The sequence below is a fragment of the Pyricularia pennisetigena genome, chromosome 3 (genome assembly GCF_004337985.1).
Source record: "Pyricularia pennisetigena strain Br36 chromosome 3, whole genome shotgun sequence".
In the NCBI taxonomy this organism is placed as follows: domain Eukaryota; kingdom Fungi; phylum Ascomycota; class Sordariomycetes; order Magnaporthales; family Pyriculariaceae; genus Pyricularia; species Pyricularia pennisetigena.
Window position 1 is genome coordinate 409,802 of NC_043742.1, and position 72,089 is coordinate 481,890.

The 72,089-nt window shown below is 45.0% G+C and overlaps 3 protein-coding genes across 3 annotated transcripts; 2 read left to right on the forward strand and 1 right to left on the reverse strand.

The window, feature by feature from the left end:
- Window positions 1-6,834: 6,834 nt before the first annotated feature.
- On the forward strand, window positions 6,835-7,986 carry PpBr36_02210 (uncharacterized protein; the record flags this gene model as incomplete). Its single annotated transcript, XM_029889392.1, has 2 exons — window positions 6,835-7,388; window positions 7,461-7,986. 2 exons carry the CDS (start codon window positions 6,835-6,837, stop codon window positions 7,984-7,986), a joined length of 1,080 nt encoding a protein of 359 aa, XP_029753651.1.
- A 1,749-nt stretch (window positions 7,987-9,735) lies between these two features.
- Window positions 9,736-43,675, forward strand: PpBr36_02211 (uncharacterized protein; the record flags this gene model as incomplete). Its single annotated transcript, XM_029889393.1, has 14 exons — window positions 9,736-14,862; window positions 15,094-16,337; window positions 16,452-17,158; window positions 17,275-22,114; window positions 23,330-23,507; window positions 25,148-25,411; window positions 25,477-26,374; window positions 26,496-26,905; window positions 30,874-31,464; window positions 31,570-31,924; window positions 32,006-33,613; window positions 33,737-38,455; window positions 38,540-40,594; window positions 40,686-43,675. The coding sequence occupies 14 exons, from the start codon at window positions 9,736-9,738 to the stop codon at window positions 43,673-43,675; spliced, it is 25,986 nt and encodes an 8,661-aa protein (XP_029753650.1).
- On the reverse strand, window positions 18,813-22,054 carry PpBr36_02212 (uncharacterized protein; the record flags this gene model as incomplete). The annotated part of the gene is made up of 4 exons (XM_029889394.1): window positions 18,813-19,571; window positions 19,602-20,387; window positions 20,412-21,919; window positions 21,991-22,054. The coding sequence occupies 4 exons, from the start codon at window positions 22,052-22,054 to the stop codon at window positions 18,813-18,815; spliced, it is 3,117 nt and encodes a 1,038-aa protein (XP_029753653.1).
- Window positions 43,676-72,089: the final 28,414 nt, after the last annotated feature.

Here is a 72,089-nt window from a genome sequence, read left to right on the forward strand (position 1 = left end):
ATTATAAAAAATCGAAAATCGAAAAAAAATCGAAAAAACAGTACCGCCATAAACGGATTAAGGGCAGGTGGTATCGAATTTAGCCATTATAGCAAATAACAAAATAAATTAAATCGCTGCTAATAGCAGTATTAAACGCTATTTTTAACGATACTTTATTTTTTCAATATTATGCGTGGTTGTGGAATAATAAAGGAGTTTCGGTTAAAAAAAGGCCAAAAATACCGCCATGAACGGCGAAGATCGACAAGTTGTCCTCAGACCTGAACCAAAGCGTTCTTTGGATGGACCCACAGGTACATTGCAAAGCCGCAATTGAGCCACGAAGTGGAGCGAAGCGAACGGAGTGGATCAATTGTGGAGCTTTGGGCTTTAGGGATGAGCCCTGAGACTAATTCGCTAACCGTTGAATCGCAACTCCTGCAATACAAAATATAACGGAAAATCCAATAACCCCGACAGCCCCACTTTGGCATTATCTACTATAGCTTATATACAAATAAAGGTGGACCCAGTACATGCTTAATAACGCATATAATTAATAAATTCCTTTCATTCATACGAATTTTTATATATAAATATCAACCGATTATAATTATCATTAGTAGAATGGGAAATGGGTATTCTCAACAATATGGGTTTCTAACAGGGGTTTAGGCATTAGCCTAGGTGCGGCGTGGTGCTAGCTGCGCTATAAAAGGCATATAATTACAGGGTTTAAATGCACTAAATTGTTCATTAAAATGGTTCACTAATTTTGGGATTAATAAATTCGATTTATTGGTGGGGGAGATCTTGCTTTGTCTCCCTTACATATTTTCCGACATGGAAATGGGGGTCCGTACCCCGCAAAGCGTTCCGGTGCCGCACACGATTTTCCGAAAAATTATTTTGTATGCGTTGTTAAAAAAACACCCCTATTTCCATACAAACCATTTTTGGGTTCGCACTAGTTTATTTACTTTGGTGAAATTTTCAACCTAATAAAGGGTAACTAACTCGTAAGTGCAGGGTGGGTGTAAGCCCGGTATAGGGTAAACCCCATTCGCTGACCGTTGAACCGCAACTCCTCCAATATAAAATATAATAGAAGATCCGATAACCCCGACAGCCCCACTTCGGCACTATCTATTGTGGTTTATATACAAATAACAGTGGACCCATTATTTGCTAAATAACGCATATAATTAACAGGTATCAATAGTATTTATAAATGGACGTATAATATATTAAAGAAGATATATTCTATAAGGATTGGCAAAGTGACAATTTTGCGTTATTTACATTAAAAATTATATATTAATCTTTTTTCGCTCATGCGATCTTTCATATATAGATTTTAACGGATTATACTCGTTATTAATTAAATAAGAAATAAATATCGATAATTTTTTAAGCTATTAATACCAAAACCGCTATAAACGGATAAGAGGCGGGTTATATCCCATTTGTAATTGGCGTACCGGGTGCAAAAGATTTTGGACTTATAAAAAGGGCCTGCCAATTCCTACTTTTAACCATGTTATTTTTTTCAATATTTTGCGTGGTTAAAGAATAATAAGGAAATGTCGGTCGCAAAAATGCCGAAAACACCGTTTTTGTTGGTAGGCTTTTCGTAATGTCGATCAATTAACAGAACGTTGTTATACGAGTATAAAGATATATATTGATTCTTTGTGCTATGAAACTGGCTAGAGGTGAGTTTCTGAACGTCCTTCCGTCTTATACTTCGCAATTGGGCGGGTGAGTCACGTGCAATTGGCCTGTGCGGCATTGGACGTGATTCATCGCTCTATTGTTAATTTGACCGCGATTCCCTCTATTCCAACAGTTTTCAACGGCGAAAATCGACAAATTGTCCTGAAACCTGAACCAAAGGGCTTTTTGGATGGACCCAAAACTATATTGCAAAGCCGTAATTGACCACGAAATGGAGCGAAGCGAACTAAGTGGATGAATTGTGGAGCTTTGGGCTTCAGGGATGAGCCCTGAGACTAAGCTTCCTCAATATTACCTGTATGTACATGGACAATACGATTAGTATAACCACACTAAGTTCTTCAGAATTTGAAAGAAAAAATGGGACGTTGCGGAATTCTGAATAAAAAAGATTCTTGACGGACGACCAAAATATGGAATTGAACAAATAGAAAATCCAATTGCAGGAAAAAAGCGTGCGTATTGTTCAAAAAGACAATTAATACAATTGCAATTAATTAACCAAAAAACACAAAATGCAGGATAATAATTTATCGTATAACAAATGAGAGGAATATATATTGCAACTATTTATTAATTAAAACAACGCACATTTACTAGTTGCGGTATTAAATAAACAATAATCGATTAAAGAAACAATAGCAGCGTTAAACAAAGATTTACTATGGTAAAAGAATAACCCCAAGAAAAGACTGGTATATTTATTTCTTCAACCCAAATGTGTTCAATTGTACATTTTTATAAGCGGTTCGTTCGCTAATAATGATACAGTTTTATAACTGGATTAAATAATTATATCGGCAAAAAAGGTCACACGCAGTACAAAAACTATTGTAATACCAGGGAGACATCGTGTATAAATTGCTTAATGTGATTAAATAGTAAAATAAAAGAAGGTAAATGATAAATATAATATCGTTATACGAACTGTACGAAAACAGGGAAATAATACGAATCTATGGTCTCAGGGCTTATCCCTAAAGCCCAAAGCTCCACAATTAATCCATCTCGTGGCTCAATTCCGGCTTTGCAATGTACCTGTGGGTTTATCCAAAAAATGCTCTGGTTCAGGTTTGAGGACAATTTGTCTAATTTCGCCGTTCATGGCGGTATTTTCGTCAATTCGGCGACCAACACTACGTTCTAAAAAAAAAATCGTAACAATAAACGGTTCGCGCTTTGACAATAGCATTTAGTAGGATTATTAGAAGCGATTTAATTTATATCCTTATTTATTATAACGGCCGAATTGGATTTTGCCTGCCCTTGATTCGTTTATAGCGGTATTCTTCTTAATTTTCTATCGATTTTGGAATCTTTTGATATTAATTTTGTCTTTCAACGTTGCGTAGCCCACTTTGGGCACCCCCAACTTCTGCCAGCCCAAAAGTTTTATAACTAAATACACTGTTCCATAAACTAGTATAAATATAAAACTATTAACGCACAAAAATACAATCGTTATCAGGCTGTTCCGGTTTATTAAAGGGTATTTTTAGGTATACCCCATTTTCAGAAGGTTATCGCAATTGATTTGCCATTATTAACGTTTTTAATGGCAGAAGTAAGCTGTTTTTCGGTATATTGCTTTATTGGAAGATGGAGAATTAAAACGAGAAAAAGTAAATCTAAAATTGAAAGATTGGTCGAGGTATTTATAAAAGAACATGAAAGGTGAACCTGGCTGTACAGTTATTTTTAGGTGCCAGAAGTTGGGGGTGCCCGAAATGGGGTACGCAACGTTAACCGAAGTTTAAATTTTCTGCACGTGGAGGACGATTTATATATATATATATATATATATATATATATATATATATATATATATATATCTATCGATATATGAGATTTTGGTATTTATATAGGACTATATAAACCGTTAAATAAGCGGAATGGTAAAATGTAGGTATTAAAGGATAAAGCTTACGATCGAAACGCTTTTATATTTCTACCAATCTTAACGATAATAAAACCAAAGTTTCAGGGACTGGATGACGTATATAAGCAAACGTCCACGTGAAATCCAACTCGTAATATCTGGTATTAGTATCTTTTTATATAAAAGAATGGCAAATTCATGTTGTTTCTTTAGCTTTTATTTTATTTAGTAAAAGAAAATTCGTAAAAAAGGAATTAAACTATACTTATATATGATAACACTATATAACTGCTACATTCAAGTTCTCCGAAGTTTTACTAACAACTGGGCAAATTGTTGAATCTGTTGATATACTATAACTTAAAATAAAAATGTTAATAAAATATTAATTTGAAACGATATTCGCATGCAAATGCGACCATCGAACTAGTCAAAATACAAACTATATACTATAAAGTTCTTCACTTATTATTTACGATTATTTATAGTAATTACCTAAATATAATTGAAAATTCAAAAACATATCAAATATTTAAATATTAACTTATCTCAACCAGTTTTAATAAAGGGCCTTGAATTAAAAACCAAGAAAAATCCAAATAATACAGCGCAGGTCACCTTCTATTTTTACGATTTTTATTTATATTTGTATTCAAAAATTTGAGCACATACAGTGGTTCTACTGTTAATTTTGATATTACAGTGCGAATACAGAGTTTATACCTCCCACGAGCGGCGAAACGCGACAAATTGTCCTCAGACTAGAACGAGCGCGATCTTTTCGGCCAATGTAATTGGTCGAAAAGCCATGTGGCTGAAAGGTACATGGAGCGCTCGGTCCCCACTGCGAAGCAGGGGGGTCTAGTCTGAGCACTGAGACTAAATGAGCACGACGTTGGGTGGACCTGACCCACAGGTACAACCAAAGCCGCAATTGAGCCTCGTTTTCCGCGGTTCAATTGTGGAGCGCTGGGCTTCAGGGATGAGCCCTGAGATTGATTACGTGGTCGGCATTCCGAATGTCACTAGTCCCAGGCAAGGAGCTCCGAATCCGAATCTGTCGGCAGCCGAGCTTCTGTTACTAATGTATGCGTAATGCCCTGGCTCATACAGCAAACAGATATTCAAAAACGCCGAAGCATTTCATGGCTGGACCTTCTTTTTGTAATTTTCTTCTTTTTCTTTCTAAAGCTGTAGGCAATTTCTGTTTACCCGGAAAACCCAAATTCACTAGCACTATCTCCCTCGTCAAAAGATTCGTTGTTCGAATAACGTTGGGCTCCACATCTCCGACCCCCCTAAAGTCCGGCCCCTAAAAATATCTACTCAGCCACGTCAACCCTTTGTTTTATTTTATAAATATCTAGACGAATTTTTCACTTTAGAACTTGCATTTTGAAGATTCTTGCTCCAAACTTTCCAATGAAACAGTACACTGAAAATCAGCTTCTTGCTGCCATTTCTGACATAAGAAATGGCAAATCAGTTCACAAAACCTCGCAAAAATGGGGTATTCCTCGGAGTACCCTTCACGATCGTTTAAAGGGGGCCCAGTCAATTCAACAAGCGAAAAGATTTTGTCAAAGGCTTTCACAGGAGCAGGAGACCTATTTGGCAGATTGGGTACTTGCGCAGGCCGCGTTAGGCCTTCCGCCAACGCATCAAGAACTACGCTATTTTGCGGAACGAATTCTTCAGGCCGCCGGAGAAAGAAAAAGCCTTGGGAAACATTGGGTTAGCCGTTTTATAGCCCGATATCCAATTTTGAAAACCCAAAGGCCCCGGCGAATAGAAAATGCCCGGGTTAATGGGGCTACAACCGAGGTAATTAAATCTTGGTGGTCCTATTTGAAAAATCCCGTTATCGATACTATAAAACCGGCCAACCGTTGGAATATGGACGAAACAGGTATAATGGAAGGCAAAGGATCTAATGGCCTGGTGTTAGGGCGTAATAAAATCCGGCCATTACAGCGAAAAGAGCCTGGAACGCGGGGTTGGACGAGCATAATCGAATGTGTATCAGCTACGGGGGCTGTTATACCTCCCCTCGTTATATTTAAGGGGAAAAACGTACAGCAACAATGGTTTCCAGCTGATTTAAGTCCTTTCGATACCTGGCAATTTCATGCAACAGAAAACGGGTGGACAAATAATGAAACAGGTATCGAATGGTTAAAAAAGGTGTTTATTCCAAATACCCAACCTTTAACTCCTGAAAAGCGTTTATTAGTTCTCGACGGCCACGGATCACACGTCAGCGACGAGTTTATGCTTGTTTGCCTCCAAAATAATATTCAGCTTTTATATTTACCTCCTCATTCGTCGCACGTTCTTCAACCGTTGGATTTATCGGTTTTTGGGCCGTTAAAGGAAGCTTATCGACGTCACCTGGGATTTGTAAACCAGTTTTGCTGTTCAACGGTTGTTGGGAAACGAAACTTTCTACTTTGCTATCGAAAAGCCAGATCAAAAGCATTTATAGCAAAAACCATTCAATCTGGTTGGCGTACGACGGGGTTATGGCCGGTGAACTTGGCAAAACCACTTTTAAACCCGTTTTTATTAGAAAATAGCAACGCCAACGTCGAAAAAGGTAGAAATAACGGCTTCCAAAGGGATAAAACACCGGAAAGCCCAAACCAAAAAATTAACGACCAATCTTTACTTATTTGGAAAACCCCTAAAACGACCCGAGATATTCGACTTCAACTACAGGAAATTTCCCGGTCCGAAAAAAGTAACGCCACTTCACGGCTTTTGTTTGCAAAAGTCCAAAAAAGCTTCGAAACCAAGGATATCTTATTGGCTGAAGCTCAGCAAAAAATCAGTTTGTTAAAAGCAAAATTGGAGGCGGTACGGCCGGTCAAAAGGAAAAGGGTAATTCCGGATCCCAACGAGCTTTTGGTCAGCAAAAAAAACGTTTATGAAGCACAGGAAAATAATAGGGACTGTTTAGAGGATTTGAACGATGGAGAAGAGGTTAGCGAACCGGGAGAGCCTGACAATGATTGTATTATTGTGCGTTGATAGGTTTACATTTAAATCGGTTTATAAAAGGGGTATTTCGTCGTTACATTTTTCAAGGGGGCCGGACTTTAGGGGGGTCGGAGATGTGGAGCCCAACGTTATCTGCAACCGTGGGACATTCCGTCCGAATTCTTTTGCACATCACTTGAGAACCAACCTTGTTTGTCCGTGTGTAAATCTGATCCAACCGTTTTGAATTTTCCACAATGGCGCCATTTATCCCTTTATCGCACACGGCCATCATTCAACATAACGATGCTGGAGGCGTCAGAATCACACCAGGTCTTCCGCTGCCTGTTCTCGAACAAGGCCAAGTGCTTGTCAAAACCGCAGCCGTAGCTCTCAATCCGTGCGACTTCAAAATGCCCCAACGCTTTTCGAGCGCTGGCACATATAACGGATGCGACTATGCCGGAACTGTGGTCCAACTTACAGAGGAGGTTGAGAATAATGGCCTCCTCAAGGTCGGCGACCGCGTTTTTGGGGCCTGCATGGGGAACAACCCCCACGACAAAGATTCGGGGTCGTTTGCTGAATACCTCAAGGGTACAGCCAAGTTCTGTTGGAAGATACCTGACTGGATGTCGTTTGAAGAGGCAGCCGGCCTGAGTGGTACATGTATTGCCACGGCATGCATGTCGCTATTCCAATCTCTCAAACTTCCTGGTACCTTCGAGGAGCCCGCAACAAAGTCCGTGGACGTCCTCATTTGGGGTGGGGCTAGCTCGGTTGGAACAGCCATGATCCAGATGGTAAAACTGTGAGTTGCTTTTATCATCTTTCATCTTCTTCAAGCATGTCGCGCTAACGAGATCATGGAACACAACAACAGTCTGGGGCACCGGGCTATCACTACTTGCTCACCCAAAAACTTCGAACTCGTCAAATCTTATGGGGCTGATGCTGTTTTTGACTATCGTTCCCCAACCTGTGCGGCCGACATTAAGAAGCTGACCCGAAACAGCCTCAAATATGTCGTGGACCCATTTTCAGACCTGAGAACAATGGCCCTGGCCGACGAGGCGATGGGTCGTAGCGGTGGCAAATATGTGGCGTTGGAGTCGTACCAGGACACCCAAGACAAAAAGGCCAAACTTATCGAGAGGGAGCTGATTATGGGCCAGATGATTTTAGGAAGGGCCATCAAACTACCTGGAGACTATGGCAAGCCTGAAAATCTTGAACTGGGACGTTGGGGGGTTGAGTGTTACAAGAGCGTACAGAGACTTGTAGATGAACGCAAGTTGCGGCCTCATCCGCTTCGGATCCTAGATGGGGGGCTCGAAGCAATACTAGACGGGCTGGAGATGTTGAAAAGGAGGGAGGTGGCAGCAGAAAAGATTGTTGTGCGGCTTTAGAGGTGTTATTTTCGCCAACAATAACACAAATGCCAGACTGACACGTGCAATCTAAGCTTTGGGTCCATTACAGAAACCTGTAGTTATTGGAAAAAAGCCAAATCGTACAATGCATCCCAGGGTTTATCTTGGTCTTTCATCTTGTGAGTCCACATAGAATAACGAATGCATCAGTTCTGTTATAACTGATCATCTGTCCAGCAAAAGCGAAGCGTGATTGGGCACTGCGACCAGGTTAGCAATTCCAGGTAAACCGCCAAAAACCCGGGTCCGATTTACGCCCTACGACCTGGACATTTGGATAAAGTGGTTATTTAGTTCCATGCCCGGAGGGGCAAAGCTGTACGTGGTAAGCAGGTAGTAGACTGGCGGTCAACCTTATTTCCACGGATCTGAATCGGAACCACCGTTTTTTTGAAAGGTGTCAGTCAGGCCGAATTCTAGCAACAACGACGATGCCGAAGCTCCACTCGTAGATCTGGACCCTATGCTCCACTCCCACTCTATCAACAAACGATTTACAGGGAACATGCGTCACGCTCGGGATATTTTGAAAGGTATGGTTATAAACCCTGTTGGTGGCTGTAATCGCTAAAAGGCCCGGAAGTGGTTAAATAACGCTACTGTGCTATTATCCCCGATTGAATTCCTGCGAACGATTGGGTAGTAAGTTGCAAATTGCAAGGCAGACAAGAAAAGAAAGAATATATGCGCGTGTGCTTGATTAAATGAAATACATTGTGATTCAATTCCGTCAGATACGCATGTTAGTCTTATCGTATTGACATTTTGCGCATGCGCTTTTATTTGTTCCTTGGATCGCAATTAGTCACAAACGGTGAAAATGTCTGAACTTTTAACCCATTCGTCCAATAATAACCCCTGAAAACAGCACGAAGTAGTGCGGGTATCGATCGCACCGTGTGCATGCAGTTAGTCCCAGTGTGACTTTTGGTTACAAGAGAATAATAGCACTGTAGAGGTATCCGTGTCGGGGCTGTTTGGCATCATGCAAGTGTGTATGTTTCTTAACGCAAGCTGCTGATTCGTATAAAAACTCGGAGATCCGAACTTTTTCGTTTGCTTGATTGGAGTCATGTTTTCCAATGGAACGACAATCCCCAAACTATGCACGCCGAACAAAGTCGGTGAAAGGACAAGCCCGATATGGATATTGTAGCACTTAGGCAAGCATCATGTGTCCAACTGACATTCAATGACACAGACTGTCTAACCTGAAAAGAGCAACGGGCATGTTTGTCTTGTTGTTTTTTATAAACTGTTGGTCACGTCTAGCAGACCATTCTGAAACATAGGCGGGCACACCAGGTAGCAAACTGTTGGTCGGCTTCTCTCCTAGCGCATTGCCCCATTGAGACGCGACTGACAGGTCTTTCGGTGGGTGGATAGTCTGTAGTGTTTGGGTACCGAGGTCGCACCGAAAGCCCGACGATCTGGACGCTGATATGCCTTCCGCATTATAGCCCTTTGTTAAATATATGTGATCTCTAGAGGATGCCACCTGATCCTGTTTGTTCACCCAGGCAAAACCACGAATCTCGTGGAGAAACATTGCAAGAGTACATTTCAACACAGTCTCGGTTCTCTCATGTTTTCGCCTCTCGATACACGGCAGTGCCTTATCTTCCTTCTGAACCCTTGACGTTCAAACAGAAAACATTAACCTTCGCTTCACCACAAGGAACCAGACATCTTCCTCACCAGGCAAAAAGAGAAGATTCATCAACCATGCGCGACGAGATGCGGAATACTACCACTGAGCCTATCGCCATCATCGGCAGCGGCTGCAAATTCCCCGGTGGTTCGACGACACCGTCCAAGCTGTGGGAGCTTCTGAAAGATCCCAAGGATATCGTCAGTGAAATCAGACCCGATCGATTCGACGTGGACAAGTATTTTCATCCCGACCATAAACATCACGGAACCAGCAATGTTCGCCGGTCGTATTTTCTCGAGGGAAACTTTAAGCATTTCGATGCCAAATTCTTCGGAATCAGGCCCCAGGAAGCAATGGCCATGGACCCTCAGCAACGGTTTCTGTTGGAAACGGTATATGAAAGCTTGGAGGCAGCTGGCATCACCATAAGTGACCTCAAAGGGTCCCAGGCCGGGGTTTTCGTCGGCAACATGGGGGTCGACTACTCTGAGCTTCTGTCGCAGGATGTAGATGCTTTTCCGACGTATTTTGCGCCCGGGACGGCGAGGAGCATCTTGTCAAACAGAATCTCGTACTTTTTTGACCTGCACGGCCCTTCCGTCACCGTCGATACCGCATGCTCTTCCAGCTTGGTGGCTGTTCACCAGGCGGTACAGAGTCTCCGCCTTGGCGAGACCCCGGTGGCCATCGTTTGCGGCGCCAACCTTTTGCTGGGACCGGCCCAGTATATTGCCGAGAGCAAGCTCCAGATGCTTTCTCCAAACGGCCGCTCGCGTATGTGGGATGCATCGGCGGATGGATATGCTCGTGGCGAGGGCTTTGCCTCGATTGTGCTGAAGCCGCTCAGTGTCGCCTTGGCCAACGGCGACCATATCGAGTGCATCATTCGAGAGACCGGTTGTAACCAGGATGGTCGGACTAAAGGCATTACAATGCCCAGCCCACTCGCCCAGTGCAAACTCATCCAGGAGACCTACAAGCGGGCGGGTCTCGACCTCAGCAAAAGCTCAGACAGGCCGCAGTATTTCGAGGCACACGGCACCGGCACCCCGGCGGGAGATCCCGTCGAGGCGGAGGCCATCAGCAAGGCATTCTTTGGTCCCGAGAGTGGCTTTTGCAGAGCGCCCGACGACCCGAAACTCTACGTCGGGTCGGTCAAGACCGTGATTGGCCACACAGAAGGCACGGCTGGGCTCGCCGGCTTGATCAAAGCCGCGCTCGCCATGAAGGCCAGGAGCATCCCGCCAAATCTGCACCTGGAGCGCGTGAGCCCCGCCGTCGAGCCGTTCTATGGGAACCTCGAAATCCCGACGCGGCTGATGGACTGGCCCGAGCCCGCACCCGGCCAGCCCCTCCGTGCCAGCGTCAACAGCTTCGGGTTTGGTGGCGCCAACGCGCACGTCATTTTGGAGAGTTACACGCCGGCCGCCGAGGTTGCAGTGCTCCCCTCCACGGCTCCGGCTGGCCCCGTGTTCTCGCCTTTTGTCTTCTCGGCCAGCTCGGATAGGGCACTAGCGAGCATGCTGTCTGCCTATGGCGACTATTTGAGTCTGAACCCCACGGTCGACCTGCGATCCGTGGCGTATACGCTGAGTCGACATCGCTCCATCTTGGACAAGCGCGCCGTGATTTCCGCACCCGACCTCGACACCCTCAGAGCCAAGCTCAAGACACGCAGCGAGGAAGCCAGCCCCAGCGGCAACGCTGTGGTTCAGTCTCTGGAGCGACGTCCCCGCTACCTGGGCGTCTTTACGGGCCAAGGAGCGCAGTGGGCACGAATGGGCGTGGATGTCATCAATGCATCTCCTGCCGCGAGGGCCATTTTCCGAGAGCTGGAGCAGAGCCTCGACACCCTGCCGGAAGAGGACCGACCGTCTTGGTCCATGCTGGAGGAGCTCCTGGCGCCCCCGGAGACTTCGCGCGTCTACCAGGCCCACATCTCACAGACGGTCTGCACTGCTGTTCAAGTCATGATGGTGCAGCTCCTGCGCGCGGCCGGGGTCGAGTTCTCGTGCGTCGTAGGCCATTCCTCGGGTGAGATGGCGGCTGCGTACACGGCTGGCTACCTGTCTGCCAGGGACGCGGTGCGCGCCGCGTACTTTCGAGGAGTCCACTCTCGACTGGCAAAAGGGTCAGACGGCCAGCCGGGAGGCATGATTGCGGTCGGCACAAGTCTCGAGGACGCCGAGGAGCTGTGCGAGCTCGACGACTTCGAGGGTCGGCTGTGCGTCGCCGCGAGCAACTCGTCCGAGCTCGTGACGCTTTCGGGTGATCTCGATGCCGTGCAAGAGGTCAAGAAGATCCTCGACGCCGAGGAGAAGTTCAACAAGCAGCTCCAGGTCGACAAGGGATACCACTCGCACCACATGCTGCCGTGCAGTGAGCCGTACGTTGCTTCTCTGCAAAAGTGCGGCATCCAGGCTCAGGTGCCGAGCGATTCCATGGCGTGCCGATGGATTTCGAGCGTCTACGTTGATGACATGGCCAACCGCCTGGACTGCCGGGTCCAGGACAAATACTGGATCGAGAACCTGGTCAAGCCTGTCATGTTTTCTCAGGCGCTGTCCTATGCCCTGGGCGGCGATGACAAGTTTGATTGCGTCATCGAGGTCGGCCCTCACCCGGCACTCAAGGGGCCAGCCAGCCAGACGATCCAGGCCTGCCTCGGCGAAAGACTGCCGTATTTTGGATGTCTGAGCAGGGGCACCGACAGCAACGAATCCTTCGCAGAGTGTCTTGGTGGAATCTGGTCGGCGTTCGGCAGCTCGGCCGTCGACCTGGCCGCCTACGAAAGATTTGCAACCGGGGGTTGTGACCAACGCCTAGTCAAGGAGCTTCCATCTTACCCGTGGGATCATGACGTCGAGCACTACGTCCAGTCTCGTCTCTCAAAGGTCGTGCTGCACAGAGGTACCCCACCCAATGAGCTGCTGGGCACCAGACTCCCCGACGACACTGCGGGCGAGGTGCGGTGGCGGAACATTCTACATCCGGGAGAGCTCCCATGGTTGTTGCAGCATTCGGCGCAGGGTCAGACCGTCTTTCCGGGCACAGGCTACATCGCCACCACGCTGGAGGCGGTCAAGCAGCTGTTTGAGAGCAACGGAGTGCAAACGGTAGAGATACGAGATGTGGTTATCGGCAACGCCCTCGTCATCGAGGCAAACACGGGCGTGGAAACGCTCTTTTCATTAACCGGCATCAGCACCACCCAGATGGACCGCATCACCGCCCACTTTTCATTCTGCAGCCAGCAGGGTGGCAGCACCAAGCTGGTGGAGAATGCATCTGGAGATGTTGTGGTGGTTCTCGGTGAGCCCTCGGATGATGCACTGCCCGGGAATTTCCACCCAGGCACGCAGATGAAGGACATTGACGAGGAGCGCTTCTACGAGGCCATTGACAAGCTTGGCTACGGCTACGAGGGTCCATTCCGGGCCCTTTCGCGCCTGCAACGCCGGATGGGGGCAGCCACTGGTCTCGTGGCGATCCCGGAAAAGACAAAGCACTTTGACCAGATGGTCCTCCACCCCGCAGCCCTCGATGCCATGGTGCAAACCGTCCTGCTGGCCTACTGTTACCCTGGCGACACCCGCCTCCAGGGAATTTCCCTCCCCACCGGGATCGACTGCATCCGGTTCAACTACGGCATGCTTAGCCAGGCGGCCAAGCCTGGCTCTCAGCTCCGGTTCCTCTCCCACACTGCCTTTGAGGGCGATGATGTCCTGGGCGGGGTCGGAGGCGACGTCGGCGGCGACGTCGACGTCTTTTCCGAGGACGAGAGGGTTGCGCTCATTCAGCTCCAGGGCCTCCACACGAAGCCGCTCTCTCCACCGTCGGCCGCGACCGACCTGCAGATCTTTTCCGAGATGGAGTGGAAGACCATCTCCCCCGAGGGAGGCGACATGGAGGTGCGCGGCGAGAAGCGCGCCTACGTGGCCGACTTGTACTTCTCCATGGAGCGCGTGGCCTACTTTTACATGCGCCATGTCCATCGTGCCATTGGCCAGGACCGCTCCGGTCTGGCTCCTCACCAAGTTCGGTTCCTCGAGTGGGTTGATCACATGTGCGGTCGCGTCGAGGAGGGCACGCTTCCTCACATCAGCCGCAAGTGGGACCACGACACCCGGCAAGACATCCTCAAGACCATTGCCAAATACCCCGACAGCATCGACCTCGAGCTGATGCATGCGGTGGGAGAGAACCTCTACTCTGTCTTTAGAGGAGAGATGAATGCGCTGGAGCCCATGGTCAAGAAGAACATGCTCAACAGGTTCTACTCGGACGCCCTCGGCATGTCGTCATACACCGAGGACCTTGCCCGCATGGTGGGCCACATCACGCATCGCTATCCTCACATGAACATCCTCGAGGTCGGTGCAGGAACCGGTGGTGCGACCAAGGTCATGCTCAGGACACTAAAGGACGCCTTTGCCTCGTACACCTATACCGACATTTCTAGCGGCTTTTTTGCCGATGCTCGCCAGGTGTTCAAGGCGCACGAGAGCAAGATGTTGTTCAAGACGCTGGATATCGAGAAGGACATTGTCGATCAGGGCTACGAGGAGAACTCGTTCGACTTGGTCATTGCCAACCTGGTCGTGCACGCCACAGCCGACCTGGACGCAACCATGGGCCGCCTCCGACGCCTCGTCAAGCCCGGTGGTCATCTCGTACTTCTCGAAATTACCACCAACGACCCTCTGAGGTTTGGATTCATCTTCGGACCACTCCCAGGCTGGTGGCTCGGAGGCGAAGACGGACGTGTCCATTCCCCATGTGTCGACGTCGAATGGTGGGACCGGGTCATGAAACGGAACGGTTTCTCCGGCGCAGAGACCGTCACGCCGCACCACAGCCTGTGCCCACTTTCGGTGATTATGACCCAGGCCGTCGACGACCGTGTGAAGCTCCTCAGGGAGCCAACCACGGCCGATTTCGGAGACTTCACCATCGATCCCGCAAGACTGACCATCGTCGGAGGAGCCAAGCCGTTGGCAAAGAGCCTGGAGCAGCTGCTCAGACCGCGCTATCAGAGCGTCACATGGATACCCGTTTTGGAGGAGGTGGCGTCGTCACGGAGCCTCCCCGTCATGGGAAGCGTGCTGTCCCTCGTCGAGCTCGACGAGCCCCTGTTCAAGGACATGACGGCCCAGACGCTCGAGGGCTTCAAGCTCATACTTCAACAATCCAGGAGCGTTTATTGGATCACCTGCGGGGCTTCGGGGGCGAACCCGTACTCCAACATGGCTGCCGGCGTGGCGAGGACCGCCGCGGCCGAGATGCGACACCTGCGCATTGGCTTTCTGGACTTTGAAGACGCCCAAGACGCCGCCGCCGCTCAGAGGCTGGCCCATAGGTTCCTCGAGTTTGAAATCCTGGGCACCTTGGAGCAGCACGGGAAGCTGGATGGCCTCACATGGTACCAGGAGCCCGAGTTGAGGTTCGACGGAAAGAATATCCTCGTCCCTCGTATGAAGCTGAGCAAAGACCGCAATGGTCGGTACAACTCGCGCAGGCGTCGATTGACCAAGAGTGTCGATCCACGCGAGGTTCCGGTTTCTTTGGTCCCCATGGGGAAAGACCTTGTTCTCCAAGAGTCTCCTTCATCCTGCACCAAGCACGGCCAAGACATGGTGTCGTTGAGGGTCCATTATGCCATGCACCGCTCGGTGAGGCTGGAATCCTCCGACTACCTCTTCCTCGTCCTGGGCACCCAACTCTCTTCGGGCGAAGCCATGTTTGCCCTGGCAGACTCCAACGAGTCGATTGTGCACGTAGACCGGCGGTGGACGACGTCATATGCTGGAAACATGGATCACGGCAAGCACGCGCTGGCTGGTCTGTACACGCAGATGGTCGCGTCGACGGTGGTGGCGGGCCTTTGCTCGGGCGACTCGCTCGTCGTGCTCGACGCAGGAACGCCGCTCTCCCTGGCCCTCTCGGCTCGCTGTGCCGCAAAGGGTATACGGCTCACCTTGCTCAGCACCACCACCGGCTCGGGCTCCGAGTCTGGCGGTTCCGAGTCTGGCGGTACCAACAAGACCGTTCACATCCACCCCTTGGAATCTCGTCGATCCATCGAGTCGAAACTGCCAACCAACGCCACTTGCTTCCTCAACCTCTCCACCACCAGCAGCAACGACAACGTGGCCGCGGTCGTCATCAACAGTTACATCCCGACGCAGTGCCGGGTGGAGACCCGCGACACGCTGACTGCGACAGTAGGCCAGGTCGCCAGGCCCACCTCCTCCATCGGCCAGGCCCCTGCCGTCGGAGACGTCATGCGCGCCTGCTGGGCCAACGTCGAGGCCGTGGGGCGAGACTTGGCATCCTTTTCGGCCGCCGTTGTCACCCCCACAGAGCTCACCGCCGCGGTCGGGAAGACGAACGGCCCCAGAGTTGGCAACGATGCCCTTTCGCTTGTGGTTGACTGGACTGCAGAATCAGAAGTCGGCGTGCTGATCCAGCCTGCCGACTCCATGGTGAGATTCAAGAAGGACAAGACCTATTGGTTGGTTGGTCTCACCGGAGGCCTTGCCCTCTCGCTCTGTCGTTGGATGGTGAACCGAGGTGCCAGATATGTCGTCATGACCAGTCGCAATCCAAAGATTGACAAAGAGTGGCTTCAAGGCGTGGAATCTTGTGGTGCCACGGTCAAGATATTTTCCAAGTAAGTCTTTTTTTTTTATTTTTATTTTTTTTTTTGTTGATGTCATGTTCAAGAATGCCGTCTACTGACACGTACACAACCCCTTTCATTTTTAATCTTCCCCCCCAACAATAGCGACGTTACCGATCGTGCAGCAGTCAACTCAGCCTACCTTAGCATTTCTGCCACCCTGCCTCCAATTGCCGGCGTGGTTCAAGGTGCCATGGTTCTCCGAGATGCCATGTTTGCCGAGACGACCATGGAAACTGTCGAAAGCATTCTCGGGCCCAAGGTCCGCGGTAGCATCTACCTGGACGAGATTTTCTACTCGACGCCTCTGGACTTTTTCGTCTTTCTGTCCTCTGTTACCGCCACATCCGCGAATCCCGGACAGAGCATCTACGCCGGAGCCAACATGTTTATGAACTCCCTTGCAGCCCAGCGCCGGAAGCGGGGTGTTGCCGGCTCGACAGTGGAGATTGGCTGCATCATGGGCAACGGCTCCGTCACGGCCATCCTGAGCTACGAACACCAAAAATACCTCTTCTCGGTCGGTAACATGTGGCTGGCCGAGCAGGACTTCCTTACCATGTTTGCCGAAGCAGTCCTCGCGAGCCCACCCGACTCGTCGGACTCGGTCACCTCGGTGACTGGTCTCCGTCTTCAGTTCAATGACGACAAGCCGGACATTACATGGTTCAGCAATCCCATCTTTCAACACCTGGTCCTGCAGAGTGGCAACGCCATGCAGACCGCTTTGAGCGTGGCGAGGCAGGGCACTATGGTGAAAACCCTTCTTCAAGAGGCCGAGAGCTCCGAGGAAGTGTTTGACATTCTCAAAGGTATCGTTGTTATCTGCTCATGTTTTGTTTTGCGCAAAAGCTATTTTTACTGACATATACCGAACAAAAAAAAAAAAAAAAAAAAAAAAAAAAAAAACAAAACAAAAAAAATACAGCCGCATTTACGGCAAAATTGGTTTCGTCCCTCCAAGCCGACCCGGACAGCAGCCTACTAGAAAAGGATCTGGAAACGCTGGGCATGGATTCACTGGTCGCCGTCGATTTCAAATCTTGGTTTTTGTCAGAGCTTCTTGTCGATGTTCCCGTTTTGAAGATTCTCAACGGCAGCACGGCCCAATTGCTGCTTAAATTTGTCCAGGGCCTAATTCCCGCATCCATGACCCCCAAGCTCCACGACGGTTTAGACAAGGCCGATGCTGCACCTCAAAAAGCACTGCCAGTAGCACCACCGCCGGTGACGAAACCCAAACCTGAAGTTTCGGTCCAGGTGCCGGCGCCGGTGCCGACCCAGCAACCGGTGGCTTCTGTCAAGCAATCTGGCCCCGGTTCTGCGACCTCGCCGTCGTCGGCAACAGGATCCTCAGCGCGGTCCAGGACGGTTGATTCACCAGTAACTGCCGAAACGCCTCTCTCTCCCGCGACTTCTACATCAATGGCGTCAGCGTCGCTCAACGATTCGAGGAAGCTCATTCGGACGGTCCCCGTCTCTTTTGGCCAGTCGCGCTTCTGGTTCCTGGGCTCGTACAACCCCGACCCGCTGGCATTCAACATCACCTCGCTGATGCACATCAGTGGTCCGCTGAGGACGGATGACTTCGCCAAGGCCGTCGACAAGGTTCTCAACCACCACGAGGCTCTCCGCACCTCGTTCGTGTCGGAGGGTGATTCCCCGGTGCAAAAGATTTGGAGCTCGCCGGCGTTTGGACTCGAGCAACGCAGGATAGCTGACGACGAGAGCGAGGTTGTCAAGGCCTGCACCGAGATCCAAAACACGCGCTACAACCTCGAGGAGGGTCAGACGATGCGAATCATGCTCCTCACGAGATCGCCGACCAAACACGACCTCGTTCTTGGCTACCATCACATCAACATGGACGGAGTCAGCTTCGAGGTGCTTTTCGCCGATATCGAAAAGGCGTACAACCGCACACCTCTGGATCCTTCAGTCATGCAGTTCCCCGACTTTGCCATCAAGGAAGCCAGCGAGTACAGATCTGGCGCGTGGAAATCCGAGCTGCAGTATTGGCAGAGCAAGTTCGCCAGCCTCCCGGAGCCGACACCTCTCTTGTCCGTCTCGAAGCGAAGGACAAGGCCCGTCAACCTCAGCTACACCACGCACTCGGTCAACCGCAGGATCAACGCCGAGCAATCCCGAGCGATCCAGACCGTCGGCCGTAAATTCAAGGCCACGCCCTTCCACTTCTACCTCTCCGTCTTCAAGACCTTGATCGCTCGCTTCAGTGGCGCCGACGACTTTTGCATTGGCATCGCCGACGCCAACAGAAAGGAAGACAAGGTCATGGGAGCCGTCGGCCTCTATCTCAACCTTTTGCCCCTGCGCGTGCGGAGCGCACTCGCGCAGACATTTGGGGAGACTTTGGCAGAAATGAAAAAGGTGTCGCAGGAAGCATTCGCCAATTCCAAGGTGCCCTTCGACGTCCTCCTCAACGAGCTCAGCGTCCCCCGCTCATCGTCACAGACGCCTCTGTTCCAGACCTTTGTCAACTACCGACGAGGCGTCTCCGAGGAGCGGTCGTTCTGCGGCTGCACCGGCGCCGGCGAGCTCATCTCTGGCGGGCAGATCGGTTACGACATCAGCCTGGACATTGTCGAGAATCCCGGCGGAGAAGCTCTGGTGACTTTGAGTGTGCAGAAGGATCTGTACGACGTCGAGATGGCCAAACTGCTGCTCGACAGCTACTTCCGGCTCGTCGACTCGTTTGCCAAAAACCCGGCCAACAGCTTGAACCGCCCGGCAATCTACGACCCCGTTGCTGTAGACAAGGCTTTGACGCTGGGCTGCGGCCCCACTCTTGAGGACTCGAGCTGGCCAGAGACCCTGGTCCACCGCATCGAAAACATGTCTGTCCAGTATGCGACAAAGTTCGCCTTGCGCAACGGACAAGACGGTGGCCTGACCTACTCTCAGATGACTGCTCGCATCAATGACATCGCAGCAAGGCTGATCCAAGCCAAAGTCGGTCCTGGGATCGTGGGCGTGATGCAGGCTTCCACCATGGACTTTATCTGTTCCATCCTCGCTGTTTGGAAGGCCGGTGCCATCTACACCCCCTTGGATCCGCGCCTCAACTCGACCGACCGCCTCAAGGCCGTCGTGTACGAATGTCAGCCTGCGTGCATCCTCGTGGACGCTACCACCAAACCTTTGTTCGACAGCTTGTCGACCGACGCCGTCCAGATCGACGTGTCGGCGGTGCCGAGCTCCAAAACGCTCCAGGAATCACCAAAGGTTGCCATACACGCCAAGGCCACCTCGGCGGCTGCCGTCTTTTACACGAGTGGTTCGACCGGCGTCCCCAAGGGCATCACACTGAGCCACGCCTCCCTGAGGTACAACATCATGGCCGCCACGCAGCAGTTCGGCTTCAGGGAGGGCGTCGACGTCATGCTGCAGCAATCGTCCTTCAGCTTCGACATGGCATTGGCGCAGATGCTGACGTCGCTCTCCAACGGCGGCACGCTCGTCGTCGTCCCGTCGCACCTGCGCGGCGACGCGTTGGGCCTGAGCCAGCTCATCGTGGCCGAGAAGGTCAGCATCGTGCAGGCGTCGCCTACCGAGTACAAGTCGTTGATCGGCGTCAACGCCCAGCATCTCAGGACTTCCAAGTGGAGGGTGGCTTTGAGTGGTGGCGAGAACATGACCCAAAGCCTCCTCGAGGTCTTCCGCTCCCTCGGCAAGCCCGACCTCGTCCTTTTCAACGGCTACGGGCCCACCGAAGCCACCATCAACGCAAACACCCGCGTGGTGCCTTACCATGAACCAAACAGCAACCCAGACCTGCCGCTGTTGACCTGGCCAAACTACTCCGTTTCCATCGTCGATCCGGAGCTCAACCCGGTGCCGGCCGGCGTGTTTGGCGAGGTTTGCATCGGTGGCGCAGGTGTCGGCCTGGGCTACTTCAAAAACGACCAACTCACCTCCAAGGCGTTCGTGGCAGACAAGACGGCGCCTGCCGAGTTCTTGGCCAAGGGGTGGAAGACCAAATTCCGAACGGGCGACCTCGGACGCCTCAGTCCCGACGGCGGCCTAATCATCGAAGGTCGCATCGACGGTGATACTCAGATCAAGCTCCGGGGCATGCGCATCGACCTGAAGAACATCGAATCCGCCATCTTGCAAGCAGGCGCCGGCAAAATCATCGACGCAGCCGTGTCCGTCCGCCGCGGTGGCGCTGACGAGTCGGACCCGCAGTACCTGGTCGGCCACGTCGTGCTGGATGCCGATCTGGTTGAGAATCAGAGCCCCCAGAACAGCCAACAAGACTTCCTCGCCCGGCTCATCCCACGCCTGAGGCTCCCTCGGCACATGAAGCCATCCCTGCTCGTGCCCATCCGCGCCTTGCCCCAAACCGCCTCCCACAAACTTGACCGCCGCGCCCTGCAGCAGCTGCCCATCTCCGACGCGAGCCAGGTTGCCGATCGGTCGTCGCAACAGGCCGCCGAACTCGGCTCCGATCAGGCTCAGATGTGGAAGCTCTGGCAGCAGGTCATCCCCAGCGACGTCGCTTCCCAGTACACAATCACGCCACAGTCCGACTTTTTCCACGTCGGCGGGACCTCGCTCCTTCTGGTGAATCTGCAAAGCTTGGTGACAAAGAAGCACGGCAGGGCGCCACCCTTGCACGCAATGTTTGAGTCGAGCACGATTGCGGCCATGACCGATCTGGTGCTTTCCGACGACGCATCCGGCAACAGCGCCCTGATCGACTGGGAGCGGGAAACCTCGATCCCGACGCTGCCTCCAAACATCATCCCCGGCGGGCCAGGGAACCAAGTCTCTGCGCCGCCCAGGGTGGTCCTGGTGACGGGCGCGACGGGGTTCCTGGGCCGGCAGCTCATCGCCTTCCTGCTGCGCCAGCCCAGCGTCAGGCGCATCCACTGCCTGGCGGTGCGCGGCGCCGCCGCCGCCGCCGCCGCCGCCGCTCCCCACTCGGCGGCGGCGCCCTTCTCGGACCCGCGCGTCAGCATCCACCCCGGCAACCTCAACGCCCCGCACCTGGGCCTGGGCCAGGCCGTCGCCGAGTCGCTGTTTGCCCAGGCCGACGTCGTCATCCACAACGGCGCCGACGTGTCGTTCCTCAAGACCTACGCCACCCTGCGCGCCACCAACGTCGGCAGCACGCGGGAGCTGGCCCGCCTCGCCGCCCCGCGCCGCATCCCCTTCCACTTTGTGTCGAGCGCCAGCATCACGCAGCTGACCGGCCTGGAGGAGTTTGGCGAGGCCAGCGTCGCGGCCTGGGCCCCGCCCACGGACCCCAGGGAGATGAACGGCGGCTACGCGGCCGCCAAGTGGGCGTCCGAGGTCCTTTTGGAAAACGCCGCGCGCGCCTGGGGCCTGCCCGTCGTGATCCACCGGCCGAGCAGCATCACGGGCCAGGGCGCCAACAGCCTCGACCTCATGGGCAACATGTTCAAGTACATCGAGCAGCTCGAGGCTGTGCCCGAGTCTGATTCTTGGAAGGGCAACTTTGATTTCGTGTCGGTCGAGAACGTCGCTGCCGACATCGTCCAGGCCGTCGTCGCCGCAAACCTTGCAGCCGTCGGCCGTGTGAGGTATATCTACGAGGCTGGAGACATTGTTTACCCGCTGTCCATGGTCAAGGATATGTCTGAGCGTGGTGCCAAGTTACCTGTGAAGACGATGCCATTGACACAGTGGGTTGAGCAGGCGGCAGAGCTGGGCTTGGATGCCATGCTGGCTGAATACCTCATAAAGGCAGCAGGCACAGGGACCTCTCTGGCCTTTCCTAAACTGTTGAAAAACGGGCAATAGCTTATGCAATGTGGAATATTGTCGCTAGATCTGCTTTTTTTTTTCCTTTTCTTTGTCTCTTGCTTTTTTTTTTCTTTTTTTTTTTTTACTTATAGAAACTTCGCTCAATAGCGTGCATTGTGAATAGTATATATTTTTCAACCTTCAAACATTTTAGTCCACCATGTTCCCAGAAATATCTTGGCTCAGAGTTGTTTCCCATGCCTATGGGGGAAGGGCATCCCATAGGGGACCGATGAGTGGTTTTCCGCCTTGTTGATGATACAAACTGTTGGAGGAAATTTAGCGCTGCAATTTCGTATGCATCAACTGCCTGGCCTATACGTTGTCTACTTGAAGGCAAGGCTCTTACAAAGGGCAGTTTTGCCATTCTGCGTCTTTGTGAGCTTTTCCAACACGACCAATGAATAAGGACTAGGCCCACCCATACGCTATTCAGTGCTTCCTTGATTCAATATGGCCCCCTTATCCCTGTTCGACATAAACATTGCTAACTCATCCCAGTCGACCGGAACCAATTGTCGTTTCAACTTCAGCTAGCCGACCCTTTTTTGTTGCATGAATACTCATTATTCACCCTTGTTTACAAAATTGTGAGGGTTTATTGAAAATCGTTTTCGCGTACTTAGGGATTCCGTAGTTTACCAGCAAGGTTCTTGCATGTTTAACTAACAATGCATAGACGGCGTTACCGAGCGGCTATTTAAAACATGCACCACAGCTTATTCAACTTCGACGTCGACGTTTGTAAACAAAATCTCCCCATCTTTACAAGAGAAAAGACATCCTTGGTTTTCCCGAGTGGCTGTTTAAGCCCTCCAAATAAAAATAACTCCGCGGGACTTTGATTATATTCTTAGAAACCTAATCTGAGCAAACATTTTCAACTTGATGTTAGTTCAATTATTTGGTTTCTAGGCAGCCTATAGCTTATATATAGCTTGCAGAGTCGCTAAAACATAGCAACTTTCAAGATCGAATTCCAACACTATTCCGCATGTCACTTTCAGCCTCGCTGTGTGATCTTCTACAACCTTTTTAACTTGTCTGTCTTCTGCCCAGCTACACAGCCTTCAAATATTCAGTGATAAACTCGATTACCCAGACACCAATCCACAATCCCATCTTCTCCATTTGCTATCGCCCGCCAAAATGCACATCTACAAATTTATGCAAATTGCTGCCTTGCTTGCCAGTGGTGCTCTGACAATGCCCACTCCCGCCGCTCCTCCTACTCCGCCTCCGGTCCCACAGCTTCCGAATTCGGAGACAAGGCCGAACCGCCCAGCGCCTCACTCTTGCCAATGGTGCGGCATTGTTCGGCCGTCCGGGCCATCGTATCTGGAACATTATCGCGAAAACCACCGAAAAGAGGTTTGGGGGAAATGGGCAGGACAACACGCTTAGCCGAGCGCATAGACAGAGACACGGATGGGAAAAGATTTTTGGTCGAGGGGACCATTAAAAGGCCGGCATGTCACCCTGTCTGCTTTACTTCTGAGGCTACCATCGAGGGAGATATAAAGGTGGGATGACAATTTTAAACTTATGGGACTCGTTGTTTGAACTTTAATCCGTTGCCCGCTTAGTATATATTGAGCTATATAAAAAAATCCAAGTTTGTACTTTTAAACTCATTTATGTTTTGATTACGGTATATGAGTAGCCTAATTCCAAGGATGAGAGTAAAATTTATCCAAACAACTGACCCTCTGAAATAAAATGCGCGCTTCAATGACTGGGGTCCATTTATAATCGATTCTCGGTATAACCTGAGTCAATTAGAATCGGACAACAGGTAAGGAATAAGTCGGGACACCCCCTGGTGGCTACTTCCTAATAGTGTTTACTGTTGAAAATCATTATTCCAAACGTAACGCGGAATAACAGATCGCAAATATTAACCATTTAACTAACGGCAGTAATATAATTAATTATATCGCTGGAATCGTTAAACCTAAAAGGCTTTTCACAATCGATTTTGATTGCACCAATTTTGTTTTTTGGCCTGTTTAATTTCCCCAAGTTTAACCAACGGTAATACTCGGGTCCGGTTCGACTTTCCGTCTTTTCCGCGTTATTACCGTTTCCAACTACAACTTTGTTTTTTTTTTTTTTTTTTTTGTCGTTGTACATATTCAGACTGTAAATTTTCAATACTTCAATTTTCTTTTTGATTTTTGAAAGAGAATAAAAGTCACGTAAAGTTGTTTGCCATTTTATCGAACATATTAATCTTACTGCAATGCTAATTACTATCTCAGTTCTGTAATCATGTACGCGGTCGCAAAATCTGTTGAAGATTGTGCTCCGTGATCCCAAGGTTACGTGCATACACACGAGACTAATTGACTCGCATGTCTGCTCACGGACAGCATGAACAAACAGTAACACAATTTCAGTTGCGTTTCCCGATTAGGCAACTTGTATTGGAGATGGCGGGACCAAGCAGGAGTGAAAAGGGAGGGATGGTGTAAAGTGTTTGAAAAGCGAGTAGGGTTCCCCCAATGGAAAGGGTTCATGAGGAGTCACATTACATCAAGGCTTTACAGCGTATTTGTGTCGGTTTTTCTGTCCTGAAGTTTAATTTGAGAATTAGGACCTTTCGCTTACCCTGCCTGCGCCTAGGCTTTCGGGGACGTCAAGATTGAGTAATAGCTGGTGGCATTCGGTACCTATGTCATGCGTTTTTGAATCTGCTTCCGATCCAAAAGGGCCCTATTGAGGCAATGGTTCGGACTGACAATCGGCATGGGTGGGGCCATTCGGACCCAGAAGGCGAGATTGCAGGGATGTCAAAGCTGGTCAGCACAGCAAAGCTGACTAGGTAGGTGGCTTGGTAGGTCTTATAGGTTACAAGCTATGTCCATCCATGTTTTCCTCGAAGAGGATTTTGAGATTTCATTCAAGCACTTTACAACGATCAAAGTAACATTTCTCAATCGATTTTTTTTCCCTTTCCACATATGTGAATCCGGCACTTTGGCATCATGTTATCTCTTTTGGAAACCAAGGTCATTGAACCTTTCATGGTCGTGAAACAAACCCTCGCGCCATTGAAACTGTCAAAATGGCAAATATTCAAGCATATGACCAGAATGCTCATCTTTTCATCCAATACTCATACAATCATTTTTTGCGTCTTGACGAGTCTTGCTGGATACGTTGTATTTCGAATGATTTGGGATCGTCAGGAAACGTATTCAGACTATGGCCTTCCCGTTGTCAAAACCAATGATTACCATTTCGACAACATCATTGCAGAGGGCAAGAGATTGGTAAGATAGATTCAACACTGCATCCAGCAGCCGAGAAAGAAATACTGATTCGATTCTCCTTTTAGTATCCAAACAAGGCTTTCATGGCCATCAACAAACGATACAAGTTTGTGATTTACCCGTCGAGCAGGTGGGAGGAGTTGAAGCGCATTCCCGAGCAGACTGCTTCTATCATGGACTTCCAGCATGTCTGCAACTCTGGCGAATGGAGCCTGGTTGGCGGCGAGACGCATGAACTCGTCAAGACCATCACTGCCGAGCTCACCCGCTCTCTGCCCGCTCGCGTGCCCAATCGTCAACAGGACGCTAAAATGACATTTGATACAATCATTGGTCATTGTCCCGAGGAGAAGGGCTTTAATCTTTTAATGACGTCCCTGGAAATTATTGCCAAAATAAATGCTTGCACCTTTGTGGGCAGGGAGCTTGGAGCCAATAAGGGCTGGGTCACAGCCGTCGTGTACTCTCCCCTTTATGTCTATTGGGCCGTCACACTTTGCAACGCCACGCCAGACATTTTGAGGCCGCTGCTGCGTCCTCTGTTCTTTTTGCCGGCACTCAGGAACTACTGGAACATGCACAGGCTGCTGAAGCCCAAACTGGACAGGGAAATCGACACGTTCAAAAAGGCGGACGATAAACGCCAGCTTCTCGTACCAAAGTCTGACGAGGATCTTCCCTTTACCCACTTTCTGTTGTCCCGGTATACCGAAGCTGCGGCTACCATAAAGCAGCTCGTCATAGACTACATCCAAGTCAGCTATACCTCGACGCCAACGACAGCGTCCGCGCTGTTTCATGCGCTGTGGGAGCTTGCTCAGCGACCCGAGGCTGCCGAGATTATGCGCAAGGAGTTAGCGACGGTCATGGTTGATGGCAATCTCCCAAAGACCCATCTCCAGGAGCTCAAAAGGATGGATAGTTTTCTCCGGGAATCTTTCCGACTTCATCCTATCACTCGTTGTAAGCTCAGATTGCTGTTATGAACCGCCCATTGGATTGGTTTTACCCCCCACCCCCTTTTCTTTCACTCTTTATCGGTCCAGGTTGCAAACTGACAGAGACCTGGAACCTTGCTGTTCAGTTACCCTTCAGCGCTATGTCAAAAAGCCATTCCAACTTTCCGACGGTCCTCGGATTCCGCCAGGAGTCATGGCGGTTATTGATGCACAGGAAATAAACCGATCGCCCGAGATTTGGGAAAATCCTGACGAGTTTGACATGGATCGTTTTTATCGACTGCGCGAGATTTCTGGCAATGAAAACCGGTACCATTTTGTCACGACCAGCTGCAACTCGCCCGGCTGGGGAGACGGGACCCAGGCCTGCCCCGGTCGCTTCTTTGCGACCAGCACTCTAAAAATAGTCATGGCTCATATTGTCATCAACTATGACGTTTCTTTGCGCAGAGTGGTCCCACTTAAGGGCCGACCCTTGGTGAACGGCTCCTACTCGCCGGACGACTCGGTGGAGATATTCTTCAAGTCCAGGAATGTTGAATAGACCACCACACGAGCAAAATAAACTACAAAAGATGGAATAAGTGCATGGATACCGAGCAAGAAGAAGTAGCAGAGGCTGCGACAGATACATGCTATCGGGTGGATATTTGCCGTTACGAAGATGTGATGCATTAGAATAAAGTGTGGTTTTGTGTGTAGTTGATTTATTTTACAGGTCGCAGCGAGCATACTGATGCTATCAAACATGTCGTCTGTTATTCAATTTGGCTCAAAATCGGAAAGTCTGGCTCAATCCGGTTCGTCCTGACTCCAGAACTTGATTCTCCTACAATTTCAAGTCGGCTAGTCCTGAGCGTATCTTGAATTCTCTGTCAGCCCTAGCCGGACGTAATCATTAAGTCATGCCTGATATGTGGTTTCGGTAACAAGTGTACTGTGTACAACACAAAGACCGAATCTGGGATGCCTTTGAATTCTCGTATAGGGCAGCCAGTAAACAGCGAGGGTATAAATGCTTTGCCTATGGCTGAGAAGGATGTGAAACGGTGTCGCTATCTTACAAGATTGGTTCCGATTCAGTCATGACAATGTGGATACCTTTGCAGTGCAAACAAGTAACGTTGGGCTCCACATCTCCGACCCCCCTAAAGTCCGGCCCCCTTGAAAAATGTAACGACGAAATACCCCTTTTATAAACCGATTTAAATGTAAACCTATCAACGCACAATAATACAATCATTGTCAGGCTCTCCCGGTTCGCTAACCTCTTCTCCATCGTTCAAATCCTCTAAACAGTCCCTATTATTTTCCTGTGCTTCATAAACGTTTTTTTTGCTGACCAAAAGCTCGTTGGGATCCGGAATTACCCTTTTCCTTTTGACCGGCCGTACCGCCTCCAATTTTGCTTTTAACAAACTGATTTTTTGCTGAGCTTCAGCCAATAAGATATCCTTGGTTTCGAAGCTTTTTTGGACTTTTGCAAACAAAAGCCGTGAAGTGGCGTTACTTTTTTCGGACCGGGAAATTTCCTGTAGTTGAAGTCGAATATCTCGGGTCGTTTTAGGGGTTTTCCAAATAAGTAAAGATTGGTCGTTAATTTTTTGGTTTGGGCTTTCCGGTGTTTTATCCCTTTGGAAGCCGTTATTTCTACCTTTTTCGACGTTGGCGTTGCTATTTTCTAATAAAAACGGGTTTAAAAGTGGTTTTGCCAAGTTCACCGGCCATAACCCCGTCGTACGCCAACCAGATTGAATGGTTTTTGCTATAAATGCTTTTGATCTGGCTTTTCGATAGCAAAGTAGAAAGTTTCGTTTCCCAACAACCGTTGAACAGCAAAACTGGTTTACAAATCCCAGGTGACGTCGATAAGCTTCCTTTAACGGCCCAAAAACCGATAAATCCAACGGTTGAAGAACGTGCGACGAATGAGGAGGTAAATATAAAAGCTGAATATTATTTTGGAGGCAAACAAGCATAAACTCGTCGCTGACGTGTGATCCGTGGCCGTCGAGAACTAATAAACGCTTTTCAGGAGTTAAAGGTTGGGTATTTGGAATAAACACCTTTTTTAACCATTCGATACCTGTTTCATTATTTGTCCACCCGTTTTCTGTTGCATGAAATTGCCAGGTATCGAAAGGACTTAAATCAGCTGGAAACCATTGTTGCTGTACGTTTTTCCCCTTAAATATAACGAGGGGAGGTATAACAGCCCCCGTAGCTGATACACATTCGATTATGCTCGTCCAACCCCGCGTTCCAGGCTCTTTTCGCTGTAATGGCCGGATTTTATTACGCCCTAACACCAGGCCATTAGATCCTTTGCCTTCCATTATACCTGTTTCGTCCATATTCCAACGGTTGGCCGGTTTTATAGTATCGATAACGGGATTTTTCAAATAGGACCACCAAGATTTAATTACCTCGGTTGTAGCCCCATTAACCCGGGCATTTTCTATTCGCCGGGGCCTTTGGGTTTTCAAAATTGGATATCGGGCTATAAAACGGCTAACCCAATGTTTCCCAAGGCTTTATCTTTCTCCGGCGGCCTGAAGAATTCGTTCCGCAAAATAGCGTAGTTCTTGATGCGTTGGCGGAAGGCCTAACGCGGCCTGCGCAAGTACCCAATCTGCCAAATAGGTCTCCTGCTCCTGTGAAAGCCTTTGACAAAATCTTTTCGCTTGTTGAATTGACTGGGCCCCCTTTAAACGATCGTGAAGGGTACTCCGAGGAATACCCCATTTTTGCGAGGTTTTGTGAACTGATTTGCCATTTCTTATGTCAGAAATGGCAGCAAGAAGCTGATTTTCAGTGTACTGTTTCATTGGAAAGTTTGGAGCAAGAATCTTCAAAATGCAAGTTCTAAAGTGAAAAATTCGTCTAGATATTTATAAAATAAAACAAAGGGTTGACGTGGCTGAGTAGATATTTTTAGGGGCCGGACTTTAGGGGGGTCGGAGATGTGGAGCCCAACGTTACCGTTGTATACTCTCCATAAGATACAAGCCCAAAGGTTCATTCGCCCAATGGGCTACTACGTAGTACGTAACCGCCTGCAAGGTCAAAAAATGTTGATACGGTTGCAACGGCCACCATTTGCACCATTATTTGCAGCCACCAAATTGCCATGGAAAACAAACAATTGCGCATATACACGAGCAAAAACTCAATTACGATTATGGCATGTGTTTTTCGGTCGGATCGCGCTGCGGAACAGACATTTTTACCGCAATCTGGCATCGCAAATAGTGGTGCATTTGGGAATGCAAATGGTGGTCGTTGCCATCGTGTCAAAACAATGGGACCCAGACTAGTGCAGGCGCGTGCGCGCGTGATGTGGCGCTACGTGTCATTCATCTACCGTGATTATTCGTACGGTTGAAGGTATCCATGTGGTTGCGATTCAGTCGGGACGTTGTTATGAAATAGCTAGACCCTTGTGAAAGAATCGATTCGGTGATTGAACGACTTGTTTTTTTTTACAGAGGATGTTGCAACCTCAAACACCCAATGCTGACAAGACCATGGAGGCTGGTGTTGCAAACCAGTGATTCCAACTGACTATGTGATGCCCTTTTCGGAGAGCCCATGTAGCTTCTTTGAAGTTCCTTGCCACTGAGTCCTGGAACAAAACAAACAGAACACCCACGAAACTATGATTCAGCCTTTCCGCTGCGCTTGCATCCAGGCTCCGAACCTCGATGGACCTGCTTGTCAGTCTCATTCCGTCATCATGATCAACAAATGTATCTTCTGTCGGCAGACATTGTTTTGACCGAGTCGGGGTTCGGGTCCCCAACAGAGGCAGTTGCCGAATCGCAAGAGCGAGATGACTGGAAATGAAGACAGCAGCAAATTTACCCTAGAAACGTCTGCAGCTGGATGGCGGCAACGTGTAGTGCCTGCCATTAGTTAGTTGAGCTTTTTTTTTTTTTTTTTTTTTTTTTTTTTTTTTTTCAAGTCCGCGAGTTTACTTTACGCCCGATAACAACAGCGCAAATAGTAGCAGCGCTCTTAATAATAAGTAGCAGCGCTAGTGACACTGAAGGCGTTAAGAGCGATAACAATAGCGGCAACAAAAAGCAATGCTAGTAATAATGAGCGCCACTCAGGGTTAAAACACCACTTCTTTCATCTCAAGCCGGCTTATGTATCCATGTTCTCTTTTTCTTTTCTTTTTTTTTTTTTTTTTTTTTTTCTTTTTTTTCGGGATCCCAACTGACTATCTCCAAATAATCCACAGGGGCTTTGATTCAGACACTTACAAGAACAGAGTGTGGTGTTTGACCAAGCCGATGATAATCTCTATATAAGTCCAGCGTCAAATAATATGTAGAGGCTTTGCTCATTCGGCAAGGTGCCAACCAAGATCAACAACTCCAAGCCTCAGAGACTCTTGAGACCAACCACTGGGTCAACCATCTTCAAATATTCCTTTCCAAAGTGCTCACCATCAAGCTCTAGATTACCCTTTTCCACCAATTCACTATGGTTGCCCAGAATGAGCCTATCGCCATCATTGGCACCGGCTGCCGCTTCCCCGGAAGCTGCGACAGCCCCTCGAAGCTCTGGCAATTACTGGAAAAACCACGCGACCTGTTGAAGAAAATCCCAGATGACCGATTCAGTGCTGATGGGTTTTACCACCCAAAGAATCTTCATCATGGTACTAGCAACGTGCGACACTCTTACCTGCTCGACGAAGATTTGCGTACCTACGATGCCCAGTTCTTTGGGGTTAAAGCGATCGAGGCCAGCTCCATGGATCCTCAGCAGCGTTTGCTTATGGAAACCGTGTACGAGGCTTTGGAATCGGCTGGGCTTTCTATTAAGCAACTTCAAGGCTCCGACACGGCCGTTTATGTTGGCGTCATGAGCGCCGATTTTATGGATATGCTCGCGCGTGATGTCGAAAAGTTTCCAACTTATTTCGCCACCGGAACTGCACGCAGCATTTTGAGCAACCGCCTTTCCTACTTCTTTGATTGGCACGGTCCATCCATGACAATCGACACAGCTTGCTCGTCGAGTCTGATTGCTTTGCATCAAGCTGTGCAGGTCCTTCGTTCCAAGCAGTCCAAGGTCGCTGTGGTGAGTATTTTCCCTGAAGCCTGTGCAGGCAGTATGAGTAAAATACCGGCGATAGGACAAGAGTGCCAGACAGAGTTTCTCTAACGTATTACGTATATCAAACAGGCTGCCGGATCAAACATCATCTTGGGCCCAGAGCAGTTCATTGCGGAGAGCAAGCTTCAAATGCTATCGCCGGATGGTCGCAGTCGTATGTGGGACGCTGAGGCTAACGGTTACGCCCGTGGGGAGGGTGTTGCAGCTGTCGTTCTCAAGACCCTGAGCCAGGCTCTCGCTGATGGGGATCACATTGAGTGCATCATCCGGGAAACCGGAATCAACCAAGATGGCAAGACCCCCGGTATTACCCAACCGAGTGCCACGGCACAAGCCACCCTGATTAGATCCACCTACGCCAGGGCCGGTCTTGATCTGCGTAAAGCGACCGACCGACCTCAGTTTTTCGAGGCCCATGGCACGGGTAAGTCAAAGGCCGAGACTGATACGGTCTGATGATTCTTTGCTCGGGCGAGACGGGTCACTGACGAAACAAACATTGCAGGTACTCCGGCTGGTGACCCAATAGAGGCTGCCGCTATCAGTGAGGCCTTTTTTGGGGATGATGTAAAGCCCCATTCCAGAGACGGCCACGACACTCTATATGTTGGATCTGTCAAAACAGTCATTGGTCACACCGAAGGAACTGCCGGCCTCGCCGCCATCATCAAGGCGTCCACGGCTCTACAGGCAGGCATTCTTCCGCCAAACCGACTTTTCCACAAGTTGAATCCCAAGATTGAGCCTTACTACTCAAATTTGAAGATCCTGACAGAGGCTCAACCCTGGCCAAGGCTGCCTGAAGCCGGCACGCGGAGGGTAAGCGTCAACAGCTTCGGGTTTGGAGGTGCAAATGCACACGCCATTGTCGAGTCTGCGGATGCCTACATCACCAAGAGGGCCGCTGTACCAAACGCTTGCTCGTTCGCTCCCTTTCCCCTGTCGGCCGCCTCGGAGACGGTGCTCGCTGCCATGATGGAGCGCCTCAAGAGCTACCTCAAAAGCCAAACAGCCTCCGGCAGCACCGGCGTCAACATGCGCGACCTGGCGTGGACGTTGTGCAACCGCCGCTCCACCCTGGGGGTCCGCAGCATGTTACCCGCGGCCAAGAGCCCGCAGGATCTGCTTGACAAGCTGGAAGCATCCGCCCAGCTGCCCCCTCCTGTAGTCTCGACCAAAAAGGCGCCCGAAACAGGCCTGAGGGTGTTTGGCGTGTTTACCGGCCAGGGCGCGCAGTGGCCACGCATGGGAGCTGAGCTGATTGAAGATTCGCCCATGGTCGCCGGCATTGTCCGTCGCCTCGATCAAAGTCTGCAGTCTTTGCCGGCCCGGGACAGGCCCTCGTGGACGCTGCGCGACCAACTGCTGGCCCCGAAGGAGTCGTCCCAAGTGTACATGGCATCCTTATCCCAGCCCCTATGCACTGCCCTGCAGGTAATACTGGTAGACCTCCTGAGGGTCGCCGGTATAACGTTTTCCGGCGTCGTCGGTCACTCTTCGGGAGAGATCGGCGCCGCCTACGCCGCCGGCTACCTCACAGCGTCCGACGCCATCCGTGTGGCCTACTACCGTGGTCTGCACCTCAATCTAGTGACGACCAAGGGGGCTATGCTTGCAGCGGGGACGACTTTCGACGATGCACACGGGCTCTGCTCCCTGCCCTCGTTTGAAGGTCGCGCATGCGTGGCTGCGAGTAACTCCCCGACCAGCGTTACCTTGTCCGGCGACGCGGATGCGATCGAGGAGATCCAGATCATCCTCGGGGAAGAGAACAAGTTCAACCGCATGCTCCAGGTCGACCGCGCCTACCACTCGCATCACATGAACGTCCTGGCCGAGCCGTACAGGCGATCGCTCGAGGAGTGTGGGATCAAACCCCTGCGCCCGGCTGGTGGCTGCCGCTGGGTGTCGTCCGTCTTTACTTGTGACGTCTCCGATATACCCTCTGATGTAAGCCTGGGTAGCTCTTACTGGGTTGCCAACTTGGTCCAACCGGTCCGGTTCACCGAGGCCTTGGAGATGCTGTACTTGGGTGCTTCGACGAATGGAGGATTTGACCTCGCAATCGAGGTTGGACCGCACCCGGCTCTCCAAGGACCTGTCAAACAAACAGGTAATTGATCTTGACCTTTTTTTTTTTTTTTTTTTTTCTTTCCCATTCCAGCTGTTCCGGTTTGACCTGTGCATTACTAACACAAAAAAAAAAAAAAAACATAAATCTCCATGGTATATATAGTGCAAGAATTCACGGCCGACTCACCACTGGCCTACACTGGACTGATGAAGCGTGGAGAAAACAGCACTGAAGCCATGTCCAAGGGCCTTGGCTACATCTGGCAGACATTTGGGGAAGGCGTCGTGGATTTCGGTGCATACGAGGCATTTTGTGCCGGCGAACCTGCAGCCAAGTCGACCTTTGCCGTCACCAAGGGTCTCCCCACCTATCCCTGGGATCACAGCCGAACGCTCTGGCAAGAGTCTCGGTTATCAAAAGCCTTCAGGACGAGCAAGAATCCTCCACACGAGCTTCTTGGGCGCCAGCTGCTGGACGGAGTACCAAACCGGTTGCGATGGCGCAACATCATCAAGCGAAGCGAAGTCGATTGGCTCGAGGGGCATCAAGTCCAAAACCAGATCGTCTTCCCTGCGGCCGGGTACATCTCAGCCTGTGTTGAGGCGTGCATGCTCGCCTTTGCGGGAGACGAATCGCCCCCTGTGCAGTGCATTGAGCTCCTCGACTTTGAAATCGGACATGCCATGGTGATTGACGAGGACGACAACCTGGGAGTCGATGCAACGATTGAGCTGAGCGACATCACCAAGTCGGACAAGACCATAGAAGCGAGGTTTGCATTCCACTCAACCGCCAGCAACGACTCTCTTGCCATGAACACCCATGCCGTCTGCAGAGTTGTTGTCAATCTTGGTGTCTCGGATCGCCATGTTTTGCCGTCGAAGCCGCATGACGATGACAAGGTCTTCCTGTTGGACGTTGAGGCGGACCGATTCTATAAAAACCTCGACGGCCTTGGATTCAACTACTCTGGGCCATTCCGCGCACTCGAGGGATTGAAAAGGCGCCTGGGATACGCAGAAGGGTTTATTCAGAATGCCTCGTCGACAATGGATCCAAAAGTCCAACCGCCGTTGCTGGTCCATCCCGCCACTCTGGACCTTGGCATTCAGTCCATCATGCTGGCGTACTCTTACCCCGGAGATACCATGTTGCGCTCAATCTACCTCCCCACGCGTTTCGAGCGCATACTCGTCAACCCGGCGCTCTGCGCCGAATTTGCCGGCCAGCGGGCCAAGGTTCCCTTTGATGCGGTTGCGTTTACCGGCGCCGTAAAAAGCGTGACGGGCGACATCAACATCTACTCGCCTCGGGGAACGTCTTTCAAGGCTCTACAGCTTGAAGGGCTTCAGACCCGGCCGCTGTCGGAGCCCGAGGGCATTAGTGTCTTTACCGAAATGTCGTGGAATGTGGCGACACCCGACGGCGAGATGGTTGTCGCGACGACCTCGGTCCCACCGCTGGATGAAGAGTTCTTCTTCACCCTCGAACGTGTGGGCTACTATTACCACCGCGTGCTCAACAACGCGTTCCCCCGTGACCAACGCAAAGATTTGGAGTGGAATTTCAAGAGGCTGCTCGAGTATAACGATTCCGTCCTGGACGGCGTCGACAGGGGGACGAACCCGTTTGCGCGGGAGGAGTGGAGGAATGATACCAAGGAAATCATCACTGAGATCTTTGACAAATACCCCAACAGCCCCGATCTGAGGCTTCTGCGCGCCGTCGGCGAGAACATCGTAGCCGTGGTGAAGCAAGAGACGACCATATTGGAGCACATGATCGAGGAAGACAAACTCAACATATTCTACGAGTTTGGAGAGGGGTTTCCCCAATACGCGTCGTACATGGGTACATTTGCTGGCCAGCTCGCCCATCGCTATCCGCACATGAAGGTCCTGGAAATCGGCGGCGGAACGGGCATGGCCACCAAAGCGATCATCAAAGAGGTCGGTGACCAGTTTTCGACGTACGATTTTACCGACGTTTCCAGTGGATTCTTCCCCAAGGCCTCGGCCACTTTTGCTGCGTACAAGTCCAAGATGAACTTTCAAGTTCTCGATATCGAAAAAGACCCAGTGGAACAAGGGTTCAAACAAGGCTCGTACGACCTCATCGTGGCGTCCTTGGTGCTTCACGCCACCCGCAACCTTGCCGAAACCATGGCGAACGTTCGGAAACTGCTCAAACCGGGCGGTTATCTTGTGCTGATGGAGGTCACAGAAAACGAGCAGATGAGGTTCGGGCTTTTGTTCGGCGGTCTTCCTGGAGCGTGGCTTGGAGCCGAAGAAGGTCGGACTTTATCTCCCTGCGTCGGTATGGAAGAGTGGGAGGCGGTTCTCAAGAAAACCGGCTTCGGCGTGGAAGCATGTGTTCCGCACCACGAAACCCTCCCGGTCCCATTCTCCGTCATTGTGGCACAGGCTCTCGACGACAAGGTCGAGTTTTTAAAGCAGCCTCTGGTCCAGGCTGCTCGGGACGGCACTGTGATCCCCGCTCGGCTGACGATTGTCGGAGGCGGACGTAACAGTTCTGCGTTGGCTTCCGAGGTGACGAAACTCCTCAGCCCGCGCTATGGAAGCATCCGATACATTGAGTCTCTGGAGAAGGTCCAAGGCGACGATCTAGGGGTGGGCGGCAGTCTCCTGTGCTTGGCAGATCTCGACGGCCCTGTGCTCAAGTCTATAGACCAAAGCAAGCTTCGTGGCTTCCAGGACATCTTCCAGCACTCCAAAAACGTCCTCTGGGTCACGAGTGGTGTGCGCGAGGGAGACGCCTACGCGAGGATGGTGATTGGATTCGGGAGGACCATTGTGCTTGAAATGCTGCACCTGCGACTCCAGTTCCTCGACCTCGAGTCCAAAACGACACCGAGCGCCCCGGCCATTGCCGCCGCGATGCTCCGATTTGACGTCACGGGATCTTGGGAGGAAGAACACGGGGATATGTCGTCTTCTCTGTTGCACTCTACCGAACCTGAGCTGTTCCTCGATGCCAAGGGGAGACTCTTTGTCCCCCGCTTCAAGCACAATCACGAGATGAACAACCGCTACCGGTCGAGCAAGGCCAACGTCAAAGAGATGGTGGACACAGACGCTTGTACCCTCGAGCTTTGTCATTCGACCGAGAGTGAGACGTGGCAGCTCACCAAGGTTGATGCTCCTGCGACCCTTCCGTTGTGGGTTTCACGGGAGCACCTCATCGACGTGCATGTCATGTACTCTGTCAATCAGTCCGTGGCCATGACAAAAGACTGCTTCCTTTTCCCAATCTTGGGAAAGGAGAGCCGCACAGGAAAGCTCGTTGTGGGATTGGCTGCGACCCTGACGTCCAAAGTCGCCATTCCAAGCTCCTTCATTCTCCAGGGCATGTTCATCTCAGAGGACCGTGCAGTCGACACTCTCGAGACCTTCTTCTCCGTCTTGATTGCACACGCAGCTCTGGGCAGTGAGGATTTGTCCGGCACCCGAGTCATCATGGTAGAGCCCCGGGACCAATTGGCAAGCTCCGTCGGCGGGCTTGCGACTGACGGGAACGCCAGCGTGCTTTATCTGACGTCCAAGCTTGGAACCCAATGGACTCACGTGGGACCGAAGACGCCGAAGCTGGCCATCAAACAGATGATTCAGCGTGATGCTGGCGCCCAGTCCAGCTGCTGCATCTTGGACATGACGGAGGACGGCGGTCTCACTACGGCCATTTCCAGCTTCTTGTCACCCACCCAGCGTCGCGTCATCCGGAGAGCCGACTTGACTGCTCAATCTGGCTTTTTGCCCACGCGTGACTGCTCCAAAGAGATCCAATCGCTCGTTTCCCGTGTGTTCCATTACATGATGAGCAGACCGGACGGGTCGGCCGAGCTACCGGTGCTTGCACCCACTGACGCGACGGCGCCGGAGACGCCCTCGGAGTTTGTCGTCTCTTGGAATTCGACACCTAGGACGGTCGCCGTGTCTGTGCAGCCCATCGAAACCAAGGTCAAGTTTCAGTCCGACAAGACTTACTGGCTCGTCGGTCTCACTGGTAACCTCGGCCTATCGCTCTGCGCATGGATGGTAGACCAAGGCGCCCGTCACATCGTCGTCAGCAGCAAAAACCCCAAGATCGACCGCGCTTTCTTTTCCAAGATGAAGGCAAAGGGCGTCAACTTCAAAGTGCTTCCCCTCGACGTTTGCGACCGTGACTCTGTTCGGGCGACATACAAGACCATGGAGAGCACGATGCCGGCTGTAGCTGGAGTATGCCAAGGCGCCATGGTGCTGCACGATACCATGTTTACAGAGCTCGACGTTGAGCGGGTCGAAAAGGTCACCAGGCCCAAGGTGCAAGGCAGCCTGTACCTCGAGGAAATCTTCCACGACACGGCCCTGGACTTTTTCGTCTTTTTTTCCTCCATAGCCTCCGTCGTCGGCAACCCGGGCCAGTCGGCCTACGCCGCAGCAAACATGTTCATGTCCGGCCTCGCGACGCAACGCAGAAAACGGGGACTAAACGCGTCGGCCGTGGCGATCGGCGCCATCTTTGGCAACGGGTACGTCACGAGAGAGTTGACGCTCGCACAGCAGGAATATCTGAAAAAGGTCGGGAACCGGTGGCTGTCGGAGCAGGATTTCCACACCCTCTTCGCCGAAGCCGTCTTCGCCGGCCGGTCACACCGCGGTAAAAACCACGAGTTCGCCACGGGGCTGATGACTATCCAAGACGGCGACGACTCTGGCCAGAGAGTCACTTGGTTCAAAAACCCCATGTTCCAGCACTCGGTGATGACGGGTGGGAACCAAGGACAGGCCGCCGAGACTGCCAAGAGCCACCGAAGAGTCCAGACCAAGGTTTTGCTTCAAAACGCCGTCAGTGCCGAGGAAATCCGCGACATCATCTACGGTGAGTTAGCCAGAGTCGATCCTGGAACAGCATCATCAAGAAATTATGCAGAATCTAACCCAGGTTCCTTGAAACGCGGTATAGGCGCCTTTGCCCTCAAGCTGCAGGAGGCTTTGCAGGTCGAAAAGGACCGTCCTGTCGGCAACCTGACGGCGGATGCTCTCGGCATCGACTCGTTGGTCGCCGTTGACATCCGATCCTGGTTCATAAAGGAGCTCCAGGTCGAAGTTCCAGTGCTCAAGATTCTCAGCGGCGCTACGGTCGACGACATCATTGCTCAAGCTCAGAAGCTGCTGCCCAAGGAACTGATACCCAAATTTGACGAGAAGGCAACCGGCCTCAGCAAGCCGCGGGTAAAGTTGGAGCAGCCGGCAGCTGCGCCACCGGCATCGCCAGTGCAAAAGCAGGAACCGGCCAAGGCCAGGCTTGAAAAGGCTACAGCGCCAGCCATTGATCCTCCAGCGCAGAAGGTGAACAAGTCGGCTCCGCCAACCAAGATCGAAACTGCCCCTCAGACCTCCGAGTCAGCAATGTTAGTGTCGATACCATTTGATGACAAAAGCTCCAGCTCCAAATCCACCCCTAGCTCTGAGGACTACAGCCAGATCCTCAGCTCCTCCAGTGGTTCTTCGCCGTGGAATTCCAAAAGTTCGTGGTTCGAGATTGAGAAGCCCGACAGCCCAGACGCCCCACCACTCTCGCGCGGCGCAGGCGACAGTCTCACCCAGGCAGCCATAAGCAAACATCTGGAAGAAAACCGGGCCGTCGCCAGCGCCGGCTTCGAGATCACCAACAGCGGGCCCATTTCATTTGCCCAGTCCAGGCTCTGGTTCCTGCAGCACTTGCTCGAGAATCCCGCTTCGGCTCTCAACATAACCGTGGACATCAACCTCCAAGGTCCTCTCAACGTCCAGAAGCTGGAGGAAGCGGTCGCTTCAGTGGGGAGGCGACACGAGGCCCTCCGTACCAGGTTCACGGCCGCCGAGAACTCGGAAGGCGTCATGCAGGAGGTGCTCGCAGCATCGTGTCTGGGTCTCGAAGTCTATGACATCAAGGGCGCTGCTGACGCCGAGGCCTTTTACAAGGCGCTGTCGGCGCACAGGTACAGGCTCGACCGGGGTGAAAATATGAGAATCGTGCTCCTTCGTATGAGTTCAAAGTCGTTCCGCCTCCTCATCGGTTATCACCATATAAACATGGACGGCGTGAGTCTCGAGATTGTTTTGCAAGAGCTGCAGCTCGGATACAGCGGTGGCGCTCTCAAGCCCGAGTCGCAAATCTTGCAGTACCTCGACTTTTCCAAAAAGCAACATTCGGACTATGACTCCGGCCGCTTGGCTGACGATCTTGCATTCTGGCGCAACGAGTTCCGAGGCCAGTCCCCGCCTGTGCTTCCTCTTTTACCTCTGGCCAAGATTCAATCCCGCATACCTTTGACCACGTATTCGATAACCACGACCGAATTCTGCCTAAATGAAAAGGAGACGCAGAAGATCCAGGCAGTCTGCCAAATGTTAAAAGTGTCACCTTTCCACTTCCACCTCGCCATTTTCTACACCCTCCTGGCGCGACTCGTCGACGTCGACGAGCTGTGCATTGGCGTCAGTTCGGCGAACCGCCAAACTCCCGAAACCATGTCAAGCGTTGGCATGTACCTCAATCTCCTGCCGCTGCTTTTCAAAATCGACCGCAGCCAGACTTTTGCAAACGCTATCAAGATGGTCCGAACCAAGGCTCTGGCGGCTTTCAGCCACGCCGCGGTGCCGTTCGACCTTATGATCAAAGACCTCGGCGTCGCCGGTACCAGCTCCCACAGCCCCGTATTCCAGGCCATGGTCAACTACCGGCCGGGAGTATCGACCGTTCGACAGTTTTGCGACTGCGATAGTGAGGTTCTCAGCTTCAAGCAGGGCGAGGTGCCTTACGACTTGGCTTTGGACATTATGGAAAACCCCGGCGGTTCATCCCTGATCATGCTGACCGGCCAGTCAGTCTACTACGGCAGGACGGAAATGGAGCTCATAAAGGGAATCTACCTAGAGCTCGTCAAGTCCATTGCTCAGAACCCAGCAACTCGATTGAAGGCTGCGACCATTTTCAACACCAGTCAGGTCAATGCTTCTATCGAATTTGGACGCGGTAAGTTTGATATCCAGATCTGTCTCTTGGCATCCGTGTTATGTGATGACTTCTGACATTCTTTTTTTTTTTTTTCTTTCCGATTTTCCAGGTCTCTATCAAAAGCCACAATGGCCCGCCACGTTGGTGCATCGCATCGATGACATGGCCGAGCGTTACCCTGATAACATTGCCGTCAAAGATGGTCAGGGAAACCGCATTACCTACCGAGAGATGTCGCAGAGAATCGATTGCATCAGTCACGCTCTAAGCAACGACTCTTCTCACCCCGTTGGCGTCAAGAGCAAAGTCGGCGTTCTCCTTGATCCAAGCTCGGACTGGATTTGCTCGATTCTGGCCATCCTGCGCCTAGGAGCAACATATGTGCCCCTTGACATCGTCACGGGATGGGAAAGGCTATCGTCCGTTGTTCGTGATTGCGAGCCGAGCCTCATATTGGTTAACAACCGCCTACAGTCCCAAACGAAAAATCTCGGGGACGCCATGGCAACTACGCAATTCGTCAATATTGAGAACCTCGCCCCGGCTACAAAGCTACGTAGATGTCCCATCGCAGCCGAGGCTGACCATGTCGCTGCCCTCATGTATACCAGCGGATCGACAGGTGTACCCAAGGGGATAGTCATCAAGCACGAATCCATGCGCAACAGCATCGAGGCTTTCACAAAAGTGGTGGAATACCGCGAGGGACACGAGGTTTCGCTCCACCAGAGCTCGTACAGCTTCGACATGTCACTGAGTCAAATCTTCCTAGACCTTTCCAACGGAGGGACTGTACATGTCGTCCCTAGGGAGCTGCGCGGCGACCCAGAGGCCATCTCGTCCATAATCGCCAGAGAGGGCATCACCTTCACGAGTGCCACCCCGTCCGAGGCCATCTCTTGGATCGAGCACGGAAGTCGCTCAGAGCTTGGCAGGTCCAGCTGGAGAACACTAGTCTGCGGAGGCGAACCGGTCAAGGAGAGTTTGGTCAACAGCCTGCGCAAGATAGCCAAGTCGGATCTGGCCTTCTTCGATGGCTACGGCCCTACCGAAGTCACGTTTTGCTGCGCCATGAGGGTGGTCGACTACCGCAGCGACGCGCCGCCGAGCACCGAGGCGGGAGGGTTCAAGCCCTGGCCCAACGTCTCGGTCTACATCCTCGACGCCGACCAGAAGGTCGTACCTGCTGGCGTCATGGGCGAGATCGCAGTCGGCGGTGGGGGTGTCGTCGCGGGATACAGCGACCACAAGCTGAGTTCTGCCGCCTTCAAGCATGACAAATGGGCCTCTCCCGAGTTCGTCCAGAGCGGCTGGACCCGTCTGCACCTGACGGGAGACGTTGGCAAGATCGACCCGACCGACGGCACGCTCAAGCTCAAGGGGAGGATCGCCGGCGACACCCAGATCAAGCTCCGGGGAATGCGCCTCGACATTCGCGAGGTCGAGCTGGCCATCGTGAAGACCGCCGAAGGCCAGATCAAGGACGTCGTGGTCACAGCGCACAAGAACAAGGCGACGGGCGCCAGCTCTCTGGTTGCGTTTGCCATCACGGCTGATCCCAAGGCTTCTCACGACTTCAGCGGCGTCCTGGCTCGGCTTCCTCTGCCACAGTACATGCGCCCGGCGGCAATTTTCCCCGTCGACAGCTTCCCCACCAACGCATCAGGCAAGGTCGATAGGATCGCCATCAAAAATCTCCATCTGCCTCAGACCCAAGACTTTGATCGCAGTTCGGCCGCCAACAGTGATGCCCACCTCACAGACACGGAATCACGGCTGGCGCAGCTCTGGACTCGGGTCATAACAGAGGGTGTAATTTCACAGTACCAAATCACCAACGAGTCCAACTTCTTCCACGTCGGGGGAACCTCCATCTTGCTCGTTCAGCTTCGGTCGGCAATCGAGGCCTCATTCGGCACAAGGCCCACCCTGTTCCAGCTTTTTGAGGCAGGTACGCTGGCAGCCATGGCGGCCCTCATAGCACCGCCGCTCTCGTCCTCCAGCTCGACGCCATTATCCAAGAGTCCCAAGCATCTCGACACCACTTGCACCGCAGAGACGGACTGGGAGGAGGAAACACGCATCTCTCCGGACCTCGTCAACCTGCGCGGCGGGCGCGACCACTTTGGGAACCCTACTGTTGTCGTCCTGACCGGCGCAACGGGCTTCCTCGGCAGATCCATCCTGACACGACTGCTGCAGGACAAGGTCGTGGAAAAGATCCACTGCCTCGCGGTGCGGAGCGATCCCAACGACGACCTCTTCCGCTCCCCCAAGGTTGTCGTGCACCGGGGAGACTTGGCAACTCACAACTTTGGAATGCCGACCAAGGAGCTCTCTGACATCTTCTCCGAGGCGCACGCCGTCATCCACAACGGCGCCGACGTGTCCTTCATGAAGACGTACGCTACGCTCAAGCCGGCCAACTTTGACAGCACCAAGCAGCTCGTGCGCCTGTGCCTGCCGCGCCGCATCTCCTTCCACTACGTTTCCTCGGCCAGCATCGTCCAGCTTACGCAGAAGGAGGTCTGGGGCCTCGAGTCAGTCCAAGATTACCCTCCCATATCGAGCAGGAATGCGAGCGGCTACGTGGCGAGCAAGTGGGCCAGCGAACGGTACCTCGAAAAGATCAGCGACAAGTGCGACTTGCCGATCTGGGTCCACCGGCCGTCTTCCATCAAAAACACCGAGGCGGCGGCGGCGGCGGGCCAGCCGGCCGGCGACCTCATCTCCAACCTGATGCACTACTCGCGCGAGCTCAAATCCATCCCCGAGATGTGCTCGTGGGACGGCTGGCTCGACTTTGTCACGGTGGAGACGACGGCCTCGGAGATCGTCGACGAGGTTTACAAGGACTTTTCCTGGCCCGGCCGTGTGTGCTACCTGTACCAGAGCGGCGACGAGATCATCCCGCTGGCGGACCTCAGGTCCACGCTGCAGTGCGAGGCCGGCTGCGATTTTGAGGTGCTAAAGATGGACGCCTGGGTGGCGAGGGCCAAGGCCAAAGGCATGAGCGAGCTGCTTGGGGATTATCTCTGTGCTTCGGCCAACACCCCTGTGAAGTTGGCCATGTTGCAAAAGGAAGAGGTTTGGCATTGATTTAAAGAAAAAGTGGTTGATTGTTTGGTTCTAATTTGAGTTGCCTACGCTAGGCACAGTCTCTTGTCAGATAGATCTGAGTTTGTTTCAGAGATCATTGTGCTTAAACATAATGGACAAGCTTACAGAGCAAAGACTTCTGTCATTTTAATTTTGCTTCTTGTTAGAATAGAGGATTTATGCCTTCATAACATTCATTGAACCATGAGGCACGTGCGGACCTTTACGTGACACACGCATCAATTGCGGGTATAGAACAGAGGGTCGTTGGAGGGCTCGTTCATAAAGAGTTTATGGGGGCAGAGATAAGAATCCAATGTTTCTGTTATGACAACGCTCAGTCGATCGATCGAGCTACTAAAGGCCTATTAACACTTGGACTTATTCCATTACCACTAATGGTTAACGTTGGGCTCCACATCTCCGACCCCCCTAAAGTCCGGCCCCCTTGAAAAATGTAACGACGAAATACCCCTTTTATAAACCGATTTAAATGTAAACCTATCAACGCACAATAATACAATCATTGTCAGGCTCTCCCGGTTCGCTAACCTCTTCTCCATCGTTCAAATCCTCTAAACAGTCCCTATTATTTTCCTGTGCTTCATAAACGTTTTTTTTGCTGACCAAAAGCTCGTTGGGATCCGGAATTACCCTTTTCCTTTTGACCGGCCGTACCGCCTCCAATTTTGCTTTTAACAAACTGATTTTTTGCTGAGCTTCAGCCAATAAGATATCCTTGGTTTCGAAGCTTTTTTGGACTTTTGCAAACAAAAGCCGTGAAGTGGCGTTACTTTTTTCGGACCGGGAAATTTCCTGTAGTTGAAGTCGAATATCTCGGGTCGTTTTAGGGGTTTTCCAAATAAGTAAAGATTGGTCGTTAATTTTTTGGTTTGGGCTTTCCGGTGTTTTATCCCTTTGGAAGCCGTTATTTCTACCTTTTTCGACGTTGGCGTTGCTATTTTCTAATAAAAACGGGTTTAAAAGTGGTTTTGCCAAGTTCACCGGCCATAACCCCGTCGTACGCCAACCAGATTGAATGGTTTTTGCTATAAATGCTTTTGATCTGGCTTTTCGATAGCAAAGTAGAAAGTTTCGTTTCCCAACAACCGTTGAACAGCAAAACTGGTTTACAAATCCCAGGTGACGTCGATAAGCTTCCTTTAACGGCCCAAAAACCGATAAATCCAACGGTTGAAGAACGTGCGACGAATGAGGAGGTAAATATAAAAGCTGAATATTATTTTGGAGGCAAACAAGCATAAACTCGTCGCTGACGTGTGATCCGTGGCCGTCGAGAACTAATAAACGCTTTTCAGGAGTTAAAGGTTGGGTATTTGGAATAAACACCTTTTTTAACCATTCGATACCTGTTTCATTATTTGTCCACCCGTTTTCTGTTGCATGAAATTGCCAGGTATCGAAAGGACTTAAATCAGCTGGAAACCATTGTTGCTGTACGTTTTTCCCCTTAAATATAACGAGGGGAGGTATAACAGCCCCCGTAGCTGATACACATTCGATTATGCTCGTCCAACCCCGCGTTCCAGGCTCTTTTCGCTGTAATGGCCGGATTTTATTACGCCCTAACACCAGGCCATTAGATCCTTTGCCTTCCATTATACCTGTTTCGTCCATATTCCAACGGTTGGCCGGTTTTATAGTATCGATAACGGGATTTTTCAAATAGGACCACCAAGATTTAATTACCTCGGTTGTAGCCCCATTAACCCGGGCATTTTCTATTCGCCGGGGCCTTTGGGTTTTCAAAATTGGATATCGGGCTATAAAACGGCTAACCCAATGTTTCCCAAGGCTTTTTCTTTCTCCGGCGGCCTGAAGAATTCGTTCCGCAAAATAGCGTAGTTCTTGATGCGTTGGCGGAAGGCCTAACGCGGCCTGCGCAAGTACCCAATCTGCCAAATAGGTCTCCTGCTCCTGTGAAAGCCTTTGACAAAATCTTTTCGCTTGTTGAATTGACTGGGCCCCCTTTAAACGATCGTGAAGGGTACTCCGAGGAATACCCCATTTTTGCGAGGTTTTGTGAACTGATTTGCCATTTCTTATGTCAGAAATGGCAGCAAGAAGCTGATTTTCAGTGTACTGTTTCATTGGAAAGTTTGGAGCAAGAATCTTCAAAATGCAAGTTCTAAAGTGAAAAATTCGTCTAGATATTTATAAAATAAAACAAAGGGTTGACGTGGCTGAGTAGATATTTTTAGGGGCCGGACTTTAGGGGGGTCGGAGATGTGGAGCCCAACGTTAAATCGCCGCCAAGTGGACAGATATCTTGAGCAGTTAGTTCCAAGTAAATGTCAGTACTTCCACGCTCCACAAAGCTATACCAAGGCTTTATATTATAGTACGTGGTGGCCTAGCCGCCCAGCAATGGGACACAAGGTCAAGTAATTTGTACACCGTTATGCTGAGGCGCCTTTACCTTCATTTAAGTAATATTACGGAATGGCGTGCCTGGGCGACTGCCAACCGTGACTAGCTCCATTTTACGTGTTATCTGCGCCGAATCTGGACCACTGCATCCCTGACATCTGCCACGTGATTCGCCCCGCTTTTGTTCAGGCTGTTCAGGCGTTGTTCAGTGTGTTCAGTTGCTGTTCAGTTGCTATTCAGGCTGTTCAGGCGTTGTTTAGTGTGTTCAATCGCTGTTCAGTTGCTGTTCAGGCTGCTCAGGCTACGTTCACCTACATTTAATTGTGGTTTAGTCAACATTTTTTTTTCGGTAATCTGGCAGTTGCTGCAATTAAATAGTGCGTTAATCCCTAATTCTAACCCTCCAAAACTAGGACGAAAATCTATTTCCATTAATTATATCCCAAAACTAGTTTTCCAAACAATGTCGATTAACAATTATCCTAAAAAATGGTAAAATGTTCCAAAACAAATTTAGAATTTTATTTTTGGTTTATCAACTTTTTTTGGAAAACTTTTTCGGAAATTCTGTTGGTTTAACATCAATTTTTAATTAGAAATGCAATATTTTAATAAAAGGTAATATAATATATAACCAGAAAGTGCTGTATATGGTAAAAATGTTCATTACTGTTACGACCAGACAGTTGGGCCGGTACCAGGGGGGCCAGGCGGGGTTACACCCCTCCTGACGACATTCGACCAAAAAAACACAGACCGGCAGGAAGCAGGATCACGTAAGGACTCAGTTACGTAATATTACGTGACCACCAAAGAATAATTTCGGGTAATTTGTAAAACCTCGATTGGGAATTACAAATTAAATAGATTAGGAAAGATCACATTGGAAACATAGTTTATATGAACGCGTTTATTATTATGTAAATAAATTCGATTTTATGATTGTTTAACAGCAATTAAACTGTAATTCACCTTAATATTTACTTAAAAACGATTATGATTTCACCCCAATTATTCAAAACCCCAATTATCCAACCCAAACGCTGAATTGTTTTAACCCATTATATTTTGCCCTGAAAACAGGCTACCCGATACCCTCGTCGTACTATTTTAACTACTTTAATTTAATATTTAACCTTAAAATATACCGAATAATATCCGATAACATATTTTCTTAAACGTTTAAAAACAATACCCCCAACACTTTTATTACGTTTAACAAAACGGCGTGAAAAACCCCTGTTCGACCTAAGGACGATAACAATAATGACGATAAAAAAAACCAGTTTGGCAAACAAATGGCCCAAACCAACCAGGAGTTCAAAAAACAAACGTTCCGCATAACCCAATTTGAAAAAAAATTGCAAATTTTTTGAAACAATATTGACGTTATTTTAAACCTTTTTAATAGGCGCGAAAAATCTAAATTTAACCCCCCGGCCAAATTCGACGGTATACCCGGACAATTTAAAAAATACCTGGTATAAATACGTATTTACCAGGTATTTTATTTGAAAATTTTCCGCAGCGAAAGCAAAAAAATGGTGCACGCGGCCACTTTTTTCCGCGGACGAATTTTATCCTGGTTCGAACCCCTATTGCAGGAATGGTTCGACGTGCCCCTTTAAAAACGACACCAGGAAATTACCGACATTTTTTCAATTTTTGCAAAATATGAACGCACCCTCCGTTTTTTATTCCAGGGACCCAATAAAAAACGATAAACCGAACGTATATGGCCAACTTATTATAGACCAAAATAGCTTTAGCCTACGCAGCCGAATTTAAGAGGCTGGTAACTAAACTGGATATAACCGAAAAAACTATAATTTTACAATTTTACCAAAAACTGAAATTTGAAATATGAAACAAAATGTCCAAACCATTTCAACCCGAGAATTTTTTCGAATACGTCGAATTTACCATTAAATTGGATAATGAGATTTATGACAACCGACAAAAAAAAACAAGGAAAACAACGAATATTTATCGCTTTAGCACGATAAACCAATACGGGACGCAAATATTAATACAAACCAACGTATTATAAAAAGAACGGATAATACTAGCCTCGTTACACGGCAAACCCGATTTATAATACTGCGTATAATACCTATAACGGCCCCATAGACCTTTATACCATCCAATATAAAAAGCCCCGCAAAGATCCTAAAAGCGGCAAATATTTTAAATGCGATAAACCAGGATATATCGCCCGATTTTATCCTAAGAACGCTCCGAACCTATACCCCGATTTTGCGGTTGGATACCAAAAGAATACCCTTGACCCTAAAGCCAAAGCACGGGGATTTAACGTACCAAATTACCAACAGATAACACCTTCGGACCAGTACGAGCTAATAAGCTGGACCGCATATTATAACGACAACTATATAACCCATAATAATTCGAAAATGGATGTAGGATAATACCCGTAAAAACCCAAAAGCACCCGGACTTTAGCAGTTAAAAACCGCCTATTTATTAGGACCAAACCACCAGCTCAATTATATAAGCAAAAGACCAAACTACCCGAACCTACGGATTTAAATAACTTGAACAAATTAAACCCGGAACTATTGGGATAAACCTACCGCATTCAAATAATCCAATAAGCCCCAGCAAACAGATCTAATAATAAATTAAAAGACGAATTCAACGAGAAAAGCTATACCTTTAAGCTTATACAATATAGAAAAGGAAAACAATTTTTATAAAGACGAAAAAAAACCCATTAATTTATACCGAGCCGACCAATTAGTGCAATTCCCCCGAATACCATTTCGAATACAAATACAAAACCCCATAAGACCAATTAATCCAATTTTCGGAAATTACCCGACTTTGGACATTAAATATCCCAAATATGTAAAGATCTTTTGGGCAAAATGTTTTCGAAATAATTGCGGAATATACTTTAGGAGGAAAATAATCCACGATTTTTTCCCAAACCGACGCAAAATGACAGGTATCTACGAAATATATACCACTATTTACTTACCCAATTAAAAAATTAAAATAAAATTCAATACCGAACCAACGGTAATTTTTACCTTTTACAATATTTACCCTATAATATATTATAATTAAAAACAACTCCCATAGTACGAATGCACCCGAAATATACATAAAATAAATATGCTGACCAAAATACAGGCATAATACGAAATAAAGTTACAATTACCAAAACCCGCACCAATAACCAGAATTGTGTGGAACCCCAGCGAATAAAATAACGAAATACCTACGAGCGCACGAAAAACACCCGCACCATTAAAACACCCATGCGATTGAATTAAAATTAAAAGCAGTTATACGCCCCGAAACAAAAAAAATAAGGATTTACGACGCGAGTCCAGCAAACCAAAAAGCTAAAATGGCCAAACAGTATAGGGCACCGGACGGTCATAGTAGAAACGGAATAAAAAACCTTAAACGTTACGCATATTATAAAAACAGTTTACGAATATATACATATATTCCTAAATATACAATTTAACGGACAACCTATATGAGCGTTCCTCAACAGCGGAGCATAAGACAACTATATTTGCCCAGGAATCGTAAAAAAACGACGGATATTTTGGTAATAAAAAAAACCATCTCGATTGTAAACCGTGAAAGGAAAGGCAGTTTTATGCGGGAACGGCACCATCGAAACAGAAACCATATACCTTTGGATGGAGAATTGTAAACGTAAAAAACAAATTACTTTAAATATTACGGAAATAGGGAATAAAATATAATTTTAGGAATTCCATGATTTAAGAAAAAACAACTTTAAAATAGATTGGATTACCGGCCAAGTCTAATGGGAAAAACGCCTGATTATTGAACGATTTCCAGCACCGTAAAGCTTATATAGGAAATATAAAATACGGGAAAACCAAATAAAACAGATGGCGTACTTGCAAAAAGGACGACTAACCCCGGAGCCAATATCGGAAAAAAAAGCGACTATCCACAGGCTAAAACCGATTCAATTATACAATATAAACCACAAAAGCGCAGACCAAATACGGTAAAATCCCGAAAAAATATCAAATTTATATACGACTATTTAGTTAAAATCTCGAAACCGGATTACCCGAGCACAGCCCGTTCGACCATAAAATACTATTAAAAAAGGAACCCAGCCAAAATTCCACAAAATATGCGGTCTTAATCCGACACAAATGAAAATCTTAAACAAATACCTTGCAAAAAACCTCAAAAGAAATTATATTAAACCATTGACATTACGAACAGGATATCCAATCCTTTTTATACCGAAAAAGAACGGCAAATTACGATTATACGAAAATTACGAACATTTAAACGATATTACAATAGAAAATTATTAGCAGCTCCCACTAATAGAAAAACTCTGAAATATATTTTACCAAATACGATGGTTTACAATATTAAATTTTGAAAAAGCATATAACCTAATCCGTATAAAGGAAGTCGAGGAATGGAAAAAAGCATTTCGCATTAAACGAAAACATTACAAATACCTGGTAATACCTTTCAGTTTTACCAACGCCCCCGTTGTGAGGAGGTTGCGAGATAAAATAAGCTTAATCTTAAACGCGGGAAACGTGGATCACGTATAAGGTTGATGGAACGTTAAAATGGCAGATAACCGTCTGCTAACGGGTAATAGAGATAATATATTGTTGTTGCACAATCGATTCGTTGAATCGTTGAATCGATGAAGGTTATGAAGGTGATGAATCTAAGGCTAAATTGTGAATTACGTGTTCGAATCCATAGGTGCAGATCTTCGATCCGGATATCCGGAATGCGGGGTCACGTCACATGATTTGGCCTTATTCATGTGATTGACCTGCCGACTTATTGAGCCTAACGGCCCATTGAGCCTAACGGCCTATTGTGCTTATGCATGCACAGAAAATCTGCGACCATAACGGGATTCGAACCCACGCATTTCAACAACGTATATATAATATAGATTATGGTACGTACATTATACCATTAAGCTACATTATATATGACGTATTTGTTTTGTTGTTAAAACTATGAACAAAGACGTGATATATAAAGCTTTGTGTGTATAAACGCGTATACGTTTTATTTTTTATTTATTTATTTATTCGAAGTAGGGTAACTAATAAAAATAGCCCGTGTTAGCCGCCGTAAGGTGGTGCAGGGTAGCTAATATAATTAGCCCTGCGCTAGCCATGTTCACATACCGCCGTAATTTATTTTTCATATAAAATAATAAAGAAATTGACGAGTGGATACGTTCTATTTTATTAATTGTTATTAGTATCTTTTGCACCGTTATTAACATTTGCATAGGATAATTAATCCTTATACAAAAGTCCGGGTGATGATCTCGTTAAAAAATCAGCTAATCTAATTTAATTGGTATATGTTTCAACTCAACTAAATTATTATTTATGGTTTCGCGGCTAAAATGATATATTATATGGATATGCTTAGATTTTTAATAAAATTACGGGTTTTCCGCGAGTTTTATGGTAGACATATTATCCACCAAAATTCAAGGGGCTTTAATCTTAAAACCCAATTTTAAATTATTGTTTTTATAATTCACCATAATATTTAAATATATGGCTTTTCAACGGCGTCCCGTAAAGCCATATACTTAGCTTCAGTCGACGCTAAAATTACCGGTTTCTGAAATTGAGAAGTCCAATTCATTATATTCTTATCGTTATTTCTATTATAACTGTTGGACAGGTTAAACATATATCCAGTAGTGGAAGGTTTTTAACTTAGGTCGTTTACCTAGCTAGATTTTGTATATCCTTTGATAAATAATATATTATGGTTGTTTTTTTAGCTTTCATTTTGCAGTTTTATATTTTTATATCATTCATATTATTCATTAACGTTTTGTTAACGTTATCTTTGTTGGATCCAATATTGTTAACGTTATTTTGGGATATATTATTAACGTTATACTGTGGGCCAAAAGTGGGATTTCTCAGCGAATATTTAGAAATATTTTCAAGAATTTTGAAATGTTCAGCCCCAGGATTAGCCATAAACCCGACGGTTAGCCACGTGCAATATGTTATATTGGGCGGCTTTTGATTGCTAAATATAGTAATGAGCCTACTTTTTGTTGGACATTCTTAAGTTCCTTTTCTGTAGTTTTATGTTGATTTATATCGAGTTTTGAAACCTGGTACCCCCGGAATGGTAGAAGGTTTTTCGTTATATATATTATTAAATTTACTTAATATTTTATTGGTATAATCTTCCTGGCTAAAAATTCGGTGTTATTGTTTTTATTTATGATTATCCCGTTACACAAAAAATTAGATATAGGTCTCATACATTTTATTTGTATATAGCTGGATAATTCCCTATGCAAAATATCCAATAACGATAAATCAACATTAAATGCCAAAACATCGTCGATGTGGTAAACCATAATAATGCCAAAGAAATTGGCTATTATTATCTTGGTTTATATATACGCCTTCGTCGTATGGGAAAACAGTAAAACCTAACTTTATCAGCGTTTTGGTAAAGTATTTATACCAAACTCTAGGCGCTTGTTTTAAACCAGACACGGTTTTATTTAATTTACCCACTATATTTATATACTTTTTATCTATATATAGCCCTGTAAGTAGCTTTATATATATTTCGGTATCGATGTTTACGAATAAAAGCGCGTTTTTAACGTCATATTGAATAGTGTACTACCCTTTATGTAGCGCTAGCATTATAAATATATACCAGGTTTCTGTTTTACAAATGGTACAAAAGGTATCCAGGTAATTAACACCCATAATTTGGTGGAATCCCTGTACTACCCATCTGGCTTTGTAACGATACCGTTTATTAATATCCGTGATAAGACGAATATTATTTATATTGTTCAAGGGTTTTTCTTTTTCAAAAACCCAGCGCCCAAGGATACCTATTTTATTTGGAGGTAAATCCGTTATAATAAATGTATTGGATTTTATGAAGGTATTATTTTCGTCTTTGCAAGCCTGCAGCCAATTTTCCCAATTTTGGTTTTCCATGGCTTGTTTATAGGTATTCGGCTCTATCAACGAGTCTGTTATTAATACGTAATTATCTTTGTTAAAATTAAAATTTTAACGATTTATTGATATCACGTTTCGTAAATCGAACGTCATTATATATTTTATATTTTTTGCAGAATTTATTGGGGGTTTATTTTTTCGATTTATTTTTATAGACGAATTATTAGCTGCTTGGGGATTATTGTTATTGGTAACAACGTTGTTTCTATCAACATTATTAACGTTATTCGTGTTACTAACGTTATTAATGTTATTTTTATCAACGTTTTTATTTTTATTTATATTTGTATTATATACTGGATTATCCTCGAAACCTGGTACAGAGAATTCGACCTCGTTTATGCCAGTATTATTTATATTGGTATTTTCGCTTATATGCGGATAAAATTTATCCGTTATAAGGGTAATATCTCTGACCAGGAAACATTTTCTCTTATATTGGTCCCATATTTGATATATTTCTATATTAGGTGTAAAACCCATTAAACTACCAATTTTACTGCGAGGTTCGCGCTTTTCTTTATTATGGTTATCTTTATAGTAAATAATACATCCCCAAGGCTATATATAGTTGTTTACGTGAATTGCATTACTATGTATATTATTTTCACTTATGTTGTGAAATAAATTGGCCGGCGTCTTCATATTTCAGGCCGTATGTGGGGTGTTACTATAAAGGTATACAGCGGTTACTAAAGCCTCACCCAGTAAATAGTTAGGTGCTTCGCTATTAAACAATATAACTCTGACCTTATTAAATAGGGTTAAATTTATACGTTCTATTAACCCATTTGGCTTTTTTGTATATGCAGGCGTAAAATGGTGTATAATACCGTTATTCTGTAACGCAATTTTAAATTGGTTACTTATATATTCGCCTCCATTATCGGTAAAAAATTCTTTTATTGTTTTTTTACCATTTATATTTACGGTATTATTATCCATTTGTTTTTTATATATATTAAATGCCTTTAGGGCATCAGCCTTTGTTTTCAACAATGCAACACGTAAATAACGTGACTTTTTATCCAAAAACGTTATATAATATTTAAAATCATCTTCCGTAGGTGGATTTATGGGCCCACCTAAATCGGAATGGATTATGTCTAATATATTATAGTTTATAATATTTGCAAAAGTTCTGTTTTTTTCCGATGGGATTTTGCAGCTAAGCAAATCTCACACGTATATTTATTGTAATTATATATATCGTTTTTAGATATTTTTATTTTATTTATTTTTATTAACTGCAATAGGGGTGTAAACCCTATATGCTCATATTTAACGTGTAGTTTATATATTGCATTGGAAGAAATATCGTTATTATCCGATTTTTCTTCCGTATGCAATATACAATTTTTTCCCACAATTCGGGTAGGTAGAATATATAGCCCATTAGTTTCACAACCTTCCGTTATTTTGTGTTTATGTTCTTTATATATTACTATTATTTTATTGTTTATAAAGGTTATAATGTATTATGTAGCTGTGCAACAGAGAGTATATTCAACCCAAAGTCTGGTACATAGTACACGTTATTTATGGTTTCTGTTATACCTGTATCTGTAAACTTAACATTTATAATTCCCATCTTCTTTATACTTAAGTGGGAAGCATTACCCCATTTAACAGTCGTATTTATATCTTTAACGTCTGTTTAATATTGTATATTGCAATATGTATAGATTGTTGCTGCACTGTCTATTATAAAATTGGAGGACTTTATAGTAGACTGCAATACAATATGTGGATTAAAGTTAGAGTTAATTAAATTAGGTATATTAACCGTTGTAGGACAGTAGTGTCCCCAATTCAATTTATCAGCTTTATACCCGTTATTGGTGTAATTATAAATATAAATATAATTATAATTACTAATGGGTAAAGAATTTCCCTTATTATTAACCTTATTAAAGGTCAAAAATTCATTCAACGATACGGGATGATGTTTATTAATATTATCCTTACCACGGAATACCTTTAAAATATCGGCGAATAATAAATCTACCGTATATTTATCTGAATTATCGTTCCGTAGGTTTCGGATAATATTCTGTGGAAAAGAGGTCCAATTTTGATTTAAAGTATTTAATACCCAGGTTATAATAACCTTATTTTAAGTAATTAAACCTTTAAATTTCAAAACTAAATACAGTTTTTTTATTTTACTCCAAGAAATCTCGATGTTATTGAACGATTCCGGTACGGCCGAACAAGATTCCTTTAATAAAAGGAAATCCGAAGTATAGCTCTCAGGATTATATATATTTTTTTATTTATTCCAGGCTTTGTACGCAGAAATGCATTTTTTTATAAATAAAAAAGGCTTATTATCGCACAATGACTTTATCAAGGCTAAAGCTTGCGTATTTTAGTTTATATAATTTAGAGGCTTAAGGGTATTATTACCACTTTGGATACCATTGGGGATACCAGTGGGTTCCATGTTATTATTAGCGTCGAGGCTAATAATAACTTCCTCCTTTTGCTCCAGGGTACACGCGAATCCCTGCACTTCCAAGGCCGCTTGAGCACGAATAGCCCAGATAACGTAATTTTCGGTGCCTGTTAGGGTTACCATTGGGATTTTGTCGGAGGTAGCCATTTTGAAGAAAGGGCTTTTTGTTAGTATTGTATTTTGGTGAGGGTCGAGATTACGGTCAAAGGGTTATTCTGTTGGATAGGTTTTGAAAGGAGCTTTCGGATGGTATAGGATTCGTATCGATAGGTCGAATAGCGGTGAAAATATAGGCGAGTGTTTGTTAAGGTATATAGGCAGGTATAGGTAAAAGTCGGGTTATTTCGACGGCGCGTGCGATTCCGGTTTCGGCAATTATACCGTTGGATAAAACGTGAATAAAGCTATCGAATAGTATAACGCTCGGGTTAATCCGAGATAGGGTTGAAAAATAATCGATGGATTTGTATCGATTTCGTTGGTATAAGCTAATCCGGGTTCATAACCTGTAAAAAGGTTCCGAGATAGAATAAACTCAATTTTGAACGCGGAGAAAAATGGATTACGTATAAGGTTAATGGAGCGTTAAGATGGCAGATAACCGTTTCCTATCGGGTAATAGAGATAATATATTGCTGTTGCACGATCGATTCGTTGAATCGTTGAATCGATAAAGGTTATAAAGGTGATAAATTTAAGGCTAAATTGTGAATTACGTGCTCGAATCCGTAGGTGCAGATCTTCGATCCGGATGTCCGGAATACGGGGCTACGTCACATGATTTGGCCTTATTTATGTGACTAACCTGCCGACCTATTGAGCCTAACGGCCTATGGAACCTAACGGCCTATTGTGTTTATGCATGCACAGAAAATCTGCGACCACAACGGGATTCGAACCCACGCACTCTAATAACGTATATATGATAAAGATTATGGTACGTGCATTATACCACTTAGCTAGATTATATATAACGTATTTGTTTTATTGTTAAAACTATAAACAAAAACGTGATATAGAAAGCTTTATATGTATAAACGCGTATACGTTTTATATGTTATTTATTTATTTCTTCCATGCAGCGGGACGAATAAAACTAGCCCGTGCTAACCGTTATAAAATAGTGCAGGGTAGCTAATACAACTAGTCCTGCGCTAGCCATATTCACATTAAATGCTTTCGATCTGGGTGTATTATTGCAAAAAAGGAAATTGCGTTTTCTAACATCTATTAAACAGCAAAATTGGCGAATGAATCCGAATTAACGTCGATAAACCTTTTTGAACAGCCTCAAAACTAATAAATCCAATGGTCAAAAAACGTGTAACGAATTAAAGGGTGGATATAGGAGTTAAATATTAATCTCGAGTGAAAAAAACATAAAATCGTCCGTAACGTGTAATTGTTACGATCAAGGTATCAGGTAACCTGTTCTTAGGGTAAAGTACAGTGGGTTAACGCAACTGAGCGTCTTGACGGGGTAACTGGGGTCCTCAGTAACTGGGGTGAAATTATAATCGATTCCTAAATAGGTAGTAAATTAATTGTTGGTAAATAATCCTAAAGTAAATTTTATTTACATAATAATGATCTTGTTTTGTACAGGCTATGTTTCCAATATAATTTCTCTACTCTATTTAATCTGTAATTTCCAATCGTGGTGTTACAGATGAACCGAAATTACCTTTTAGTAATTACGTGCTATTACGTAATTGGGTCCTTTTATAATCCTATTTCCTACCGGTCGGTGTTTTTTTGGTCGAATATCGTTAAAAAGGGTGTAACCCCGCCTAACCTCCCTGGTACCGGCCCAATTATTTGGTCGTAACATAAGTTTCCTTTCCCTTGGCCAAATCCTTTTGGCTTTTAAATAGGTCGTACTCCTTTAATCCTGGTTTCGGATTATATATTTCTTTTTTACTAATTTCGTTACGCTATATTTAATCGCGTAATTAAAGCGAAATTTGGTCATTCGTCGATAAAACGTCGCCACGCCCTTTTTGCGTTCCTTTTTCCTTTTTTGATGGATACACCTTTTCATTTTTATTATTAATTTCGCGGTGTAATGCGCTGCGCCGTTATACCGCAAAATTCCTTTCGTTATATCGAACATTTTCGCGTTAAGCGTTTTAATTATGATATACTAGGTGTTTCGAATATTTAATTGCGCAATATAAGCCGGTAACACTTAAAATTCAACGCCGAAATGGAGATTTTGGAGGAAAACATTTTGGCGGAGCAGCAAAAAACAAAAAAAAGCAGTCAAAACTTTTGCGTTTGCGAAAACAAAAAAAATTGCAATTTGAAAAAATAATACGAACTGTATTTCGCGGAATTAAGGATTTGGAGAAATTAAATCGGGTAAAACGTAAAAAGGTAAAGCAGGAAAAATGGCGGCGATCGGCCGAAATTCTTCCGAAAATATTTCTGGAATGGCTTTTTCCGGATTCCAATTTTGCCTGGGATTCGTTTTTCCCACTAAATCCTTTATCTTTATTCATTGGATAAAAGAAATGTTTTTACGCATTATTCGGTCGGTAAATGGCTTTATTCGTATATTTTAATTTATGGTATTGATTTGTTAATAATATGCGTTATTTAGCATATAATAGGTCCACTTCTATTTGTATATAAGCCACAATAGATAGTGCCGAAGTGGGGCTATTAGGGCTGTCGGATTTTCTATTATATTTTGTGTGTATATTGCAGGAGTTGCGATTCAAAGTCAGCGAGTGGGGTTTCACCCTGTACTGGGTTTAATACCCCCCCTGCACTTACGAATTAGCTACCCTGTACCTGGTTAAAATTTTCACCAAATTAGCAAATTAATGCGAACCCAAAAATGGTTTCTATGGAAATAAGGGTGTTTTTTCAACAACTCATATAAAATAATTTTTCGGAAAATCGTGTGCGGCACCGGAACCCTTTGCGGGGTGCGGACCCCCACTTCGATGTCGGAAAATATGTAAGGGAGACAAAACAAAATCTCCCCCACCAATAAATTAAGTCTATTAATCCTAAAATTAGTGAATTTAATACATTTGAACCCTGTAATTAAAGGTTTTTATAACGCAATTAGCACCACGCCGCACTTAGGTTAATGTTTAACCCCCTGTTAGCAACCTATATTATTAATAGGTTATAAACCCGGAAAGGTTTTAATTTGTATATTAAAGTGCATTTTGCATCGCTGGAAAGCTTGAAGTTTAGGTTTTATTTTGGTTATTGTCGCATTTTTACAGCATGTATATTAACAAAAATATTGCTGTTTTTGTGCAAAATTGTTAATTTTAGGCGCTAACTCAGCACCTAACCCCCCTGTATTTACAATAGGGATCGCTAAAAATTAGCGTTCGATTCAGGCTTTTTCAGGTACTGTAGCGATCGCTTGCATTGCAAATCCGAAAAACTTTTGGTATGGTTTTTGTGGATCGTGCACACCACTGTAATTGGCTCAAATTTTTAATAGGGTTTACGCTAGCGAGTTAGGGCTAAAAACCCCTCTATTCGTTCGCTAATAGCCCACTAAATTCTTTTAGTGCGTTTAATAGGGTTAACAATAGCCCACAAACCCATTAAATCCTAATGCGTTTAATAGGGTTTATAATATCCCATAAACCCATTAGCGGAATTACGTTAATAGTTGGTTTACCCTGCACGATACCCTGCAATTTACCCTGCACCCATTAACGAATTGAATTTATTACGTGCACTTGGATTGGTACAAATACCAGGGCACCCATTAATTGCGGATTTCAGAGATTTTAACCCTGTATTTTAGTGGACTTTAACAAGTGAAAATAGCATTAAACCCTATAATTGGCAATTACAGGCCTATACCCGCTAAAAGGCAAACGGTATAACAAATCCTAAATTAAATAGGGTATTTACCCTTAGGCAATTAGGTTAATTAATTATAGCTATAAATTAGCGAATTGCAATTATCATTTAAGTTAACCTACAATGGAAAACAGCCTTATATAGGGCCTTCCAGGCCCAATTCCGACAAATGGGGGGCCTGAACCCAGCCTAAACTAAGTTTTAACCGCTCAATTACAGGCCCAAAACCTGCAATCCAAAGNGGCGTATTTATAAAAAGGACGACCAACCCCGGAGCTAATATCGGAAAAGAAGCGACTATTTACAGACTAAAACCGATCCAATTACACAATATTATCCACGAAAAAGCAACCCAAAAACGGCAAGATCCCAAAGGAATACCAAAATTATATATAACTATTTAGCCATTGGTTCGAACCAAAATTACCCGAGCACAGTCCGTTTAATTACGAGATACTATTGAAAAATGGAGCCCAACCAAAATTCCACAAAATATACGGTTTAAATCCGACATAAATGGAGGTTTTGAACGAACATTTTGTAAGAAATTTCAAAAAAAAACTATATTAGACCATCGATATTACCAGCAGGATATCCAATCCTTTTCGCACCAAAACAAAACGGAAAACTACGATTATACGTGGATTATAAACTATTAAATGTGTTAATTATATGCGTTATTTAGCATGTAACGGGTCCAGGTTTATTTGTATATAAGCCATAATAGATAGTGCCGAAGTGGGACTGTTGGGGCTGTCGGCTTTTCTATTATATTTTGTGTGTGTGGTGCAGGAATTGCGATTTAAAATTAGCGAATGGGGTTTTACCCTGTACCGAGTCTTATACCCACCCTGCAGATACAAATTAACTACCCTGTATTTGGTTCAAATTTTCACCAAATTAGCAAATTAGTGCGAACCCAAAAATGGTTTGTATGGAAATGAGGGTGTTTTTTCAACAACGCATACAAAATAATTTTTCGGAAAATTGTCTGCGGCACCGGAACGTTTTCTGGCGTGTGGACCCCCATTTCGATGTCGGAAAGTATGTAGGGGAGACAAAGCAAAATCTCCCCCCCACCAATGAATTAAATTTATTAATCCCAAAATTGGTGAATTTTGTGTATATAAACCCTGTAATTAAAGGTTTTTATAACGCAATTAGCACCACGCCGCATTTAGGTTAATGTTTAACCCCCTGTTAGCAACCTATATTATTAATAGGTTATAAACCCGGAAAGGTTTTAATTTGTATATTAAAGTGCATTTTGCATCGCTGGAAAGCTTGAAGTTTAGGTTTTATTTTGGTTATTGTCGCATTTTTACAGCATGTATATTAACAAAAATATTGCTGTTTTTGTGCAAAATTGTTAATTTTAGGCGCTAACTCAGCACCTAACCCCCCTGTATTTACAATAGGGATCGCTAAAAATTAGCGTTCGATTAAGGCATTTTCAGGTACTGTAGCGATCGCTTGCATTGCAAATCCGAAAAACTTTTGGTATGGTTTTTGTGGATCGTGCACACCACTGTAATTGGCTCAAATTTTTAATAGGGTTTACGCTAGCGAGTTAGGGCTAAAAACCCCTCTATTCGTTCGCTAATAGCCCACTAAATTCTTTTAGTGCGTTTAATAGGGTTAACAATAGCCCACAAACCCATTAAATCCTAATGCGTTTAATAGGGTTTATAATATCCCATAAACCCATTAGCGGAATTACGTTAATAGTTGGTTTACCCTGCACGATACCCTGCAATTTACCCTGCACCCATTAACGAATTGAATTTATTACGTGCACTTGGATTGGTACAAATACCAGGGCACCCATTAATTGCGGATTTCAGAGATTTTAACCCTGTATTTTAGTGGACTTTAACAAGTGAAAATAGCATTAAACCCTATAATTGGCAATTACAGGCCTATACCCGCTAAAAGGCAAACGGTATAACAAATCCTAAATTAAATAGGGTATTTACCCTTAGGCAATTAGGTTAATTAATTATAGCTATAAATTAGCGAATTGCAATTATCATTTAAGTTAACCTACAATGGAAAACAGCCTTATATAGGGCCTTCCAGGCCCAATTCCGACAAATGGGGGGCCTGAACCCAGCCTAAACTAAGTTTTAACCGCTCAATTACAGGCCCAAAACCTGCAATCCAAAGCGTTAATTACACAAATAAATTAATTTTAAAGGATAATTCACCAATTAATCGCCCTGTTAACCCTAAAAAGCGGTAATTCCACTAATTTTAATGGTAATTCGGAAAATAAACTCGCTACCGCACCCCTTAATCCACCCGGCAACATAATTTTAGGTGACGGGATAGATAAAAACTTATCGAAACGGGTATTTCCCTTCCCCGAAAATTGTAAATTAATAGGGGTTGGCAATTACGATTTGTGGAAATAGGCGTTAATAGTACAATTTAGGGTTATAAAAGCCGCATAATTTATTTCCAACCCTGAAATTGGTTATACCTTACCGGAACACGAACATTCAATCCTATTATTACTTATAAATAACAGTTTAACCAAAAAACTTTTAAAATCTATTACATGGCATTCTAACCCCGTAACGGTTTATAAAACCCTGGAAAATAGTTATTCTGTTGCACCCGAAATTAATCGGAATTCACTATATCGGGAATTCTACGTTTTAAATTTTTCGAAATTTAAAGGATTAATACCTAAATTTAACAACCGTTTTAACTTATTGGTAATTAAATTAGCGAATACCAACGTGCAAATCAACCCCGTAAACGTACGAAATTAATATTTACGGGCCCTGGAGGGGACATTCTCTATTTGGACCGAACGCCAACGCAATACCCAACGGGCCTTGCAGGTAATAGGCCAAAATTCGGAAAAATTAAATTTGCAATTCCTTAGGGCGGATTTTATATCCGAAAATACGATTTTGGGCTTTACTACGCCTAAAGTTGCTAGTTATAGGTCTAAAGGCAGAAAAACGGGTAGAAAAACGCTAAAAAAGGCGCTAAAAAGGAAAACAATGGGCAGGAAACCTCCTTTAAATCACGAAAAAAAGGTAATAAAAACTTTAATTCGGATTTCGCTTTTGCAAAAAATACTAAATCCTCCTATTCCAGCGAATTAACCACTGGAACGTCCATTATTTTTATGGATTTCGAGTTATTTACGGGCTCCATTCCAGGTAGCGTTAACGAAGGCGCAGCGTATAACGCCCTAAAACAGGAGGTTAATTCCGCTATTAGCGGAATTATAAAATTACGTTCGGATTCGGATTCGGAAACTAATACCGGTAAAACGCTAAAACCATAGGCTTTAACAGCTACTTTTCAAGTTAAAACGAAGCCTGGACGCGGCGTAAAAAACACCTTTGAATTTTGGAAACTAAATTACCTTATCCTGTACGATATAGGTAGCACGCACTATATTTTTGTAAATAAGCAGGTTCTTACCGATTATACCCCCGGTTTTACAGTTGGAATCGGTACAGGAGGTGGCCCTGTTAAGCTTGTAGGTACCGGAACTGTGGAAATACAGGTCCGTTACGGCCAAAAAACTAACGAATTTAAAAAGGTTACGTTAAATAACGTTTTATATATTCCCTCGTTTGGAATAAAATCGTTAATGGCCTAATACACTATAATACAAAGGGCGTATTATTAAACAATACCTTGTACGATAAGGATCGCAAGGCGTGGGGACGCTTAAATACCGTTAAACATTCGTTTTGCTTGCAGGTTAAAGGGTGCGATATCCTTGTTCGAAATAACGTTATTTCGAATTACGCCTGTGTAATAGGTGAATATAGCACCGCTTTTAGCATGGTTTTACAGGGGGTTATAAAGGGTTACGCAGCCCCGTTGGTGATGAAACTAAAAAATATAAACCCCGAAAATTACGAGGATTATAGAATTTACACCGATTCGGAACCGGAAGAAAATACGGTAACGGAAAAGCTAAATCCCGAATAAAATACGGAAATAGACGTAAATTTACCTGTAACGCAAAAACTTAACGGTAAAAACCCTAAAAATCCTCGTAAAATTGGGCCCCGTAAGCCCGGCACACCGTTAGGCGACCCTTTTATACAACCTAATACAAAAGGGACTATTTCCGAAAAAAAGGGGTTTCCCACACAAAAATCCCGTTATTAAAACCTCCTTTATTATCGGATTTAAAACAGGCCCCTGCAAATTACCTCCCTTTAAACCTAAAACGGACTACGGACGGTTGGTTAACCGCTAAAAAAAACGGAATTACAAGCGATTGTAACGAAATCCAGGCCTAAAAAACCTTGTTATAGCACAGGCGTTTAGGGCATATAGTGTTATTATTGCTTGAAAAAACCGCTAAAATTATAAAAGGTTTACCTAATTTCGACAAAATTAGGGTAATTACCTATATTATTTATATTAAAGCTATTTTTATTAGGCGTACAAATAAGGTCGCAATTTTTACACCATTTAATATTCTCAATTTTATATAGGGTAATATAATAACCCTTAGACCTAATCCTCACAGTAAAAAGCCCGTATTTTTATTATTAATGGACCGAAAATTACGTTTTCGGTGGTCGATCCCATTACGAAATAAAGCCGGACCCACCGTTTTAATGGCTATTAAAGGCTTTTTTAGGGTTTTTCACACTATATACGGGCGTTACCCCTTAAATGTTTATTTCGATGGGGGGTACGAGGTAAATACAAACCTTTAAAATTGGGTTACAAGCAAAAATGTTAATTTTAGCATTCCGAATCCCCATAAATTCGGCAAAAACGGATTAACGGAACGGTCCGTTAAAATTATTTTAGATAAATTTCGGTCTACTATTATAGCGGCGGGTTTACCATTATATTCATAATATTATTGACTGCTTACCGTAATTAATTTAATTAACCGTACAGCGGTAATTAATAGGGACTGAACACCCTACGAGGAATTTTGTTCCGAATTCCAACCTGGATTACCGTATAAACCCGGTTTAAGGCATTTTCGGGTTATTAATACTAAATACCAAGCTATTATACCGCTGGAAAAACGCCAAAAATTTAATTAATTGGTTCCCCGCACCGAAACGGTGAAACTTTTAACCCATTTATCAAATTTTACAGCGTTGCTTTACGCACCCGCTAAACGGGCCGTAAACAAAACATTTACCGTAAAAATTATAAAAGGTATAACCGCTTAAAACTGGGTTATTCCAGGGAAAACGCTACAAATTTCAAAGGGGGAAAATACTTATTTAAAGGGGGATTTTAATTTTAAATTTGAAACGAAATTAACAGCGTTCCAGCGGATAATTATCCCCTAAAAACCCGAAAAAAAGGGTATTTACCATTTACAAAGCAATTACCACCCGCTATAGGGCATTTAAACCCTGAAAATACAATGCCCGCCACGCCTGTACAACCTACTATTGGCCCCCCAAAACCTTTAACGGTAGCGGTACTTAATCCAGTATTTAAAACAACGGAAGTTTCGGTGTTTTTAGCACCTAAAATACAGAATATGGAATTAAATTCGCAGTTCGAAAGCCCCGATTTAATGGATATAAATTACGTGCATTATCTTTGTTTTTAAACCAAAAAAAATAAAAAAGCCCACTAAAAGCGGTAAACCAAATAACTACTAACAGGCCTCAAATAACCCTAAAAATGCTAAATAATTAGCTGTTTTAACGTGTAAATTCGACTAAATCGTTATTGCAAAAACCTTTCGTTTTATCCTTAATATTGAAATACCTATAAACCGTAAATTCGTTTTTACCCGACCGTTATTTAAATTAAAAAAGAATAAAAATAATAGACCTATAAAATATAAAATTAAGCTTATTGTTAGGGGTTTTTTACAGGTCGAAAGCTTGAATTATATCGAAATTTTTGCTAATATTAGTATACCATCTACCTGGCGTATATCATTAGCTATAATTAATGTATAAATTTGGGAAATAAAACAAATTAATTTTATCGGTGCGCTTTTAAATAGTAACCTTGACGACGTAAATATTTATTTGCAAATTCCAGACGGAATTTAACGAATAGGTTAGAATTCGTACCCTTACCACCGTTAAAATATTAATGGAAATGGGTTATAATCCGAAAGAATTGCAGGTTATACAGTTGGAAAAAGCGTGTTATAATTGGACATAGGGTTTAAAAAACTGTAAAACAAACTTAAACCCCGATTTTTTAAAAAAGGTGTTAAACCGTTGGTTTTTAATTCCGCTGTTTTTATAACGTTAAATCCAAACATTTTATCGTTACCTTTATAAACGATTACCTGCTAATAGGTCCTAAATTGCAATACATTAAAGATTTAAAAGCCCATTTTAGTAAAATATACGCGTTGGAAAATAGGGGCCCTGCAGCCTATTTTTTAAACGTTTAAATTACAAAGGATAGGTTTAAACGCCTATTTTGGTTCCATTAAAATCAATATATAAAGGAAATATTAGCAACGTTCGGATGAATTTATTGCAAACCTATAATTGTTCCTTTATAACCGGGTATGTTAAAATATAGTGGGGGTAAACCAGTAAATGCGCTGGAAATTTAATTATTATAGCGTATTATCGGCACCCTTATGTATTTAATATTATTAACGCGCCCGGATATCGGTTTTACGGTTTAGTGGCTTTTACGTTTTTTAATAAAAACCACTATAATCCATTTAACGGCAGTTAAAAACCTATTACGTTATTTAACGGGTGTTAAATCTTTATTTATTTATTACGGAAATAGAGTATATAAAGCCGAATTACCACCCAATCTATCAATAGAAGGCTTTATAAACCTAAAATTATTGGGTTTTAATAATAGCAATTTTACCGGGGCTAAAAAAAATTCAAAATCCATTTACGGATATTTGTATACCTTATTTGGGGGCCCTATAATATAGAAGTGCAAAAAGGTTAATGCTATAGTTTTAAATATTCCAAAAACCGAAACCAATGCTTTAACGGAAGCCCTGCGTAAATCACAATAGCTTAAAAACTTATTTATAAAAATTGGACTATTTATAAAAGGTTTTATTGCAATATTTGGAAATAATTAAGGTTTTATAACTAACGCATATAACCTTACGCACCATTAACGTATTAAATATACGTTATTAAAATTTTATTTTATACGGGAATTAATTACTAAAAAATTAATGATTTTAAAATACCGGGAATCCAAACAAATACCCGTTGATAACTTAACAAAACCCTTAACGCTTCCAATTTATAAGGTTTTTCAAAAATTTATAAAGCTTAAACCCCTAAAAGCTTAGTTTTTATTTATTAAATTTCAGGGTATTCAATTAATTCGTTGACTAATTATTTATTACAATTCTTTTATTTGCAAAAATTGGATTTTTAGTAGCCCAATACCGGCCGTATTACCCAAATTTACCCTGCACAGGTTAATTAATAAACAATTTATACCGACCTTATACCAAAAGTTGAATTAAAATTGACAAAGCTCGTATTTTGGGCGATTTACGCATTCGAAATACCCTATATAATATGCCTAATTTGGATTATTACCAACGAACAACCAAATTAAATACCTGGTTTAATAATTAATTCCGTGGGTTAATATTATGCAAATCGGGGGTTCGAATCCGGGGGTTATAACAATTTTGGGGGTTTTTTCCAATTCGGGGGTTTATCCATTTCGGGGGTTACAGGTTGTTACAAAGGGCTTAATTATCCAGGGGGTTTATATCCGGAGTTCGAATCGGTTTGGGACATAAGGGGGATCTTTTTTTCGGGTTTGATTTTTTTTATATACTTTTCTTTTCCGATTTCATGCAAATAATAGCAAAAAAAGGGGTGATAATTATATGCGTTATTTAACATATAATAGGTCCATTTCTATTTGTATATAGGCTATAATAAATAATGCCGAAATGGGGCTATTGGGGCTGTCGGATTTTCTGTTATATTTTGTGTGTGTGGTGCAGGAATTGCGATTTAAAATTAGCGAATGGGGTTTTACCCTGTACCGAGTCTTATACCCACCCTGCAGTTACAAATTAACTACCCTATATTTGGTTCAAATTTTCACCAAATTAGCAAATTAGTGCGAACCCAAAAATGGTTTGTATGGAAATGAGGGTGTTTTTTCAACAACGTATACAAAATAATTTTTCGGAAAATCGTGTGCGGCACCGGAACCTTTTGCGGGGTGCGGACCCCCATTTCGATGTCGGAAAGTATGTAAGGGAAAAAAAACAAAATCTCCCCCACCAATAAATTAAATCTATTAATCCCAAAATTAGTGAATTTAGTGCATTTAAACCCTGTAATTACAGGTTTTTACAACGCAATTAGCACCACGCCGCACCTAGGCTAGTGCCTAAGCCCCTGTTAGCAACCCATATTGTTAACAAAATTGATTTCTTTTTTGTAAATTCGTGTAATGGTATAATTTCGAGTCCTGGTCGATCCTAAATCTTTGGGAATAATAAATAGTGTGTTTTTAGGTCGTCATTTTTTTTAGCGAATTTGTTCGCAAATCCAGCTCCTAATAATATTGGCGGAAAGGTTTTGGGCAGTTTTGGAGCTGGCTAAGGGGCTCCTAAGTATTTGTTTCGCATGTATAGTTTTCCTATTTAATAAAATAATTTGTTTTATCGTGGTCACGTTTGTAATCCAATATTCGTTCGACATCGTATGTTTTCTTTACGTCGATTTCGATTACTTTTGGGTATTGGTGCCCTATAATGCTGGTTCGAATTATAATACGTGGAACGTTGGGTGGACATTTATAATTCCTATTAATAACAGCTTATAATTGGTTTCGTTAATCTTTCTATCGATTTTAAAAAGGTCCAAATTTTTTAAAATCAAATTTGTTATTTGGTCGCTATATTTTAATATTACGTTTAATAAAAAGAACGCTATTAACTTTTTAGAAGGATAATTCCTTTATCCGATGCTCATTGGCTTATTTAATTATTTTTTCTCGTACGAATTTCAACTTTCATTGGAATCTTTGGTGGAATTCTCGTAATTCGCTTGTTTATTTATCGGTTCGTGGGGCTAACTCGTGGTTCTTGGTTTTTTATGTACCTTTAGGTCAAATCCGTAATTGGTATAAAACGGGGTTATTTAAACTTTTTTATTTTTTGAACTATTATACGCGAATTATGCTGTGGGTAATAGTCGCACCTAATTATCCTATTAGTGGTTTATACAACATTTCAAATCTTATTCTAATGTTTGGTTCGTTTATTTTATTGGTCCGTCCGTTTGTGGGTGGAATACTGTAAATAATCTGTGGCCGGTTCCTAGCTATTCAATAAAAAACTTCCAGAATTTCAATGTAAAAAGTTTGTTTTTATCCGTAATAATATTTTTTAGAAATCCGTAATTGCTGACAATTATTCGTAAAAGTGTGTACGCAATTTTTCCGGCGTTATTATTTTCTTTATAAAGAACAAAATAGGTGTATTTGGTCAATTTATCCATTATAACTAAAATATTGCCGTATTTGGGTTTAGCAAATGGTTTTTCGGAAAGTGGTAAATTAACGATAAAATCCATTATAATGGTTTATTAAACCTTGTTAAAGGTTGGTGAAAGCTGTAGGAGCCTATTCGGTTTATATTTTGCGGATTTGCTTTTTGCGCGAGATTCGCGATTTTTAATGGTTTTTCGTATTTTTCATCGCACTTTTTTAAGATTATAATGCTATTTTAACCGTTTCCATATTTTGGAAATTTCTTGGTGTCCGTGGGTTTTATTTTCGTGGACTTTCCGTATTTCTTCTGGTGTAATTACCGTGTTAATCGTTAGAAAATTTCGGTAAACTGGTAAAAGGTTTCCGTTATCGTTTATTGTAAGGAATTTCCGTATTTTTTCAGGTATTATATTTTCGTCATTTGGTCTGCGTTTCAAGGCGTCGGCCGTACTGTTTTTTATCCTTCTTCGATAAATAATTTCAAAATGGAATTTTAATAGTGATTTTGCCGATTTAATTTATCGTTTATTTACTATTTTGCTTATAATAGAATAGGTTAGATTTTTATAGTCCGTGTAAATTGATATTTCGTATTCAATTCCGGATAACTGTTGTTTCCATTTTTAGAAATTTCGGATAATAGCTATAAATTCTTTATCGTGGATTTGGTAATTAAATTTTGGTTTATATAATTTTTGTAAAAAAAAGTCGCAAAAATGTAGGCGTCCTGTTTCGTTTCGTTGGTTCCATTATCCTCTCATTGCATAATCGGATGCGTCGGTTTCGATTTCGAAAAACTTTACTGGATTGAATATTTTGAAAATTGGTTTTCGTGCTATTGCATTTCTTAATTGTTCGAAAGCTTATTATATTTGTTCCATCCATTGGAGTTTTAAATCCTTTTTAGTTATATTGGTCAATAGGGAGGGTTACGATCGCGCCGTACTTTTCAATGAATTCTTTATAAAAGTTTATAAATCCAAAAAATACCCGAACGGTTTTTACGTTTTGTCGTTAGAGCCATTCCTTTACTATTCAAATTTTTCATTTTTCCATTTTAATTTTTCCAAAGGCAACGATATATCCTAGGGACTAATATATTTGCTGTGAAAAATGCAGTTTTCGGGTTTAATTAAAAGTTAACGTTTTGTAGTTTTTATAAAATTGTGTAAACGTATTTTTTATGTTTTTCCAACGTTTTAGAAAAGATAAGGATACCGTCCAGGTAAATAACGATAAAAATGTTTAAATATTCCCTAAAAACGTGGTTAATTATAATTTGGAAAATTACGGGGGCGTTGGTAAATCCGAAAAATGTTACCAGGTATTCGTAATATTTTCGTCGAATGCGGAATGTTGTTTTCCATTCCTCGCCTTCCTTTATGCGGATTAAATTGTATTTTCCTTTAAAATCTAATATCGTAAACCATTATACTTGGTAAAACGTATTTCTAAACTCTCCTATTAGTGGGAACTGGTAGCAATTTTTTATTGTAATATTATTTTGTTAACAATATAGGTTGCTAACAGGGGTTAGGCATTAGCCTAGGTGCGGCGTGGTGCTAGTTGCGTTATAAAAGCCTGTAATTACAGGGTTTATATACACTAAATTCACTAATTTTGGGATTAATAGATTTAATTCACTGGTGGGGGAGACTTTGCTTTATCTCCCCTACATACTTTCCGACATCGAAACGGGGGTCCACACGCCAGAAAACGTTCCGGTGCCGCAGACAATTTTCCGAAAAATTATTTTGTATACGTTGTTGAAAAAACACCCTCATTTCCATACAAACCATTTTTGGGTTCGCACTAATTTGCTAATTTGGTGAAAATTTGAACCAAATACAGGGTAGTTAATTCGTAAATGCAGGGTGGGTATAAAACCCGGTACAGGGTAAAACCCCATTCGCTAATTTTAAACCGCAATTCCTGCACCACACACACAAAATATAACAGAAAATCCGACAACCCCAACAGCCCCATTTCGGCACTATCTATTATGGCTTATATACAAATAAAAATGGACCCATTACATATTAAATAACGCATATAATTAACATCCCCTCTCTTTTGCTACTATTCACATAAAGTCGGAAAAGAAAAATATATAAAAATAAAACCCTAAAACAAAAAGATGCCCCTTATGTCCCAACCCGATTCGAATTCCCGATATAAACCCCCTGGATAATTAAACCCTTTATACTGACCTATAACCTCCGAAATGGAGGAACCCCCGAATTGGAAAAAAACCCCCAAAATTGTAATAACCCCCGGATTCGAACCCCCGATTTGCATAATATTAACCCACGGAATTAATTATTAAACCAAATAACTAATTTGGCTGTTTGTTGGTAATAATCGAAATTAGGCATATTATATAGGGTATTTCGAATGCGTAAATTGCCCAGAACACGAGCTTTTTCAATTTTAATTCAACTTTTGGTATAAGGTCAGTATAAATTGCTTATTAATCAACCTGTGCAGGGTAAATTTGGGTAATACGGCCGGTATTGGGCTACTAAAAATCCAATATTTGCAAATAAAAAAATTGTAATAAATAATTAATTAACGAATTAATTAAATGCCCTAAAATTTAATAAATAAAAACTAAGCTTTTAGGGGTTTAAGCTTTATAAATTTTTGAAAAACCTTATAAATTGGAAGCGTTAGGGGTTTTGTTAAATTATTAACGGGTATTTGTTTGGATTCCCGGTATTTCAAAATCATTAATTTTTTTGTAATTAATTCCCGTATAAAATAAAATTTTAATAACGTATATTTAATACGTTAATGGTGCGTAGGGTTATATGCGTTAACTATAGAACCTTAATTATTTCCAAATATTGTAATAAAACCTTTTATAAGTCGTCAAATTTTTATAAATAAGTTTTTAAGCTATTGTAATTTACGCAGGGCTTCCGTTAAAGCATCGGTTTCGGTTTTTGGAATGTTTAAAACTATAATATTAACCTTTTTGCATTTCCATATCATAGAGCCCCCAAATAAGGTATATAAGTATCCGTAAATGGATTTTGAATTTTTTTAACCCCGGTAAAATCGCTATTATTGAAACCTAATAATTTTAGGTTTTTAAAACCTTTATTAATAAATTGGGTGGTAATTCGGCTTTATATATTTTGCTTCCGTAATAAATAAATAAAAATTTAATACCCGTTAAATAACGTAATAAGTTTTTAATTGCCGTTAAATAAATTGTAGTGGTTTTTATTAAAAAACGTAAAAA